Source organism: Lontra canadensis, unplaced genomic scaffold, assembly GCF_010015895.1.
Source record: "Lontra canadensis isolate GAN:19392208 unplaced genomic scaffold, GSC_riverotter_1.0 scaffold17, whole genome shotgun sequence".
NCBI classification, from domain to species: Eukaryota; Metazoa; Chordata; class Mammalia; order Carnivora; family Mustelidae; genus Lontra; species Lontra canadensis.
Window position 1 is genome coordinate 5522557 of NW_022631011.1, and position 72089 is coordinate 5594645.

The 72089-nt window shown below is 38.6% G+C and overlaps 1 long non-coding RNA gene and 1 pseudogene across 1 annotated transcript; one reads left to right on the forward strand and one right to left on the reverse strand.

The window, feature by feature from the left end:
- Positions 1-772: 772 nt before the first annotated feature.
- On the reverse strand, positions 773-25728 carry LOC116868835 (annotated as a pseudogene).
- Positions 25729-35013: 9285 nt separating this feature from the next.
- LOC116868973 lies at positions 35014-45071 on the forward strand. Its single transcript, XR_004382926.1, has 3 exons — positions 35014-35028; positions 40069-40072; positions 44747-45071. It is a non-coding gene; the product is annotated as an uncharacterized LOC116868973 (long non-coding RNA).
- The last annotated feature ends 27018 nt before the right edge of the window (positions 45072-72089 follow it).

Below are 72089 nucleotides of genomic sequence, written 5' to 3' on the forward strand. Positions count from 1 at the left end.
CACAGACCAGTAGCTTTGGCACCTCCTGTGAGTTCATTAGAAATGCAGAATTTTAGCCTCACCAGCCAGACCTACTGAAATCAGAATCTGCATTTTAACAAGGGCCCTGGTGATTCTTGTCTTGATTGAACCTTGTAAAGTACCACCTAGAACAATGACACAAATGGGGCTTTTTGAAAGGAAGTCAGGGGGTGGGGGAGGGAGATAGAAAGGAAGAAAAGAAGAGGAAGGAAGGAAGGAAGGAAAGGAGGGAGGGAGGGGTAGGGGGAAAGGAAAAGGAAAGGGAAAGAAAAAGAAAGGAAAGAGAAGTCATATGCTGATGAGCACTTTGAGACTCCTGATTGGTCCCAATATATTAGAACAAAACATCAGAGTAAAAGGCTAGGATAAGGATGAGATGTAAACAAGCACAGCCAGGACTGCAGTGAGGTTATGATAAGATTTGGTTAAGGTCGATATGAAACATTGAGACCTAAAGAGGATATGGCTTGCTAGAAAAATTTTTTTGAAGTCCACTTTCTTTAATATATTAAAAAAATGTATAAATAGAACAAAAAGTAAATTAAACATTTTCTTATTTGGTTACACCACTATCTACTTTTTTAAAATTAACTTTACTATTCAAACAGTGGACAGTAGCTGACATTTTAGGGATTGGGAAAAAGATAAAACCAAAAATAACCCCAAACTTTTCTTCTACTATATTTATTGTACACTGTGTATAGCTGTGCTCATAGAGACAACTTCTTTTATTTCTCTACTGCTGAAGAATTCAGTTGTATATAAAATTGAACCTGCCCAAAAGCTGAGGGAGACTAGAAGTGATGAGTCCTTACCCTGGGGCATCATCATCCAATTCACGCAATAGAGCAGCTACCAGCTTATAATTTTTAGGGTCTGCAAACAAGGTTTCTTCCTGAAGTTGAACTAAAAACAACTTATTATATTCTTTAGGTTGTGTAATATGTGCAGAAATGCATGGATATTGAGGAGGTTCAAAATTTGGGCTCTTCCAGTTACCAATGCAATCATCAATGATCTTGACAGCCTGGTGTCGCGCTGTGAAGCCCTTTAGTCTTTCAACTTCTTTGCCTGGGTGAAGTTCACCACTTAACTTGGTAAAATAAAGTTGTTCTCATCTGTAGCAGTAATGCTTCGTCCAGCAGTCCTCATGCACAATCAGAGCTCCTTCTATGACCCTCCTCTTCCCAACTTTATAAAATTCCTCACTCGTGCAATGAAATCTAGCTGCAACAGCGCTATCCTTATAAAGGGAATTTTTTATACCAAAAGTATAATTAGTAAGAAAGTGCAAATTGATGATGCAACCCAGGGTGAGGGGTTTGGTCAGCTGGATATACTTGTTGCCAAAATTATTGACACCCTCACCTCCTCTGGCCCTTTCTCTCTGCTTGGGGCCAGGGAGCCTACAATTGCGAAGCACCATGGACATGCTGGTAATTGCAGGCATTGGTGGTGAGCTAAACGGGGTAGGCCCAGAAACTTTCCCTGTGCTGGGAGTGGTATTCTGCATTCTTCTCAGCAGTGGCCACCTTCATTAATATAAGGGCATCAGTAATGTTTGATTATAGTGGATGCTCATCAAATATTTATTGATTTATTGATTTATTGATGGACTTTTGTTTGACCCAGTAACCAAGGTCAAAATGTTGAATCAAATAGCTACTAAATGGGCATGAGCAATACATTTTTTTCTGCTAATCTGAAAGTATTTTTTTTCCTGATAATCCTTCCTTTTTTTTTTCAGAGAAACAGTGAAATCTCCATACTATAGTATATGCTGTTTACTCCCTTTGGCACTTAATGACATCCATTTGCATTTTTAAAAAATACTTTATTTTTGAATAAGAGAGAAAGTGAGCACAAGCAGGGGGATGGTGGGCAGAGGGAGAAGCAGGTGGCAGGAAGAAGGAGAAGCAGACTCCCTGCTAAGCAAGGAGCCCAACATGGGACTCCATTCCAGGACTCTACCATCATGACCTGAGCCAAAGGCAGCCACTTAACCAGCCAAGCCACCCAGGTGTCCCTTGTTTTCATTTTTTTTTTTTTTTTTAAGATTTTATTTATTTATTTGAGAGAGAGAGAGAGAGACAGACAGAATGAGAAAGCATGAGAGGGGAGGTCAGAGGGAGAAGCAGACTCCCCATGGAGCTGGGAGCCTGACGCAGGACTTGATCCCAGGACTTCGAGCCAAAGGCAGTTGCCCAAACAACTGAGCCACCCAGGTGCCCCTTGTTTTCATTTTTTTTTTTTAAATTGTTTTTTGTGGTTGTGTTTATCTTGTGTCCCCAGGTGGATAGCAAACTCTTAGAAGGTGGGAAAGTTATATTTTTGGTAGTTCCTCAACATCTAGCAAAATACTATAAACATATATTAAGTTCAAATATTTGTAGAATTAAATAAATATAAATCTAAAAGAAAATAATTTTACATTGGTGTGGCTTATGATAGGAGTTTGTATTGATCGGAATAAGGATTTCACTTTACTGAATATTTACTTTTAGGTATTCTGCTAAGTGCTTTACTTATGAGGTCTTTTAATTCTCTTAACATTATGAAGTAGCTGCCTTCATCCCTTACTTTACAGAGTGGAGCTCAGAAGAGTCAAATGACTTTCTCAGGGTCACACTGTTAGTTAGGCATGTTAAAAGTGAGATTCAAAGATATTGGGCACATAAACTATTCCTCTTCTTAAATAAGAAGTAGGTGGGATTCTAAGTTTACATTCTCTATTTCCCATGTGGGGAACTCATAGGAAAGACACCACTAGCATTAGACCCTAGCTGAAAAGATCAAAGAAAACTAGAACTCTCTTGGGAGAGCCTGTGAAGACATTTTATTTTCCTCAGGTTATTTATTTATTTATTTATTTATTTATTTATTTTTAAAATTTGGGTTACATATGACCAGTCCCTATGGGCTTTGGGTGTTTACAAAGCCTTTGAAGCCAAGACACAGCTTCCAAATGACATTACATTAATGTTATAACAAAATGGCCATATTTCACATTAGCTAGTGAGATCAGGTTGAGGCTCATGCTTTGAACTCTACTTTTTAAAAAATCCTTTCCTGACTCTCCTGCTTTGATCTCTTACTCTCTCTCTAGCATGTTCTGGCATTTATTATGTATTTCTTTTTCAAAGATTTTATTTATTTATTTGACAGACAGAGATCACAAGTAGGCAGAGAGGCAGGCAGAGAGAGGGTGGGGGGAAGCAGGCTCCCTGCCGAGCAGAGAGCCCAACGCAGGGCTCGATCCCAGGACCCTGGGATCACGACCCAGGCCGAAGGCAGAGGCTTCAACCCACTGAGCCACCCAGGCGCCCTTACATATTTGATGTAGACATATACTAGACTTAGATCGCTAGATACATGGAGAACCCAGATGTCAGCTTTGGTCTAGGTTGGCCTATATTCCTGTTCCATGACCTACATAAAATACATTTCCCTCCACCAAGATTTTCAAGAGTTCAAAGGTAGGTTATGTTATCAAAGTCAGTGTCTAGCTCTAGCTTCTTGTCTTCTCTGAATTCCAGATTTTCCATCTTATGTTTTCTCCTGGTTTATTTCCACTACGGCTTCTATCCAAGCAGGGATCTTAGTCTATTTTTCTCATTTCCACAAAAATAGCAGTTTTTTGTTTGTCTTCTGCGTTTCGCAGACTTTACGGAAAGTTTAGGGAGAAGAAGGGAGTTCTATATCCTAGCAAATCAAAATCTTAGAATCAAATATTAGGCTGTTTCTCATCAAATGTCCTTCTCACACTTCTGTAAGTTGCTGGGCTGTTTTCTCTCTTCTTCCTTCTAACTTCTCTCTGCTCCTATCCCAACAAAATCTGGTATCCACCCCTCCCCGCACTTTCTTATGTAAAAAAAAAAAAAAAAAAAAATCCGCTCTTGTCTGTCCATATTTCCAAATTCAGGTCTTAGCCCTTCTTTGCAAAGCCGAACACTCTCTACAGAGATTTTTAATTACTAGATTTTTTTGGGAGAAAGCAGGTACTTCTATTTTCAGTTATTTATTTATTTTTAGTTACTTATTAATACAAATACAAATTTTCACTCCTTATTTACAGGCAAATTTCCTTAAGTGTAAGGACAGAATTTTCCTTCTTTGCTACTCCTAGAGAAAATTTAGTTCGTTTGTTCATACTTGTTTGGCTGAACAGACAGATAAGAAAGAGAAGTAGGATTAGATGTGAAGTGGGGAAGGAAACAGAAAGAGAAACAGGATGGTCTCATCCCTTCATTTGTTACGTGGCTGAGCCTGGAGGCCCTATCTAAAAGTGTCCTTCATGTTTGGGTGAGGGTTAACTGTAGCTTAGCTCCTTTTCTGTTCAAAATGCTTCTTGCTACCTCTCTTGCTGGATTCATCTTTTCAGGTTAGTTTCTGTCATCCTTCCTGTTAAATGTTTCGCATTTCAGATATGAATTTGTCTTTTTTTCTATGAGAAAATGGAAATCTGAAGATCCAGAATGGGAGGCCAGAGAGTCATCTGAATCAAGGTGGACTAGAAATTAAGTTTTGAAGTCAGGGTATGTAGCTGAGAATTTAAAAATGAAATAAGCCAGGAAATGCAAAGTGATAACCTGGGTGGAAGGAAGAGGTCAACATTATGGGCTCCAAGCAATTTTTAGAGCTATTGTTTTTCATAGGTTTGTTTTGCTTTGTTTTTGGTTATGAGCTGGACAAAAGGTTATTTATGTTCTAGCTGAAAGAGTACAGGGTAGGATAGGTATTGGTCACCCTTTATTTTGAAGAATATAGATGAAAAAATGTTTATTAAAAGCAAACTATGGGGGTGCCTGGATGGCTCAGTCATTTAAGCCACTGCCTTCGGCTCCGGTGATGATCTTAGATCTTAGATGATCTTAGAGCCCTGAATCGGGCTCTCTGCTCAGTGGGAAGCCTGCTTCCCTTCCTCTCTCTCTGCCTGCCTCTCTGCCTACTTGTGTTCTCTGTCAAATAAATAAATAAAATCTTAAAAAAAAAAAAACAAACCCATATCCTAGAAGATATGTGGGATTTTTACTCTTTTTAACACAAAAAAGTATGCATACTTATTTTAAAAGTTTAAAGAGATCATATAGATTATATGTGCATGCACGTGCACACACACATACACAACAGAAATATGAAGCAAAAAGTTCTTCAACTAAGTACCCTTCTTCTATCCCAATCAGTTTCCCTTATGTAGAGCCTCCACTGTGAACAACAATGTTACTATTTCTAAGACTCAGGATATTCTATTTGTTTGATGCTAGAAGGGATACATTTTTCTTCTCTGATCACTGGAGGGGACTTGTCTTGTTCTTTCATGAAATAATCTTCTCAAAGTTTCCTTTACTCGTGACCTGTGTTTTCAGACAACAAATGTACTCAAATTCACATCTTTGGTCAGTCCTTAATATATGAAAATTGTGCATGGTCTTCTGTGCTATTTTGTTTGTTGTGACATTGCAGGTTCTATATGGGTGGGACCAGGCTATTTCATGCCGTGCTGTTTACAAAGGGAAATACTGGGATCATGGGAGGCTGTTTTACAGGTCAACCAAGCCATAGCAAGCGCTACTCTACTGATGTCTTATTATGAGCTACTGACATAGAATAAAAGAAGTGATTCTTTTAATGAAGATGAAATGCATGGTTCATTGAAGGAAGCAGAAATGTCACTCGCTACTTTCAAAACTGGACCATTTGGTTGAACATTTGTGTTGCTTTATTTGCTGCTTATAAAAAGATTTAGATAGGTCTTGCAAAGTCCTTACTGAATTTGGGAGTGTCACTGTAGAAGAAGAAAGTTAAACAAGCAAACAAAAAACAAAATAAAACTTAAGAGACAAATTTATATCTAGAAGTCTTTGTGATTTCAAGAATGGTCAAGAAGGTAACATAGTTGGTGGGGGAAGCAAGTAAACATGAACTAAGAGACAAAGAAGAGCTAATGGTGCAGAACCCCAAGCCATAAAGTTGTTATTCAATCTCTACAGTCTTCATGTACTACTCCCTGCTTCCCTCCAAGTGGTTTGTTAATGTCTAATTGGAAGCTTTGGATTTCAGTATTTCTTATATGCAATCAAGAAACTATGGATAACATAACTGCACTTTACCTCCATCCTTCCTAGAGACCAAAGAAATTGATTAATATCATATGAGTGAATTAAGTTTACTAGATGCTAAGCTTCTTCTTCTTCTTTTTTTTTTTTAAGATTTTATTTTATTTATCTGACAGGGAGAGATAGATCACAAGTAGGCAGAGCAGCAGGCAGAGAGAGAGGGGGAAACAGTCTCCCCACTGAGCAGAGAGCCCGATGTGGAGCTCAGTCCCAGGACCCTGAGATCATGACCTGAGCCGAAGGCAGAGGCTTTAATCCACTGAGCCACGCAGGCGCCCCCAAATGCTAAGCTTCTTGAGTAAGGACTTGGGCTTTATTTATTCATTTTTTTTTTTTTTTTAAATTCACCTCATACTTAGCACAGTGATGGGCCCCAGATAGACAATAACATAAAGAAGACTGACTGACCATTTGATTAACATGGATTGAGAACTACTCAAAAGCAAGCAACTTCACATTAATCTGAGATTGTTGAGGTGGGTGCTATATGAAGTCTGTGGAAAGAGCCAAATGACCATTCAACTCTTCTCTCATCTAAAGAGTCTACTAGTCAATCTAAATATTATGAGAAACTGTGTAATAGGAGGAAACAATCATAAAATGACCCTTTTCCAATTGCTTCAGAGACAAGCAAATTAACACTTTGTCACAGAGCCATTTATTTTAATTGTTCTCTCCTAGGTAATATCAAAAAGTCAACATGGGTAGAGGAAACAGAAAAAAACAAAACAAAACAATTTGTTCCTCATTAAATGTTAGAAAAGTCCAAGATAAACCTATTTAAAATTGATCTGATAAGCCCTGAGAACCGTGATGCACTGATGTGTTTTCCTCGGCTAATGGTCTTCAGCTAATATTTATCCATTGCTTTGAGTAACCATTAATCTCTTGTGTTGAGAAACTCCACAAATGCAATTTCTAGGGCATTTAACCTTTCCATGTCTGCTGTCTCTTGAGTTTGGGTGACTTGGTTGTGGTGTATACTCAATTTCATTTAGTTTTCTTGGGTCCCAATTGCCAATATAATAGCACCAATTTCATTTAAAATTAGTCTTTCTTCTTCTACGACACAGCGATATGCTCCTGAGGTGTAATGAAGTTAAATTTATTTTGCCTTCCCATACTTACATTCTTATCCATTACTACCTTTTCTTCCCCGCAATGCATTCCCTGCTATTTTCTCCTCTGTAATTTGACATCAGGAATGGCCACACAGGAAACAGCTGAGCAGTGTAAATGCCTTTCTAATGATCTCAAAGCTTCACCACAAGCTTAATAATATTAATGTCCTTGGTTCAATCTTTAGTTGTTATATTTTTACTTTTTCTTTTTTTAGTTTATTGCTGTTGAAAAATTCTCATCAGCTTAAATATGCAGCCAACTTAAGTTCACTTTTTAACCTAAGGATGTCCATACCACCTTTTCCCTCCTCTCTCTCCTCTTTCCTTTCTCCAGTTACCCTAGTCTGGGTCTGACAAGAAAAGCTCCTGAAAAAATGACCACGGCTCTGAACAAAGCCTGTTGTTGCAGGTAATTGTTGAAATATCAAGGGTATTGCGTCCTCCATTACTTAAGCTCTCATTTGTGGTTTTCATGGTTTTGAGGAATGTTTATGGCTGACAGTCCCTTCTTTACAGCTCTATCCTTCAAGCTCCGGCTGATACTGCTGAGAATGACCGCTTGAGTGACTGATAAAATGTCAAGATGCCATTATTTCCAAGAGAGTGTTTGGGAGCAATAAGATCTGTTTCAATTTATCTCATCCACCTGAATTTAAGTCTTCAGGTTTAACTTTGTTGGCTGCTACAACCAAATTGTCTCTGGGTTTTTGAGAGAACAGCCATCATGGAATGCAGAGAGGGTTATAATGATGGTCACGCCATGACATTTGTGTTGTATTTCACTGTGCACATTGGTGCAATATTTTGGACTTAATTAATACTCTCCAGGAACCTCAGTTTATGGATAGCAATAACCATATTTTAGATCATGTGAAATACTGCAACAAAAATTCAATTCATAAGGCAGATGGCAAAGCCTGGTTTGAAGAACAACAAAACAGGAAGATTTACAGTGAGTTTCAGAACTCTTCAACTGGAATCCAGCCGCTGCCAAAGCTCTGTTATTTCACTGGAGGGTAACAATCTGTGAGGGTCATTAGTGTCCTCATAAAAACCGAGATTAAAAAGTAGTCAAATGAAATGAATAAATAGTTCAGGCTTTTTCTGTGCAATAGAAGTGGAGTTGTTTAAAAAGCAAGGTTTACAAATGTTTAAAAAAATCATTCTGTAGTCATTTGTTTTCAATCTGGAATTTACTGAAGTAGTAATTTTTAATGGAATGAGAAGGATCTTGTTATAGTCTTAAGTATGCAGCATATAAGGAAACATTTCAGAAGCAGGCATCTTTTCTCTCTCTTTCCTTCAGACCTAAGAACTCAATGTGGAAGCAGTTATGATGGAGAAGAAATGCTAATGAACAGAATGCCAATAACCCCACTGCCTAGTTGCCTTGGTGTTTCTGATTTTGGCACTGCCACAAGCACCATAAAAAATAAAGTATGGTTCATATAGGTTTTAATCAGATGAATCACAAAGTTCATAAATAGTTTAGATTCCTTTTAAGTTTTCTGAGACAAGCTAAGGAAGGCTACTGAGGTGGAGATTTGACCACCCACAGACTCAGCAAGCACTCTGCCTCTGCCTAAGGGCTAAAGAACATGGTACAGTGAAATACATTTTTAAAAATTATTACAGTAAGTGAAAGCCAGGCAACATCATAGGATTTTAATTATTTCAGGATGGACTTCTATGATTGCTTTTGTGTGTGTGTATGTGTGTGCACACATGGAATTTGGAGCAGTTATTCACATTACTATTTTTTCTATTTTAAAAATCACAATTCTGTTTAGTTATAATAAAATTTAGTAGAATGGGAGGTGAAAGTGGGATAGAACAATGATTTAAATTTCTACTTTTGGAGGCCAGAGATTTTGGATTAATCTGAAAAGTATAGACATTAAGTAGTTATACATAAGACAGCCAGAAATTTCTTAGGCAAGCACCTGTTGCATCTCATCAACTCTATTGTGGACCATTATACTTTTAACCACTGCCCCTGACCAACTGGCCAAGGCAATACAAGTACCTTCTGGAGAGTCAGATATTCAGATGTTATTCCTATAAAACTGCTATTTGATGTGTGTACCCTAGACCAGAGCGCCCCCTTGATGTGTATCTTGCCAACACTGAAATACTGTGAATATGATATAGGTGTGCCAAGATATTGATCCCACCTTCTTGGTGGTCAACCAGCCTGAGTTGGCAAGTGCTACTCTAGACCTCAGTTTCTTATGAAATGAGGGGGATTGGACAAATTGATTCCCATGGTCCATTCCATCCCTATAATTCTGTGAGCATATATCAGCCTGCAGTTAAAATACCCAGAACTCCCTGTTCCTTTAGCCATAGTTCCCTCAGCCACAGAGGCTCATAAAAATTGAATTAAAAAACATGGAAAATGTAGTAGAGTATATTTCATGTACTGGAAATCTGCTACCTGATTTTTATTAGACTCTGTGCACAAGAGGCAATCCTTGTTTTTGTGGTTGCAAAGGAGCCCAAGGAACTATAATATGAGCTATTATTTAAAAGTACTGTTATATTAAAAGACCTGTGACATATCTCTGTGATCCATCCAGTCCTCTGCGTCTTCTATCTGATTTGTTGTTTTTGGCCATCTTCATTGGTTAGCTAGATGAGTTCCCAAATTCTATGCAGAGAAGGGCCTGGAAGGAGAAAAAATAAGTATTTGCCCATTTCATTTGTCACTCTGGTGAGCACATGAGGAAAAAGAGGAAGACAATGGAACTGGCTGACCCCTACATGGTCAATAGCCATCTCTTTCTAAGATATCAAATTTAATTATTTGTTGAAACAATGTAATAATTTTCTTCTAGATTCAGTCCAATGGAGAAAATCTTTTTGGTCTTTATTTTACTTTTAGTTGCATTTCAGAATTCCATGTCAGGTTTGCAATCATCTTCTAACATCTTCAAGATCCTGCTTATTCCCTTGGAGAGACATCGTTCTTTATAGATCTCATAGACAAAGACGAAGTAAGATAGTATCATTTTCACTCAACAAAACTTCACTTTAGCACACAATTACTCCTGAAGTCTTTCTTGACTGATTAGAATAAAGTTGGTAATTCATTCCTTAATATATATCTCCAGCATTTTTCAATTACTGTGTTCCTTAGTGTATCTTTTTCTAAGGTAAATGACATAATACTTATGAAAGGCCTTTGCAAACCATTATAACACATTACAGAAATAAGACTTCATTATTATTATCATTTAGTTAATTAGAACATAAATATAATAAAATACTATATTAATTTGTTCAATATTTTTCCTCATTTTGCCATCATGCCAAATTCCTTTACACGTTATTTTGTAATTATGTTTTTAAACTTTTTAAAAAAGATTTTGTTTATCTATTTGAGAGAGAGAAAGGGAGAGAGAGAGGGCTCGCACACACAAGCAGCAGGAGGGGCAAAGGGTCAAGCAGACTCCCTGCTGAGCATGGAGCCTGACTGCCTTAGGGATTGATTCCAGGTCCCTGAGATCATAACCTAAGTGGAAATCAGAGTGGGCTGCTTAACCTGAGCCACCCAGGCGCCCCATTGTTTTTTAATTATTTCATGTGTCTTTGTTTATAAATATAGTAAAGGCAAGGGCAAATTCAAGACTCTTACAAACTGCCTGGTCAAGTATTTCTGATTATGTTCTTATTGCATGCACAAGAGAAGGAAGTGTGTTCACTGCCCTTCTAACCCACAATGATACATTTAACTGAGAAAAAAAGATCAACGTATATGAAACCATCTTAGAAAACATGAGAAATAATTGATAAAGTTCTAAAGTATCCTGAACATTTCATGTCATGGAAACCTGAGAAGATGTGATGACTTAGAGAGAGCTGTGAACTTGGGGGATGGATCAAGGGAGATCCCTCTTAAGTTGGTGCTGAGCTAGTCTTTAGTGGAAGAATAGGATACATATTTACAGATGGGAGAAGAGGAAATGCTTTTCTTGAAAATACCATGATATACTGTTGTTACACAAACGTCCATTCATTACATAAGAACCATGTCTTCCCAAATTGCTACATATTCATAAATTTTTTGGAAAGAATATTAGTAACAGTAGTGCCACCAGAATGTGAATTAAGAATCTGTTAAAGTCAACAAATACTTTCAAACACTCACTATACATAAGGGACAGCATGTTAGGAGAAATAGAAAGTTACAAATATAACAATAGAGTACCTAATCATTTTATTAATGAGCTAATAATCTAGGAGTTTAGAAATATTATTTTAATATAATGGAGAAAGTGAGGAATCAGTTAACCTGAATTTTATCTCAAAAACTTCCCTCATGTGTTGTTAGAACATGGGGAAAAGCTCTTATCTTTCTGAAGTTTTAGTTTTCCCTCTTGCAAATGCAGGAGTTGGGTTAGATTAATTTTCCTTCCTATCATCACAGCCACTGCTCTTAGGCAGTTTCTTGCCATCTCTGGGATGGACTATTACCACAGATGCCTCAGATATTCTCCAGACATGCTCTCCTTTTCTCTACATTCTATATGTATGCCATGAGAATAAATTATAGCTCTAATATGACCATGGCATTCTCCTCATCACTCTTAAGGCTCTCTTTAGGGTCTCTGTGGGGCATAATCCCAGTACTTTAGCATGGCACAGGAGGCTCCCTATAATCTATGCCCTTCTTCAGTCTTCTAGTCTTCTAAAATTTCTGGTTTACATCTGGTAATACTGAAATACCCATAGTTTCCCAGAAGGGCCATTTTGCCTTTCACTTCTGGGAAATTTGTTTATGCATGTGATCCCTTTTACAAGGAACATCCTTCCTTTTCTCTCCATGCTGAGCTCACTTATTTCCTGACTCCTTCCCCTCCTGCCACCCTTTCTTACTGTTTCCATGAAGTTCCACAACTACTGAGCCTCATCTTGTCTATATCTGTCCCCCACTTCAGTCAGTAATTTCTTTCAGGTTGGGCACTGTATTGTATTCATTTTTTCTTGGTACATAGAAAGCACTCAATAAATATTTTGGAATGAATGAATCCGCGAATGAAGAATATGTGTTCTATATGCTATAATAGTGGAAACTCACAGAATATAGATATGGAAAAATAATTATGAGACTAGAATGAAGATAGTGGTTCCTGTTGGCTAGAGGACTTGAGTCAGTTAAGTTCTGATGAATGAGTGAGATTTTAAAAGGCAAAAATAGGGAGGAATAGAAATCTAAGCAGTTGAAACAGAAATGAGAGCAAGCATATTTAGGGAATTTGATTTATTCTGAATCATCCCCAAACTCAGTGGTTTAAAAAATAGTTTATTGTTTTCTATCATGGTTCTGTGGGTTAACCAGGCTCTCCCAAGGAGTTTTGGTGGGGTACCTAAGGCAGTTGTCTTTAGAGAATAGCTGGGTCCAGATCATCTGAAGGCTCAACTGAACTGGCGATTCAAATGGGTGGCATTTCACTCACATGTCTGGAGCCTCAATACCTTTCAAGTGCCTATCAGAGTAGCACAGACTTCTTATACAGGCTGCGAAAGGCAAGAGTTGGAAGATGCCATTCCAGTTAAGGATTATGCCAGGAGGGGTCACATCACTTTGTCCTATTCAATCAATCTAAATTGCCATAGGGTCCCTCCGGATTCAAGGGGGTGGAGAAATAGACTCCCCCTCTCATTGGGGAGGGGCAAGATCATGCTGCAGGAGAAAATAGAGATAGGAGATATTGCTGCACTCTCTTAGAAAATATTCAACCAGAGGCATTTTTTCTGAGAATAGTAAGGGGTACGTGTAGGTCACAGAAAGGGGAATATAAGCTCTTACATAGGAAGGAAAGTTAGCCAGAGCCCCGAGAGCTTTGCATGCATAATCTCATTAAAGTTTTAATAAAAGGTGTGCCATGCTACAGTAGGCAGTTCATGCGGTTTTTCATTCTGCTGGAGTAGTTGCTCTCTTTCAACCCTCTTGAAACTTTTTGTTTTAATATGGGTTTGTTCTACATTGACCTATTTTGCTGAAATTGTGTACCTTATAATAGGATATCAAGATGTCTCTTTATTTTTTATTTTTAACACAGTCATTCATCTTGAGACAAAATGGAAGCTGAGCAAACTTATCAAATAGTAATATCTTCTGTATATTTGATATTTTTCAGTGAAATTTAGTGCACATATAGGGGTTGTAGAAATAACAGATTGCATTGGGGGATGGCTACAGTTCATGGAACTGCTAGGGTAGCTGTCTCTGAAAACCTTCCAAAAAATTGTTTGCAGTAATTGATGCCCTGGGAGAAGCTAATGTACTGGCAGAGGGAATAAAAATTTAAGAAAACTATGTAGTGATTTGGTTGATGACATAGCCAGACTATATAAATTCAGACACAACTGCCATTTTAGTGAAAACAGGTTTTGATTTTGTGTCCCCCCCCCCCCCCCCCGCTGCCAAAGTTTCTAAATAATTTTATCTCTACTTCAGGGTACGTAGATAGGTATAGCTTCTGGGTCCAAGAAATCTTAGGAAGAGTTTCAAAAAGCCTGAGCACTGTAAGTAACAGCCCATCTGTCCCCTAATTTTAGAGTATTCTTTTAAAAAAAGAAACATCTCTTTCATGTTTATGCCCACCTCTAAACTGTAATACCAATGATTCAGCAGGCTATCCTGGTAGATGATAAACAAATGTTACCTGCCAATTTCCTGTTCTATTGTCTCCTGTATCCACACAAGTAATGGTAGAACCACAGAAAATGCTATCCCTATGTTGAACTTTAGTGCTGTGTCAATAAGCACACTGACTTTCTAGGAAATAGTCCTATGAAAATCATTAATGATTCCATAATGTGAAAAAAATTTTTTAAAGATGTTCACTGCATGAGTGTTTTTCTGTGAGGACTCTGGTCTTAGAAGAATCAATTTCTCCTGTGCACATGGCTTGGGTTTTATCTTCCAAACATTAAGTGATGTGACTGCTAGCTTCCCTTTTTCATTGTAGTTCTCTTGGAAGCTTGGAGACAAATTTGTGTTCTATTTCCAGTAAGTGCATTGTATTAAACTATGTATACTTTTTGAATTCTACTTTAAATCCATCTAGGGACAACCAGGTACAAAACACATAATCAATCACATTGTGAATTTATCTCAAGTTGACTGAACCAGGATTCATTTGCCATAACAGTTTTTAACCCTACATGTGGACGTCAAACTCACAGTCTTGGAAATTAGGAAGTGGCAATCCCCCTCCTTGATTCATGTAAGTTCATTCAACTTTCAAGTGAAACAAAATAGAAATGTTTGGTTAGCCTTCACCCTAATAATGTGTGGTGATGGTGATGGTTTAGGAAAATAGCCATTGTTTGAAAAATTGTATGGGAATGTAATTCGAGTTTCTGGCTTTTCCACACGGGTACTTTACTGCCAAACTGACTTCAGTTGGTAAATATTATAGAAAGCTGAATTCTAGCAGGGGCTCTGAATTACTTTTCTATTCATTGACAGAATGTCTACACTAACCCCATGTTTTTTATGGATTGTCTCACATATCTCCCCTGCTGAGGCTGTCAAGGAAATCTGTGAGATGCAAGACCAAGAATGGTATCTTCTGCTAAATATGTGCCAAAGGAAGCAGGGGGAGTTTTGAAGCACATATATTTAATTTTTGCTCCATTAACAGAGGTAAGTGAGGAAAAAGTCCAGATTAAAGAGAACAGACCCTCTAAATAAAATAGCCAAACTTGGATACCAAAATATAGTACTCATTCCCAAGTTGTTTAACCTATGGTTTTATGCACATTGTAAAAACAACAAATAACAATTTATGATGGAAATAAAGCACATTTGTGGTTCACTACCACCCAAACAATGATGACACTGACTCTCAATCTCTTTGACTTTGGATTCAGAATATAGTGACAAATGCTACCCCACTGTCTGTCAGAAATAAATTTTTGGATTAAATCAACCGGGCTTCAACTCAATCTAGATAAAATTGTGGCAATGTTGACAGCATAAGGGCATGACTCTGAGGAACTCATCTGAAATGCATCCTTATCAAAGATGCAGGCAGTAACATCTCAGAGAACCAAGAAAATCCAAGAGAGTCTGGGTTAGCTTCCTGGATGAGCAAGTGAATACATCCCCCTCTCCACCTTAATCCTGTGTTCCATAATAGGGAACATGCACTGTTTCTCTATGGAAATCCCTTGTGTGTGGGACATGAGTAGACCTCAATTAATTACTCAAACAATGACTAAGCTGTAAGTGTCTATCAGGACATAACAGACATCTCAGTGGCTGATACAAACACATATAAGACACTATTCTTCCCTTTGATCTGTTTAACATCTACTTGGGAAGATGAGCTATGGACATAAGATAGAAGCAAATTAAAATAGTATTGAGAGGAAGTCTCATGGAAGTTTAAAAACAGGAGAGGAAAAACCTGGCAAGGCAATTTGAGTTATGCCTCACAGAAGAGAAAGTGAGTTTTTCTACACCCCTGCCATCTTGCCCTTGGTTCACTGATGCTGAGGGATTATTTACCTCCAAACTTCTTGTGAAATAAGCACTAAATTGTACCCTTAAAATCTGAGCCACTGGGATGCCTGGGTGGCTCAGTTGGTTGGATGACTGCCTTCGGCTCAGGTCATGATCCTGGAGTCCCGGGATCAAGTCCTGCATCGGGCTCCCAGCTCCATGGGGAGTCTGCTTCTCCCTCTGACCTTCTCCTCACTCATGCTCTCTCTCACTGTCTCTCTCTCAATAAATAAATAAAAAAATCTTTAAAAAAAATCTGAGCCACTTTTAGTTGGGCATTCTGTTATTTGCAGATGAAAGTGTCCTCCCTTGAATATCAGCTATTCTAGATTTAATCTCATGAGACTTTTGATGTATTTTGGCTTGTGTAGAGTCATCTTAAACATTCCCTTGGGATGTTTCCATTTTTTAAATACTTTGTTCTTTGACTCAGAGTGTATATTTACTAATTCATAAAATACACTTTTATTGAATTATCTTCTGTGAGATAAGCCCTATGCTGGGCACTGGAAATTTAAAGATTAATGAGATGTCTTTCCCTTCACAGAGCTCACAAGCTACTGGGTGTGGGGTGAGGTGAGAAGAGACACAGAAGAAACTTATTTTAACGAATTGTGCTAAGTCCTGACATAAATATAAGGTGCTCTGAGGAATAAAAGAGAAAGAAATGGAATGGAAGGGAAATAGTGAGAATGGTTTCCCAAGAGAAAGTTTCTCCAGGGTATATTAGGAAGTCTTTTTAATGATGGGAATTGTAGACATCATGGCAGAATGGAGCCATGATTTGATAGCATCCTTTCCTCTGTTCTACAAATAATGCCTTGTGCAGGGCATATGGAAATATTTTCCTTCAACAAAGAGAGAAAGAACCTTCGGAGATGAGGAGAACCTTGAATACAAAGTTATGAGGTATAAGGATTTGGTACCATCTCTTCCATTCACTTACTCTGTGATGGTGGTAGTTACTTCTGTTCTTAGGCTCTTCTTCTCTCACTTTTTTTTTTTAAGATTTTATTTATTTATGTGAAAGAGAGAGAGAGAGAAAGAGAGCATGAGCAGGGGGAGTGGTAGAGGAAGAAGCAGATTCCCTGTTGAGCAGGGAGCCAGATGTGGGGCTCAATCCCAGAACCCTGGGATCATGACCTGAGCTGAAGGCAGATGCTTAACCCACTGAGCCACCCAGGTGCCCCTTCTTCCCTCACTTCTAAAGAGAAAACCATTAAGACAGCACTCAGGTGCAGGTGCAAAGCTGGCCTGAAGGAAAAGAGGGGATGCCAAAAAGGTGTTCCTAGTGACAGAAAGAGGTTCAACTGGGTATGAGTATGAGCATGAAAACTGCAAGGAGAAGAAATAAGCCAATTAAAATAATAAGAGAAAAGGCCAACAGAGTTTGCCACATGCCATATATTTACCTAGACCCTTGACTTATATTAACAAATTTTGGCTTCACAATAATCTTTTGTGGTAGATGCCATTCATATCTCAGATGGGAAACTGAGACCCAGGGATATTAAATATCTTACCCCAAGTCACACAGTAAGTATTTTAACCTAAGCATATGGGCTGCATTGTAACCTAAGTATAACACTTTTATGCACCATGAGCCCTGGTTCACTAATACCATGAAGGAAGTAAGACTGTGAATGAGACAAAAGATAAATCTCCATTACAAAATTAAGGATAGCAGAGTGAGGCAGACACTGTTTTGATGTTCTTGAACATCTAGCTTCATTTGTAATCTGTAAGCAATCTGAAGATCAAGGTAAAGTAACCACATAGAACTGTAACATGTTTAGGCTGATGAAAATAATTTGGTTACATGAAGAAAGCAATGAGTTCATTTTGGATCTCATTCTACTCTATCTTCTAAGGGTAAGGAAATAGTCCAGGTGATGAAGGAAGATGGTAACCTGAATTAAGGTATCAGCAGGGGGATAGAGAGAAGTGGATGGGTTTGAGTTACAAAGGAAAGAAAAGCAACACAGTTACAGAGGAAGGATTTGGTGACTGGTGAGGTGGGAGGAGGGTAAAAGGAGAAAAAGAAGAAAAATTAGGGATCACTGTCAGGTTTCTGATTCAGGTAAGTGGACACATGGTCTTATGTTTCACAGAGATAAAAAACACAAAAGTGGTATGAGTTTGGGGAAGTGGAATAATGAGTTCATTTTCATACTGAATTTGAGGTACCTCTAAGATGTTCAAATGGAGGTGTTCACTATTTGATTCTGGAGCTCAGGACAGCTGAGCTAAGCTGGAGATTGCAAAAATCATCAGCACACAGGAACTTCTAGAATCATGGAAATAGATTAATTTTCTCAGGTAGACAAAATAAAATGAGAAGGGAAATGAAAACAGAACCCAAATATTGAAGTAAAATAATTTAAGCCCTTGAGGAAATGGCCAGAGAGGTAGAAGAAAAGCCAAAGAATGAGATTTCCAAGAAGCCAAGAAAAGTGAGCACATTGTTTTAGTGGAGGAGTGAGAACAATATTTGTCGCTGCAGAGAGCACATGCACCATCACTGAGTAAAATGTCCATTGAATTTAGCCACAGAGACCACTGCTGACCTTTGGGCTAATAGATTCACCGGAGCACTGATGTAAGGAGAGGCTGGAAGTTGAAAGGAAGTGAGGACGATGGTTGTGGACAACATTCAAGGTACTGTGTGGTGAAGTAAGAGACAGGGAGGTATCTTGATGGAACAGACTTGGGCATATTTAATGCTGATTAGAAGAGTCAGTAGCAAGGGAATTTTTAAGGATAGAAAACACAGAGGAGTATTCTGAATAATGAGAAAACAGCTGTGAAATAAATAACACTGACAAGTAAAAAAAACAACTTATTTTTATATATGCCTCTGTATCCAGACATAACAAAAAAGGGAGACTTCTGTCCCTGGACTGCTTCCCTGAGTGCCCCAGAAGGACTTGTAGGAATGGTACATTACCATGCTTTAGGGAACACAGTTTCTCTCTCTGAAGAATATCAGAAAACTCTTCCCCATCCCCCACCCCCCATATTCATGGTCTTCTCTATGGGAGTTAAGGAGGTTGAGAGAAACCTTCCAGAATCTACAAAGATGAGTGCAGGTAAGAAAGAAATCAATATGAGCAGGGGTGCCTGGGTGATTCAGTCAGTTAAGCATCTGACTTCGGCTCAGGCTGTGATCTAGGGGTCCTGGGATCCAGCCCCATGTTGGTCTCCCTGCTCAGTGGGGAGTCTGCTTCTCCCTCTCCTTCTGCCCCTCCCCACAGCTTGTGCTTTCTCTATCTCTCTCTCTCTCTCAAATGAATAAATAAAAATCTTAAAAAAATCAATATGAGCAAAACTAGTTTATTAGCAAAGCTGACTAAAACAATAAACAAGGAAAGGGGATGTGTAAAACTATCAAGTTTAATGAGTCTGGTCAGGCAAACCTTGGGTCTGTGAGGTAAAGCATAAATTGTGTTTCTTTGGCAACCAGAAGATATTCCAGTGGGCTGTGTATGTAAAGATGGCTTGGGGGGAAAACAAATAAAAGAAAAACAAACAAAAACAATCCCACAGGCCCTGGGATGGAACACTAACTCCTGAGCAGCTGTAATATCTCTATTTTTAAGAGAAGAGTGCTAATCTCCTCCTTTTCCCTCACTTACTCATTCAAACCAACATTTAATCTGGCCCCCTACTGCACTGTGTTGGGTTCTGAGGACTCAAAAATTAATAAAGCCCCATCCTTATTTTTATGGGGTCACAGTTTCTGGGGAAAGTCAGACATAAAGATAGTCTCTTTGTAATTTGGTAACTGCTGTATGTAAAAAAGATATGCAGAAGGATAGGAAGGGTGCCTAATTAGGAAGGGTGACTAATTGTTCCTGGGCTAAGGAAAAAATTCAATGGGAGGCAAAAGATCTTCCCCTTATTCCCCTTCCCCTTATTTTGAAACTATAGAAACAAATAGTCTATTTGAGACATGCTTTTTCATAAAGGCGCTTTTTCCATACTTAAAAATACCTATATATTTTTTATCTCCATGAGGAACTCCTTACCCCATTTATACTTGCTAAGCATGTTGGCATGAACGTGTTTATTAAAGGACCACAGAGATCCATTGCTGGATGAGACCTGAGCAGTCATTCTAACCTCTGTACTATTAACTGAAAAGAGTCTGTCATTATTCAAACTGTTATCATCCATATAAATGAGCCATTACAAAACTACTCCAAAATGGTTACTTCACTTATTGTGTAGTGTTTTCTTATAGACACATGTATTTGTATGGTTACTGAAGTAAAAATATAATAAAATATTTTTCTATGTCTGTTTAACATTGATTTAGATTTTTTCCATATTATTATGGTTTGTATAATCTCCACTAGAATGGCTGCATGGTAGCCTATTGTCTTGATCTACCTTAAGTTACTAAAAAATTCCTGTAATTTTGGATTTGTACAACCACTTCACTTTATAGATAGAGAAACTGAGGCTGGTTAAGGTGCTTCATGCTTTAGGTCTCTATAAGTACTTTCTTTATACCATGTTGTCACTTTCATATACAAGATGAAAGTTTTAGCTGGTTCAAAATTATTGGCAAAAAGTTCTGTGAGGTTGGTTTCCTGGGGTGTCATTTGGTATTTGTAAAAGATCAAGTCATAATGAATGAAACACAGGTATCTGCTGAAAATTGAGGAGAATGGTCAACAGACCAGGGAATATGGGTCACTTTTTCCTCTGATCCAACAGTAGCCTCTTTTGCCATATTGGACAGATTCCATAGAGATCCTGTATTCTCATATATGCATGTTAATGGACAACATGAGCTTGCCTCATGCCTCAAGTACTTAAAGCAGTAGCAGATTTCTAAAAAGCCCAGATAAATAGGGGTAAGACTGAAAGCTGTTTTAGGAGGGCATGTCATGGAGGAAGAGAACACTACTATGGGGGGAATGGAGGGTGCTGGAAACTTAGATATGGAGTTACTTAAGGGAGGCCCCAATCAGACCCCAGCTAGTAGAATGTTGGTATTGGAAGGGACATTGGAGACAATTTTCAATTCATCAAATGCCTAATTTGATGACAGGGGTTGAGCTAAAACTCAGATACCATAATGTCAAGTTGAGCGCAGTGTACCTCAAAGGATGAATAATACCAGTGACAAACTTTTCCTCCTTTAATTACTAAGGACTTGCATATACAATTTTAATTTCTTTAAATTTAAGTTGCTGTACTTCTAATTCCAGATGCTGGAAGAATGCTTACGATCTTCTTCCATTTATTGGAGACAGAGAATCCAAACTGAAGAGTCCATGATTATTGTCTTCAGCTTTGCTTCAATATGTTTCAAAATACATGTTTTGAAGTGTTGATCAGTTAAATAGTCTAGTGGTATTCTCATTCAGTAACACCTTTCTAAATCCTACTTCTGAAAATGCTGAGCTAATTGGGTCAGGTTTGAAGGAATGTGCAGATAAAAGTTAGAAGCAGGAGGAAAAGGAGTAGGAAAAGTTCCTCTTCTACCATCCCAAAGGATGTGTGCAAGTAAACAAGAAAATCATAAAATTGTACTTTTAGAATTACTATCAGAAAGCATGTTATTTAACATTTTTATTTTATAGATTGAAAAACTGAATCTTAGACTTGCTTGGGTTTCAAGAGCTTATCAACAGCAACATAAATCCATGCTTTCTTTTTGACTCCAATCTAGTGCTTTTTGTCAACTAATGAAATAATTATTGTTACTACTATTGCCATGTGAAGTAGGATGAATATCACTGTATCCAAAAGCAGGAAACACTACTATCCTTATGACTTCACCAATTTGGATTGCACTGGGAGAAATACAAAACAGGGCTTGATCCTGCATTCAGCTGGTGAGTCTGAGAGAAGCTAATAGAAGGCTGATTTGGGAGAAGTGGACCTTGAGGAGGTCGGACCTGCATTAATCCCTAAAGGACAGGATTTGAGCTGGCAGGTGGTAGTTGAGGGAGAGTGCATTTCAGGCAATATATATTAGCATTGCCACAGGAAGAACCGGTGACTACAGAGAACATTCACTGCATTCTTTACAATAGTTTTAATATTCTCATTTTAATCCATGTGAATAACTTTGGGCAAGTTACTTAGCCACTCTTGTCCTCTTTTTCTTTAGCAGCAAGGAGGGAATAACAACGCAGGGCTGCATTACAGGGAAACCAGGAGGCATCGTGAATATGAAGCATTATAAAAGGTTTTATTCACATAAAGGGGAAGGAGAATATGTTCCACAAAATTCTACAGCCAGAATTTCAAAGCATCATTGTTGCCTAATGATGGTTTTAGCTTTGCCCTCAGTGAATATATAGTTGGAGTTTTGCAACTGAAAAATATCTTTGTTATGTTTTGCCTGGATCAAAGCACACATAAAGACTGATCGAATGGAAAAAAAGGCACAAGATGCAGGCGAGCGCCTCAGCATGACAAAGAGCGGCCCTCAGGTTTTTGCTAATGCCCTACCCAGTTAAAATGTTCTGAAACCTTTGTAAGCAAAGACTGAAAATCCAACAAAATTACCATATATGTATCTTATCCAAAACAGTTGCTCACGTATTACTGGAGATCAGAGTTACCACAGATAGAAGGACCTGAACTGTTCTTTCCAACAGGGTGTGAGGCCATGCCCCCAAAGAAGAAGTATCTGTTAGAAGAAAAGTCAAACTAGAAAAACTCAGAAGACTGTATGAGAGGGTGAAGATAAGGAAATTGGTTTAAATAAAAATGAATCAGTGTAACAAAATCCAGATTTTTCAGTCTTAGGTACACAGTGGATTCCTTAAGATAAGAAAGTTTTATAAAGAGAAGTATTTTATGAGTAATTTATCAATTGTTTGCCTATAAATGAGATTTTAAAATGAGAACCAGAGAAACTTTTCTTAGAATGAGTGAAGGTGGTGTTTCTGTTAACACTGGGTCCAGGGACAGCTTGTTTTCCTAAGCTATAGTTTCTAATGGCACCCATACATACTGAAGTTATTTTTTATCATGATTTGAGACAGAAGTGAAAGCAGGAGTTGTTACCATTCGTTCTGTAAATTCCAACTAAACCTGGCAGAATCATACTGTGATGCATACTTCTAGCATTATTTAGCATCTTATCTTCTTTAAAAAACTAATTAATATCTGGTTCTTATCTTTGTCTTCCTGAAGCTTCTCTTTACCTTTCTCAACAATTCTATTAAGATCTTCTGGTGTCATCACATTTCTTTTTTCCTGCTTAAAGGACAATGCTTTGGGGTCCTGAGGTCTCTTTGCTACTTATGAGCTACGTATAATAGGACAGATGGAAAAGTAGGAAATTCAGTTTAGAAAAGATACATGGTTCTTGAGCTTAACACAAAAAACGAAACGAAACCCACCTAATTTGTCTATTTCTTTTCTCACTGCAATGACTATTTATATAATAAAATTCAACTGTACTATAAGCTTTTGAGGAAATTTTTCTTATGCTTTCATTTTACTTCTATCCCACACCTCAATATTTAGGATAAAGTCTTATCCTTAGGAAAAGCTCAATAAATATAGATTGAATGATTATTTACTAATTGACTGTTTTGTCAATATGCCACTGATATTGTTTGACTTCTCAGAATATTTAAGGGTTTTCAATGGAGACACTGGGAGGGAGACCTTCACAGACCATGCCGTATCCGTCTTCATCTCTCTTATACTGATTAACTTCATTTCTGCTCAGTGCTTCCTGTAGGTAGATGCTTCTTTTATGTTTATTGAATAAAAATAGTTTGTTGTTGAACTATAGCTCCTCAATTAAGTTCTGAGAACTTGTACCACCAGATTAAATTTAAAAACAACACCAAATTGTTGCTATATGACCTGGCCTTTCAGTATTGAGAATCTAATATAATAGAAGGTTATTTCCTTCAGGGTGTATTATCTCTCTAACCAGATGCTCATTGTTACATGCATGACAAGCTCCTTAGAGCAAAAAGGTTCTCCCTTACGTGGATGGAGGAAAAAATGAAAACCACTTACCTGGTCAACATTATTTCATAGGGTGCTGAGGAATAAATCAGCTTGGCATGACCTTCAATGAAATTTCAGATTTATTTACAGAGGTTTGTCCTGATCGCTTTATCTACTGGAGGCTCGGTTTCCCCTTGGTGACTCATAAGTAATGTGGTCCACGCAAACCCGTGTAAATAGAGCTAATATTTCAAGGGAGATCATGCTATATACTCTTCCCCTGAGAATAGATGACGGCTGACTGCTGGGCTGATGTGAAATTTATCTTTGTGAAGAAGAGGGAATGTGTGGCCTAGAGGGCAGTATCCAGGGTTTGTGAATCCTAAGAGGGGCTGAGATATACTGGGTCCAAGTGTTTGTGTTGTGTGCTTCTACTTATGGACAAAGATTAACAAAGGAATACAAAATAACTCACTCAACTCAAGTCTTCAAGAGTCTACAAAGTCACCATTGATTTTTCTCACTTTATTTGTATACATTTTTCCCTTTGAACCACTAAATCCAGTGGCTGCCAAAGAAGAGTCTGGACCCACTAGTAAAGAGATCTGTGAGCTGGTTGCCTCTATCAGTTGCATTTCTTTTACTTCATTTTACTTTCAATGTCTCACCACATCTCTTTCTCTGCCTTCTAATGTATTTTGCTGGGATTTGTTGAACACAGTAGCTTATTTTCCCCACTTGTACTTAGGTCTCTATAATCTCCAGCCCTCCTAATTTACCACTCAGACACTTCCCCAAACATATGGAGATTCACTACAAGGTGAATGTCAGGCTTTTGGAAAATGAAGGCAAGCTTCTCTTCATAAAAGGTTTATGTAAAATATAAAATTCCATGCTCTAGGATTTCTTGCTTTATGTGATTGTATTAAGCTTTATAAATGTTATCGATTAAGATGTCTAGGAGGAAGTCAGATAATTGTATTAGAATTAATCAAGAAATATATATTAAGGGCATTCTATGACCTGAGTATGTTGCTGCTTGCTATGAGAGATAAGGATCTCATGTAGCTTACAATGTGTTTGGGTAAATAAGACTAAAACTCAGCAAAGAAAAATACTGAAAAACACAACACTGTATAGAATTTCCTGTGTGGTATGGACTTAAGTGACATTCTAAATACATATGTGGTCATGCCACTCTCCTTAAAATAATCTCGAGGGATAAAGTCCAGACCCCTTTACAGTTCTTGGATCCCTAAGAGCTTTGCAACCTGGCCCCAACTCACCCAGCCATGTCTCCATGCCAAGAAACTCTGTGTTCCAGTTTCACTAAACACACCTAAACCACTATTATGTTTATTCAGGGATGAAGAAGCTAAAGGTAAATAACATTATATAAGATCACAAGGCATATTAATTACAGTTACTTGACACGTATGGTCCTTTCCAAATGTGTTACCTTATTGTCTTTATCTTCCTTCGGTTTGGAATATCTTCCACCATTATCTCCAACTGGCAAATATCAGTGTCTCAAATCGTCCCAGAGCTGAATGAGTTAATTTTTCTCCTTAGCTCATATAGCAGTTGCTTCTACTTCACTGCATTTTAAGTTACTTCTTTAACATTCTCCCCCACTAGACCATGAGCTTTTTGAGGGCAAATACTGTGTTTGATTCACTCTGGATTCCCCAAGTGCCTAGCACCATAATGTTTTATGGGTGTTTTAAGGGTGAGTATATTCTCAGAAAAAGTGGCAGCATGTTCTCCTAAATGAGTAGGGAGTGCAGCCACCTCATGAGATCTGAGAGCTACTAAATAGAACCTTCACATTAAAATATTAAAATATCCTCCTTCATCCTGTCTCTGTAACAAGAGAATCCATGTTAACCCCTGGGGTTAAGGTTGCTGTGGTCCTGATCCAGTGACCTAGGGCACATTACTTACCCTTACTTTTATCATAGTATCTTGTATTGCCATTATCTGCATCATTTTCGGCAACTGCAGCAACAAGGCACATGTCTATGGGTCCCTGTGCCAGGTATATATAATATAAGGATATTGTAGGTGTCAAATGAGTGAGTGATTCATACAGTGGTTGCTATAAGAATCGAGATGAAAACTCATTTAGGGTTTGTATGAATTGCGACAGCCTCCCAGTGGTTAAGAGCCAAACTTCAGCAGGACCTTCCCTATGATAGGATGGGCAAAAACTTAACAATGGCCATGTATGTATTTGTATTAGAAGAGCCAGAAGGAGAATAAAGCTCTGGGAATAATGCTGCAATTCACACACCCTAGATCCTGCTCCCCAGCCCTGAGGGTGCTCTGTGACCTGGAGAGGGAAGCACTGTGGCTGGACCTGGGTAAGTCTGGCTCCCTGCAGGGTCTTACCAGAGGGGTTTCCTTAGCAGGACTGATGTTACCGTAACCTCCTCTTAGGGACTGAGCTCTCAGCTTGGATTTGAGTTCTGTTTTTCTTCTCACGCTCAGGGACAATATACAGCTATTGCTGCAAGAGCCTGTGAAAGAATGGGACAGCCGACTTACACCGGAGCTGGACCCGGCAGGTAAGGAGGCTCCTCACCAGCTTGGGGACCTTAGAGGGCACAGTCGGCCCGCCTGCCCTCCGTGGGAGCCATCTTCCAATGCGCAGCCGCCCTGAGAGGGCACGGACGGCTGAGACCCTCTGGGCGCATGCGCCTTGGTGCCCACTTCCGGTCTCCTGGGCGCCCTCCAGTTGTCGCGAGAAGTGGATATGTTTTTCACCCCCCCCCCACACCCGCCCGGCGGCTCTGTTTTCCCCCCCCCCCCCCCCCCCCCCCCCCCCGCGGGTCCTCCACAAGCAAGCGTCCTGGCTGAGTTCCCTGCTCCTGAAACCACTATCTCCAGGTCTGCAGAGCCTGTCTCTATCCAGTCCCTCTTCGACCTCCGTGTACTCCAGTTTGGAACTGCACCCTGTAATCGCAGAGGTGGTGAACCAACGGATGTCAAAAATTTTCCTCATGTCCGTTGCCCCGTCAGCTAATTTTATATAGGGACAGAAGCTGTTCCCAGCCTGTGCTTAAATTTATCATAGGGGAAATGTTTGTAGAGATTTCTTGTTTCTTGGAAATCTTAGGAGTACCGATTTTCCCAGGGCCGTTTCTTTTCAGACCAGACTTCACTAGTCACAGGGCTGCCCTCCCAGGGGTGTGCTTATCTCCCAGCCCTAGGCTGCCCCTTGCACAGACCTTGGTCCTTCAGAGGAGGGAGATGTCAGGTGGGGTAAAGAACTGTGGACTGAGAAAATGCACATCTCCACTGGTAGCTTTCTTGGCCCATAAGGCCTGCTTCCCAGGGAATTCCTCTCCAGACCGGTAGGTGGGATTTTTGGTCAGTAATTTATCCTGCGGGATCACATCATTTGTGCTGAATCACTGACTCTAACAATTTTTGGACAGGGCCTTATATTTGTTTTCTGTTATTAAAACTAGTAGTGAGAAAAACAGAAGAGAAACATAGGGACACTACAATGTGGTCAACGTTGCATGAAGGAGGTGCTGTGTTAAATAACAGGAAAGAGGAAAATGGATACAAGTCGAGTTAGTTTTTGATAGAATAAAAATTAGTTGCATTTTAGTCAATTTTCTGCCTTCCACACACCGCCCCATCCACCTGAGCCTTCGAGCCTTTTTATTACCTTCCAAAGTAGTCTCCATCCACCCTGCCCCATCCTGTGGTGAGAGCAGCGAGAGAAGACTGAGGAGATAGGATGGGTGGTCCTTTTAGATGAGGTTCATGTTCCATCCTTTATTCATCTATTTATCATAGACATAAAAAATATACATGAAATCATGGAATATTATAAACTTTCCATATTATATATCCTTTTCTTTAAAAAGATTTTATTTATGTATTTGACAGAGAGACAGCGAGACAGGGAACACAAGCAGGGGGAGGGGGAGAGGGAGAAGCAGGCTTCTTGCTCAGCAGGGAGCCTGGTGCAGCCTGGATCCCAGGACCCTGGGATCATGACCTGAGCCGAAGACAGATGCTTAGTGACTGAGCCACCCATTAAATATCCTTTTTAAAAAGATGTTTTATTTATTAGTGAGAGAGAGACATCATGTGTGAGTGGGGGGAACGTGTCGGGGGAAGGGCAGAAAGACAGAGAAGCAGACTTCCTCTGAGCAGGGAAACCCATGCAGGCTCGATTCCAGGACCCCAGGATCATGACCTGAGCCAAAGGCAGACGCTTAATGGACTGAACCACCCAGGTGGCCCCATATTATGTATCCTTCTACCTTCATTTCACAGACAAGGAACCAGGCATTTTAAAAAACAAAATGCCTTTTTAAGTTCATAGTGAGTTAGCTGTAGGACCAAAGCTAGCATTCAGCTTCCTGGCTTCTTTTTAGCCCATTACCCTGTACCCTGGTGACTCATGAGATAGAGAGGCAGTGGCCTGTATGCATGGTCTTCTCCCAGGAGAACAGATTATTCTCTCCCTGTGGAATGCCATCCCCCCAACTTCTACCCAGCAGAATGTCTTCCTCATTTCCTGTGTTTAAGGTAAAATATGACTTCTTTGTAGAAAGTACTCCTTTAGCTCCAGGTTGCCTTCACACTTCTTTTAGAAGGACCTTGGCTTTCTTTGCCACATGTTATACTTTTGATTACCTGTTATCTGTCCGCCCTCCCTGCTCTACTGTGAGCTGCATATGGGTACGGTGCCTGACGCATAGTTTATGTTCAATGGTTGAATGAATAGATATGGATCAAGCCCTTAGGTAGGCCTATATGTTTCAGACATTTTCACAAAAACACACTGCATATAGCTTATGGGCATATTATTGTTCTTCTTTTTTTTTTTTTTTGATTTTTTTTTTTGTTGTTGTTGTTGTTGTTGCTCAGGCAACTCGGCTAACTAAAGCAAGAATGAAATTTAATGGAAGGATACAGCTAACTCACAGAGAAGACCAAGAACTAGTCTTGGAAGAAGACAGGAACTAAGCCAGTTCTGGAGGAGCAGAAACGGTAATGACTGATACAGTCTCCTAGCAGGGAGAGCTGGGTCAGGGACTGTGGCTATAATCAGTGAATTCCTACTATTTAAAATCTCTTCCGTCATCATGAACAAGTTTCTGTCTCAGGGAAGGAGCACCCAATTAGCATAAGGTTGAGTCTGCTTCTTGGCCCATTGTGGAAAGAGTAGATTTTTTAAAAGAAGATCCTATTGGGAAAAAGGAATGAATGCTAAGTGAGTTAGGATGGAAAAACAAAATAAGGCATGTGTCTACTCCATATATACATAAAAGAGCTGCCTCAAGTCTTTCTGTGCTTTCAGAGACTGGAAGAGGTGTTTCCCAGCATGTTGGGCACCCCTCACACGGGGGTACAATTCTGCCAAGATCTCTGCCTTCTCCTTGAGTGTATGAGCTCTTGAGGCCTGGCATATAGTTGGCATATCATAAATGTATGCTGAATGAATGAAAGGATAAATTTTAAATAGGTGAGATGGTGATCATCAGAGACACCCCTCAGAAAGGATGCCAGAGACAGCGATATAAGGTAGATATGGGCAATAATAAATATTCAGCTTCAGATGTATATTCAGTTCTTAGTTATTTCCCATAACAGTCTTGTAAAATAGGAAGGACAGTTATATTCCTTATGTCACTGATAAAGAAATTAGACTTAGTGAGAGTAAATGATTTATTCAGGGTCACAAAACTAATTATTTGCAAAGCTGGGATCAGAATATGGGTCACCTATCTCCCGCCCCAGTGCTTGATATAATGGTTGAGTAATTTTTTTCATGTTTTTATTCAAATGTTTGGTGATGGATGATAAGTTAGAGATGAATATGGGGTTTTGTAAGGGAACAAAAGAAGCCTGAGGACATTTGAAAATAATGAGCAATCTTTGGAAGTGAAGCTAATGAGAAGTACCATGTTTATGTGTACATAAGGTATGAGAGCAGAGTGCGGTATGAGAGCAGAGAGGATATTGTGTGTGTTTGTGTGTAAGGAAGAAGATACAGGTAGAGATTCTCTTGGAAATAGGACTCTGTGAAAGGGAGTAAAGATATAAAAATGTGGAGTCTTTTTTTTTAATGTTGTGGAGTTTTTAAAAGTTCCGTGTCATTGCTTCTATTTCTGAACATTAAGGGTTTTTTTGTTGTTGCTATTGTCATTGGTGTTAAATTATTATATCTCAAGGAATTATTATTGAAATGGATGTCTTTGATTTTAGTTTATATAACCCCAGCAACAACAGAAAATGAGCAGCAATTATTGAAAAGAGAAACTTGTGTTCTTGGAGAAATTTTTTGGTAAGGGTTTTATTTATATGAGAGAGAGAGTGCAAGAGCTGGGGGAGGAGCAAAGGGAAAGGGACAAACAGACTCCATACTGAGTGCAGAGCCTGACGTGGGGCTTGATCTCATGACCCTGAGATCATGACCTGAACCGAAATCAAGAATTGGACTCTCAACCAGCTGAGCCACCCAGCACCCCTCGGAGAAACACATTATGAAAAGAGTGGACTCATAAAACACACATTCAAGATAGTTTAGATTGGATATTCCTGTGACACACAGGCATTGCCATCTAACGAAAAGCCCCTGACAGAATACTTGTGAATACCCTGAATAAGGACAGAAGACTTGCAGGGGCACCAGGAACGTTTCTAATATGCCCACAGCACAGTTGGGGATCCTCCAACTCTCCTGGATTGGGGCAAAGTGGATTTTTGCCTTAGAAGCTCATGTGGGTGGGTTATCTCCCCTCCTTTTGTTGTTAGCTGCTGTTATGAAGATGTCATGTTATGTAGAACTCTCACATCTGCCAGCTTTGGCAGGAAAAACAGAAAGCATTTCAGTTTAAAAGTTTATTTTCTAGCCAACTCATTCTCAACTCCTTGTTCTAGGTTAGACTTGTCATCTTCAAACATTATTCAAAAATCTAAATTCTTAGGCTACCTGTGATGATTAATGTAAAATGAAGAAGCAACAGTTGACACGTGCTCTTTCCTAGTCTTTTTCAGTAACTCCAACATGCATATCCATTTTGGTGAATTGACTTCTGTATGTAAAAGAGAAAGGGGGAATACTAGAGGAAAACAAGGATAGTGAGTAAGGTTAGCCCTAATTCTCCAAGATCATAGGACAAGAGTATGGAGGTTTTTCAAAAAATTAAAAATGCAGCTACAAAAAAAAAAAAAAAGATTTACTAATTTACTGTATGATCCCATAGTCCCACTTCTTGGTATATAAATGAAGGAGATGAAGGTAGTATCTTGAAGAGACAGCTGTATTCCCATGTTCATTGCAGCATTATTCACAATGGCCATGATACACAAACAACCTAAGTGTCTATTGAGGATGAATGGATAAAGGAAATGTGATACACACACACACACACACACATAAATATTCAATCTTAAAAAAAAGAAGGAAATCCTGCTATTTATGAAAATATTGATGAGCATGGAGGACATTATGCTCAGTGAATTAAACTGGCACAGAAAGGCAGCTATTGCATGGTCTTGCTTATTGTGGAATCTAAAAAAAGTCAGACATAAAAACAGGGAGTCGAATGGGCTGGGAGATGGGGGAGTTGGGGAGATGTAGGTCAAAGGATATAAAGGTTCAGTTATGTAAGATGGTTAAGTTCTGGATATCTAATGTATAGCATGATGACTGTAGTTAATACTGCATTATATATTTGAAATTTGCTAAGACAGTTGATATGAAATACTCTCACCAGGCACTTACAAAAATCATAACTGTCAGGTGATGGGTATGTTAATTAGCTTGATCATGATGCTTACCTTACAATGTATGCATATATTAAAATATCACATTGTATACCTGTATAATATATATAACTTTTACTTATCAAGTATACTTCAATAAAGCTAGAAAGAAAAAAAATTGGAGCAAACCAATTCTCAGTTAACATATTTCTAGACACAAAAAGGTCAAGAAAAAGGCAAGAAAGAAAACCAGAGGCATATGGGGACCTCAGCATGAGGTGAACATGACCCGTAGGCAATAACCCTTGTTGGAGAAGGGACCCCAAAGAAATCTTCTGCCAGAACAGGAAAAGAAAATCACCATGTTCCATTGGATCCCTGAGAAACTCACCTTCTGATGACTCTGCTAGTTAAGGAAGGGGGTGTGGGAAGGTAAAAGAGGAGGAGAGAAAACGTTAGAATTCATTGCTGGCAGCATTTTGATAATGAGAGCAAAGATTCTATTCAGAGGTTCAACTTAAAAAAAGGGGGGGGGTTTCTGTCACTGGCGGTACAGAAGTTTGGTAACTAGTATAAAGAAGGAAAAATCAACACCTAAAAGTGGTGTTTTACCTTCTCCCCTCAGTTCATTTAGCCCTAGTTTTTCTGAGGCAGAAGAGGAAACTCCCATTTCCCCTAAAATTCTTGCAGACTGTAAATGTAAAGAGGAAAGGATTCCTGAAATGTATGTTTTGCCTTTCTATAGGGAGCAAAAATTGGCATTCAGCCTCCTTGTTACAAGTCCCATTTTGATCTTTTTTTAATTGCCAGGGAAAAAAGTAATGAATAGCAATTCTAATTTAGCCACAAAAATCCTACAAATGATTAAAAAAAAGGCCGAGCTGACAGGTGCACTGAAAATGGTCATGTCGTTCCTCTCACTTTGAGGCTAACTACAGCTACTAATGGTCTGGAGTCATCCTTTGAACTAACTGCTCATGGTGTCTTTCATCTGGAGAGTTCAAAGCCCTTTACAAACAGTAAATAATTAGATCTCACAAAAGTCCTCAAAATAGGAACACGGGAATTACACTGTACCCATTTTACAGTTGAACAGTATGGATCACCCCAGGCCCAGAGCTGGCCACGAAACCCAATAGTCTCTGAGTCCTTTGCCCTGACTTCTCTCTCACATTGAGGGCCTCTCAGCCCCCCAAGAAAAGCCCATCTCAACATTCTCATCTTTACCCTGTGCCAAGCCCACTGATGTAAGCACCTTACCTCCTGTTTCTGATCGTCCCTCTCTTGTTTGCTTCTCAAATATTCATCGTCTCTGCTGCTTTGTGAGAAATACTATATCTCTGATGTACCCTGTACTTATGGATTAGAATAGGGCTTCTACTCCTTTTTAGGAAACAGTTAATGAGTAAGTGTTTCTTGGGTTCTCTCCTATGTCTGCAGCATTGGCCTGAGCACTGCAGGTACTACCAAAGGAGCATAAAACATAGATTTGACCTTGTGGCTACTTCAGGCAGGTGAAGAGACAGGCCTGAGATTCAGGGTGCAGCAAGGAGCCAGGCCCTCCATCAAAGGTTTTACTGTGTGTTACTGAATCCTAGGGATCTAGGAATTCAGAAGGAAGGTCTGGGGGAGTCAGATAGGCTTCTTGGAGGAGCTTAGGTTTGGTAGAAATTTTGGAGACTGGGTAAGTAGATTTAGGAGAGCTTTCCAGGTCCAGGGCCAAAAGGTGCCCTGGTCAGCCAAGGAGATGGGTTGTTAGGGGATGATAACAGAAAAAATTAAGTTTTTCTGTAGCATGCAGCATAGGCCCTTGAACATGTTAGCTACTCAAGGAAATGGGGTGCATGACTGATAAGTGTAATAGTGACTATAGAGCTCAGCATAGCCCTGTTCACAGTGACTGGAAACTTAATCTAGTAACCTGCAAAGAGGAGATTTGCTTCCTATCAGACAAACTAAAGGTAACCTTCTTTTAATGAAATTGTTGATTCTCATTTTATTTTAATTTCAGTCTGATGCTTGGGATCTTGAAGCTTGCTTCATGTATGTCAAAACAGAGGGAGGGCTCTGCTATATAGCAGCATCTCTAAATATAAAGCAGTCTAGGCCATGGTTCATATATAAATGAAGTATCTAATATATATACTCATATATAAATGAGTATCTAAGCAAGAGAATGTTTCTTTTCAAGGGGGCTTTGTTCAGTGGGGCTTCTGGGAGGAGATAAAGTACAGGCTGAGCTTGGGTAAGGACTGATAGGGCGCAGCAGGGCGTGGGTCCTGGGAAGAATGTAATAAGGATGTGCACTGGGGCAATAGGGGGTAGTTATCTGTAGGAATATGCAGCATTTGTAGTTTTCAGAAGCTTTTTTTTTTTTCCTTTGATCCTTTTGACATCTTTGAGAAGTAGGCATGAGAAGTTTTATTATCCCATTTTATAGATGAAGAATGTGAGAATGGAGAGTTTAGGTTTTTCTTAAAGATGATATAACAGTCTAACAACAGTATAGGTCTGAAATCTGACTTTTGTCTCTTAATCCAGGGTTCTTCCTGCTAGTAACCTGTGGCAGGCTTGGAGCAGAATGGGGCAGTGCAAGGAGCTTGCTCTAGTCAGGTGTCAGAGGTGTCAGATGATGTTTCTCTTCCTGTCTCTGGAAAAGGAAAGGTAACCAGAGAATCCAGGAGGCAAAGCTGGTCCAGGATCTGTTGGCTGAGACCTCTGCCTGAACTAGTATTTTAACAATATTTCCCTGTTAGACAGCGAACTTAGTGCAGGGCCACGCACACAGTAGGTGTTCCATAAATATTTGTTGATGCTGTGGACTCAGTACAACTGGCTCACAGCAGGCCCACCATACCTAATCGCCTCAGAAAGAACTGGAAGAGATTGAAAATAAAAATCTCATCAATAATAGAATCTGTTGTTTTCCCTTCTCTGCCCAGGGAGACTTTTGTTCCTCAGTTGCATTTCCAGTATTTTAAGATGAGAATAATTTTCACAGTGGCAGGTTCAGCTGGTGAGACGCTGTTTTAATACGAAGGAAAATGCTAGAATAGAATTTAAGAATATTAAGAAGGGATTTGGTTTCTGACAGAAATATTAGCTGTAAAGGCCGGTATGCAGATTTTAGAGAAATTTAATTAAAATTTAATCTTCTTTCTAATTAAAGTTTCCTTTAATTAAACTTAAAATTAAATTTGCTTTAATTGGAGGAATTTAAAGGGTATTACCTTTTGAGTGTCAATCATTTTGAAAGAAAAAAATTATGCTGCTTTGTCTAGTTTAAAATGAGGATTGGTGTCAAATTTCTAGAAAAAGTAATAAAAATGTTGTGTTTAAATATAAATCAACCTTCCTTGGTGTTGGTTCCCCATTTGCCTAGTTCAGAAAAATTTGGCCTTATATTATGGCTTCCCTCTATGTGGGGTATCTCTGGAGAAGGTCAGGTTTGGACTCTCAGGGGCCCCAACATGACAGTTCTACATTTCTTTCTCCATTATTCAGGCTCCCTGAGGAGCTACCTCCCTTCTGGCTGCATTGTTGTAAGCCTCCTTCATGACTTTTTTGGCAAACCTGGTCAGTCGATAAGTCTGGGGGATGGTTACCTCCTGTTTTTCTCTGGGGTTCCAAACCCCTTTCATCCTCATTCCCTTCTCAAAGCGTTTTCTATGTGATATTGTGATTAATATTAGAGTATTTTCAAGCCCCAAATGTCATCCCTTCAAAAACTGAAACTAAAATGAGTTAATTTCTTCTTCTAGGATGGCTCCCATTTATGACTTCACCATTTTCAACGATAGCATTCTCATCATTTGCTAAGTCTTTCATGATAGCCAATGGCCATAGCTTCAGTAGACTCTTTTCTCATTTCTGGATGGGTGAGAGCCATAGCTTCTAATAGATTTTCTCTGTTCTCTAGTCTCTCTCCAGTCTATCCTGCATGCTTTTGTCATATCATTAGTCTAAAAATATCTCTCCTTGTCTCCTAAGTAAACTCCAAACTTCTAACCCTGGCATTCAAGGACTCGAACAGCTTGGCTTCAGTTTACCTTTTCCACATTCATCTCCCTCAACTTTGCTAACACATTTCTTTATTTAGAGAGAGGCAGAGGGGCAGAGGGAGAGGGAGATAGAGAATCCCAAACAGACTCCATTCCCAGCATGGAACTCAACTGGACTTAGGGCTCCATCTCACAACCCTGAGATCATGACCTGAGCTGAAATCAAGAGTTGGACACTCAACCAATTGAGCTACCCAGGTGCCCCTTTTACTTTTTTTTTTTTTTTTTTTTTTTAAGAGAATGAAAGAGAGAGGACTTTGCTAACATACTTGGTCTGTTCCAGCCATGCTCGTTACTCACTGTTCCTTAAACATACCTCAGGAATTTTGGCTTCTGTGCTTTTTTCCACTCTTCCAGCCTGAAATGTTTTCTCTTTCTTTAAGATCCTGATGAAATTGTAAATCGTTCACAAAGCAGCCCCTTACCAATTTGGCCTTGCAGGATGGCTTATTGTTCTGTAGCCCTATAATGTTTATTCTGCATACTAATGTTTATATTCTTTATTAATATGTATCCTATATTTGACAATTTCTGAAGCTTGAAATGTGTTATCTTCCCATTTGATCTCTTGAGCCAGCTGTGACATATGTCTCAGAAGTATTATTATTTATATTTCATATCTGACCAATATGAGGCTCCAAAGGGTTTTGGTTTTCTTAAGATCTCTTAGCTAGTGAGTGATAGAGTGAAGATTAGAACTCAGGTTTTCTCCATCCATACAGTTTCTCAGCAAAATGGTTTTGGCTATTCTGTTCAAATAGTTTAAATGCTTCAGAAGAGAGGACAAAAGCCTTTTGAGAACTCAGATTTGAAAACTGTTAGGATTTGCTGAGCTAGTTATACAGATAATCTTTTTCTATTTTATTCAAACTAAGTATGACACAAAGATCTTTAAAAGAGGATAAATGACTGACTTGTCATCACTAATGGAGAGAGAATGCTATTAAGGGCATTTCTCTCTCAGTTTCCTTTCCTCCTTCTCTCCCTTCCTCCCTCCTTCACTTCCTCCACTTTCCTCCCTCTTCCCCCACTTCTTCCTTCCTTCCTTCTTTCCAAAAAGAACAAATGCAATTGCAGTAAAAGACACAGAATGCTACAGGAAAGTTAATGGTTAAAGAAGTAGATAAAATGAACTAGGCTTTTAGGACAGTTGTGTAGTTGTTGGAGTTTCTGCTTTGAGTGTTGGGCACCTCAGAAACTGCTTTCCTGCTTTTGTCTGGGTCAAGGAATAGTCTCAGTCAAGGGCAGCCATGGAAAGGTGAAACATATAGGAAGCTAGCCACTGCACCTTGTAGAATAAGGCATCAGTCCAACCAGATAGTTTCTCTTGGGGGAATGAATGCTGTGAGTGCACAGGGCTGGTGGCTTGTCTGAGGTCATGGAAAGTCCAGGAGTAGATGAACTGTTTTCTTTGGAAGTTGGAAACCCTAGGACCCAGAATGACTATACTGCTCCTGAGGCAATTGCCTTGCTGTCCTGCTTCCCTTTGTGACCTTATAATAAATGATCATTACAGAAGACATCTGAAAATGTCTTAAATTTTAAGCACCTGGGATCCTGATTATGTCACTTTATGTCTCAAAATCCTTTAGAGTTTTGGATCCACTACCTTTCAAATTATGATTGATCAGCCATTTTGAAAACTGCCTGTCACTTACATACATTCCTCTATTACTTCTCTAGATCAGGAGTCAGTAAGCCTTTTCTATAAAAGTCAGTAAACAGTTTAGGCTTTTCACAGTCTGTATTGTAACTACTCAGTTCTGAAAGTATCTACAGACAATACAAAATGAACTAGCATGACTGTGTTCCAATAAAACCTTATTAATGAACACTGAAATTTTATTTAAAGTTTGTGCATTTCATATCATTCTCACTTATCCTGAAATACTCTTTTAGAAGTATTTTTCAATCACTTACAAATGTAAAAACCATTCTTCAATCACTGGCTGTACAAAATATGTGGTAGGTCAGATTTGGTCCCCTCTTCCCCTTCCCCCGGGGAACTTTACCATCCCCACTGTCTCCAGAGATACTGTGCTCTTATCTCCCTGGGTCCCCTGGGGATACCTCTTATTTTCTCACTTCTGCATCTTTGTTGATGTTGGACTCTCAAACTGAAAAATCTTACCCTTATCCTGGGTTTGTTGAAATTCTGGCTATGTTCCAAATCTAGCTCAGATACAGAATTCAGATTATATTCTGGACTTCCTATTCTCAAGCTATACTAGGAATAGGAAGTGGTTAAGACTTTGAAATCACACTTCCCTGGGTCTGAATCCTGGTCTCACTGCTTACTAACTCCATCATCTTGGGCAGCCTAATCTTATTAAACCTCATCTGAAAAATGGAGATAATAACAGCACTCAATTCACAGTTCAGAGGGCTATTGTAAGGATAAAATATTATAAGCTAGTAAAGAGCTTAGCACAGTACCTGACCAGGATGAAGTAATCTGTTCATGTTAGCAGTTGTCAGCTCTTTGTCCTGGGTCCTGCACTTAATGGTATATTGTCCTTCTGCAGTTTCTAGAAGAAACAGTTTTGCCATGAGAACAAACTCTATGTAATATTCTCTGTTTTAGCAAATGTCTTCATTCTTACACATACATTCTAATTTTTCAACTTGGTTTAGAAATAACTTAAAGAAACAAATGTATTTTTTTCTTCCCTTGTCTGTACTCACTTCTACAAAGGAAATGTAATTTTCTCCTTTCTATTTTTTTTTTTTAATTTTAGGTTTGTTATATGTGGTGATAGAATTAATGTAGTTTCTCCCTTTAACAAAAATTTATGCTCTCACAGTCTTATCCTACCACCACATCTTGGTTTGGGTACTAGAACCATCAATTTATATCAACCCAGTTCCAGGAATAATGTTGGTTTATTAATTCTTTCTGTAGAGTATAGAAGCAGGTCCAGGAAACTGCGGAAAGAATTTATTTCCTTTCACTTGGCTTTTGATAAAGTGTAAAGAACATCAGGTAATCAGGAGTAGGAGGGTAAGATTTTTCAAAAATTTAAACTTGTGTTAAACCATGTCAGATACAAGTTGGAAACCAGTTTAAACTTTTTGAATTCAAGTGTAGTTTTTCATAATCAAGGATATTTACCTTCTGTGGTTACTTCATCTATCATTTCATTCATTCAGGGCATTTAATGAGTACTTAGAGATCACCTTAGCTAGGCTGTCTAGGGGAAAGAAGATAAATGAGGAATAATCGTGATTAACTCAAGTAGCTTCCAGGCCACGAGAGTGCAGAGCTATACAAACAATGAACTATAACATCAGGCAGAGTAAAATGCCTGGGATAGGCACACAGCCACTGTATGGTAGGAAGGAGTAGCTAATAGTGATGGTCCAAGACGAAAACGATCCAGAGAAGTTGGATATGTCTGAGGACTGATTAAAGGTCTCCCCAGCTAATGGAACAGCATAATGTGAAGGTGTGTGGCAAGTTCAGGAAACAACAACAGTGGTTTGTATGTGAAGAGCAAATAAGGTGTACAGGGATATAAGGAGGGATGGAACTGAGAAATTGACACCCACCATTGAAAACCTCATTGCATCCTTCTTAGAAGAAGACAAGGATAACCAACTGAAAGATGATAATTATCTTTTCAATTCAGAAAATGTTCAGAAAACATTATAAAACCAGATATGGAAATACTAAATTCCTAACTTTTCATTGGTGAACTGGGAATTGTGATCACCAAATGCAGTGACAAGCACACACATTTTGAAAAGCATTGCCTAGTTCTCTGTTTCTGCTTCAAGCCAAAGAATCATAAAAGCTTGGAATAGGGGGTCACCTGGCTGGCGCAGGTCAGCAGAATGTGATTCTTGATCTTGGGGTTGTGGCTCAAGCCCCATGTTGGGTGTAGAGGCTTACAAAAAAAAAAAAAGTTTCGAATAGAAAGGAGCCATAAATGGCCTCTGATCCAGTATATCCAGACATTTTCTATGTGAGGATCTCTTAAAAATACCGTAAAATTTCCTAGATTCTCCACATAATACCATACTCTATGATGAAAAAATTCATAATTACAAAAATAACTATTAATTTAGTTGAATCTTACTCACCTTTGCATATATATTATGTTGAAGAAAAATTATCATGAAAGTATATATATAAGCTATATTATTTATTCAGGCTATAGCCATTGCTAGGATCCAGTAGATTTGTGATGTTCTTGCATAACTTGAAGAAGTGTCTTCCCATATCCCAGGCCTCTAGGCCTGTCACCTCTGCTGAGTCTCCTAAAGCGACTTGTTGCCTGGTTAGCCAGTGGTACAGTTCAGGTTAGGACTTCAGAAAGATTCGGTTAAATTCAGCTTTTACTGATCAAACACTTCCCATGTGTTTAGTATTGTACCAAGGCTCTAATGCACATGGAAGAGAGAGAAGGTGGGATGCTTGCCCTCAAGGAGTGTGTGGCTTGAGTGTTGATGCTCAGTGGTATCCTTTCTACAGTATATTACCTTTAAAATTTCTGTATGAGGATTAAATACTAATTAATGATGTAGATCAGTAACTGGAAAAAAAAATTGGAAAATAGGTTGGTTTTTTTGTTTTTGTTTTTTTCTCTTTTGGAACCACAGCTTTAGCTTGTGAACCAGAACCTTCATACACAACACTTCAGTTTGCACATTCTCAGGGGTATAGCTCAGTGGTAGAGCATTTGACTGCAGTTTGCACTTTCTCTGGTCTGCCTCCTGTGCAAATGCCCTGCCCCAGACATCAGGGATACCTTCACTCTGGCTCACCACCAATATCTATAAGGGCTGTTTGGGCAGTAGTGTTACTTATTTTCCTCACCAAAGATCACTTGTAATGTTGGTATGTTGGAATTTAAATAGAGTACATCAGCAGTGTTGAATTATCTTGACGAGGATGGGTCAAGTTTTTAAGGACTCAGCAACAGATGTTAAACAAGACTCAGTGGAAAATCACTTCTAAGTAATTACTGAATCAACAAATTATGCTGTGGTGGAAATGGCATGGGGCTAGGTGTTTGATAACCTAGATTTTCTTCTTGAATTTTAAGTTCTTTTATCTGAATGGTATTTCAAAGTGATAAAGAACATAGTGCCCATGAATGAGACAAGTGGGATGCAAATCCCAGCCTTGCTCCTTACTAGCTCTACATTCTTGTTCTTTGATTGTCTCTCTGTGTTGGTTTCCTCATCTGTAAATGGCTGTAGTTCATGTAGTAATAGTGCTTGCATCGTAAGCTAGCTAATGTATCTTAAGCACATAACCCAATGACTATTGCCTGATTTCCAAAAAAGTTAGCTATTACTATGTGCTACAACATAATAAAGGTATTGGATTCTCTGACTTTTGGAGCCAGAACAGTGGCATTAGGTGGGTTTTAGTTCTAGCTCTGTGACTTGTTAACTGTTAAGTTTTTTAACCTTATTTCTCTAAACCTCAGTCTCTTCTATAAAATGGGGGAAATAATAAGTATTACAATGCTCTGAAGATTAGGCCAATTTCTCATCACATTCTCTGATACATAAACAATGATCTGTACTCACTTCCATTTATACTAACATTTAATGATAGTGATTTTTGGACATATTCATGATTGGCTACAATGTCAAAGGTCCAGTGCTAATAGTTTTGAGGAACAAAGTATCCTCTGACCTCAAAGAACTGACTAGCTAGCTAGGGAGGTAAGAAATACAAATCATCAGGGGCACCTGGGTGGCTCAGTCAGTTAAGGATCTTCCTTCAGCTCAGATAGTGATCCCACGGTCCTGGGATGAAGTCCCATGGGGAGCTATCTTCCCCATGGGGAGTCTGCTTCTCCCTCTGCTCCTCCCCCTGCTCATGCTGTCTTTCTCTCTCTCTTTCTCCCTCTCTCTTTTTCTCTCTCAAATAAATGAAGTCTTAAAAGAAATAAGTATAAATCATTAACAATAAAAATGGTATATATACCATGCAAAAGATGGGACAAAACGTAATATGATTAACTTCAGTTGTCTTAGGAGTTCAAATAAAGCAATGAGGAGCAGAGACCTGTGATTATGTAATAAATGAAGACTCTATCATAGAAATCCATATCTGGGAGATGGCAGCAAGCAAGCCAGATTTTACCCCTTATGAGTTTTAGGGATTCTTCATCTTGTACATTCTTTGTAAGCACTGTATTGTAAGTGGAAAATGCAATGTCTTAAATAAAACTGTATTTAAAATAGGCATCAAAAAATGTACAAAAAATGAATAGCAGTTTTCCCCCTGCTCAAAATCTGAGACTGACAGATGTCTGCATTGGGATATCTGCTGTTACCATGTGCTAACCAAATTGGGCCCTGACCAAACTGAGCTCTTAGAATAGAATGTTACTTCCAGTTTATTTCAGGCACTTTGTGAGTTCGACTTTAATGACCCTGCTGCTGCCTCTCTTGCCATTCCCCACAGAAGCCATCCTGCTGTCTCCACTCTTATTTAGGAGTTCTTCCCTTACAGTAGAGCATATATTTACTTTCTTTCAATCTCATTTTGTTGTTCTGACTCTTGGGTGACATAGAACTTTTTTTCACCTCTTTTGGTACTTGTGATCTTTCAATTCTCTCCCTAACACTATCCCATCTAGATAACTTAGCTCTGATATTAGTAAAATGTTCTCAATTTAAATGCTCAATCACTAGGTTATTTTTAAAGACTGTATGCCGGGAAAACTGAGGAGGGAACAAGAAAAGGCTGTTGATTTAGAGGAGAGGAATGCAAGCCTGTAGAGGTGAATGACTTTGTGTGTCTTGGTGAACTACCTGCCATGTTCCTCGGCTGGTGAAGAGGGGAGAAGTGGCAGTAGTCAACAAGAGACCAATTAAAGTCTGACCTCTTCACTGGCACAGGTCCTAGCTGTGGGTGTCTGGGCCAGGGGGTGGCCTCTAACTACCTCTCAACCTATGCAACTGGTTTAGAAGCTTCTATTCTGAGATTAGATGAAGGTTGGGGTGGAAGGGCATGCTGGAAAGACACCGTGGCTTGAGAATGGTTTTCAATAACGTTGCCCCCTTTGGAAGCAGACGGTGAAGATGAGTAAAACCTTCAGGGAAAAAAGCAAGCAGAAGATACTAGGAGGAAAAAATGCAAAGAAGCAGAGTAGGCATTGCCGGTTTGTTTTAGAGAACAAGAGGCAAGAATTTTCAAGGACAAAGGGTGAAGAGCAAAAGGGGAAACAAATACACACACCACACACACACACACACACATTCCAGGGGGGTTCTCTGATGTTCTGTGCAGCAGGATTGACAGGTCCTTGTCTGCAGGCTGTCTTTGTCATCTAGAATCTATCAAACAGGCAGTTGCGAGAAGGCACTTTTCTGGGATGACAGTGTTAATGATTAAGGACTTTCTTGTTGAGTTTAGCTTTCCTGACAAACTGGTGTTATCATAATTAAATTCACAAACCTCCCTCCTACCTTTCAAATTACCATTGCATGAGGTTATTTTTATTTATTTATTTATTTATTTATTTTTTCTGTTTGCTTCAGTTGCTCTTGGCACCTCTCCCCTTGAACTCCTTCCTCTGAAAAAAATTTCTACAGGTTTCGGGACTTTTTTTTTTCCCCTGAGAAACTACCTTGCTTTCTTAATCTGGCTGAATAGAATTTGGTTTGTTAAATATTTCCAACACTATTGTGCTAGAAATTTCTCAGGCTGGCCAAGCGACCTGGTGTCAAAAGTGAACATCATGCAAGGCCACTACCAAATTTTCTGAAATCATATGCCTTGACTCTAAGAGCTTCAACCTTAATCATTAATTAGTTCTGCATTTTGACCCTATTGAGTAGGCATGTTATAGCATAAATTAGTAAGAATGATTGATGTTTTAATTTTAAAACAAGGACCTTATCTTCTAGATTTATTTCTAAAGACTTCAGATTTATATCCGAGTACCTTCCAACATGTTCCTTTTGATAGAATGAGGATGGTTTCTGTGAAGTCCAAACATTTGTGCTCCTGGCCTCTGCTCATTGTAGTTCTCTGCTTTCACTAAGTTTGTCCCAATTCCACCCTCTCTCAAGTACCAAATCAAGGTCCTCCTCTTCTTCCTTTTTTTTTTTCCTTTTCAAGATTTATTTATTTATTTGAGAGAAAGGGTGTGAGTGAGTGTAAGGGGCAGAGGGGGAGAATCTTTAAGCATATTCCCTGCAGAGCGGGGAGCCCTTCTTGGGGGATCTAATTCATGACCCATGGGATCATAACCTGAGTCAAAACCAAGAGTCTGACACTTAACTGAGCCAGGTGCCCCAAAGTCTACCTCTTCTAAGACATTTTCTGTGACTTTGCCTAATTTTGACAGGTCATTTTAGATGAATTCCTATCTATCTATCATGGTCTCTTTACCAATTAAATAGAGTTTTTTTTTTTTTAATAACACTTTTAGATTCACAGCAAAATTGATTGGAAGGTACAGAGAATTCCCATATATGCCTTGTCTTCACACATGCACCCCATTTATTTTTCATTTATTCAGAACATTCTTATATTTTTATAGCCTTTTTGTGTATATGTAACTTTCATCTTCCTGTTAGGGAGGGTAGGAGTCCTGTCTTCTCTCAGAGTGTCCTGGGTATTTCTAGTGCTCAAAAATGGCATATTGGTTAGTAATGCTATTATTTTTTCTTAGTTGTAGAAAATGTAGAAATTTATGGTGTTTCTTTTGTTATATCTTGCTTTTCAATGTTTATATTGTTTTCATAATACACTAGAAATATAAACACATGGCTAAATGTTCATAATGTACCATATTTCTATCCAGATTTAGTGTTGGGGAGACACCAACCTGGTCTCAGTTAATCATTTGAAATAAAGAGCTGTTTGTCACAAAAGCACCTATTGCCCAAAAAACTGTGTAGTTGGTTCTCTTCAGATCCATCTGTCCTTTCCCATCTTCTGGAAAAGGAACATCAACTGATGTTCCACTCATGTTAGATGATGCCTTTGTATACCAATGATTATGCCAAATGAAATGAAAAGTTTCAGAAAGTCTTCTTGATCTCTGCTTCCTCACCTGAACAGGTCTCTTTAATCTATTTATGCCTAGAGTAGAGAAAAACTCAGTCATCTAAGAACCTATGACTAAGGGTATTGAAAGGAAACTTCAATAATATGATGCCCTCACAAGGGTAGGATCAGAAATGAACTAATTTTTGAATCTTATGCTCCTAATGGGGTAAAAAAAGAAATTCTCTATGCAGACAGCTCTGTTTTTTTTTCAGAGCAGGAGTTCGTGAAGTAAGTCCTTAAAATCACATCTGTTCACCTTATGTGACGGGAAGGAGAGGCGACTTCTGAAGCAGGGTGATTGAAATGGAAATACATTCAAATAAATGGACTCTGGAGCTCCACTTTGTTCTAAATAACCTCTACTGTAAGTGATCAGCTTATTTGAAAGTATGATGGGTGGGCTATCGGGGCAAGGCTGTATCTGATTTTTTTTTTTTTTTAATCATTAGTCTATCTTCCCTTTTTATTCAACCTTTTGGAATAAGGTCTTACACTCAGGGCAGAATAGGGGGTGGGGAGCTGAGCCTTCAAAGGACACTCTGCACATGTTTCTAATGGGTTTTCAAGTGCATTCTTCTCCCCTTGGACTAAGTCTCTTTCACAACACCTAGATTTGAAATTTGCTGTATTATCGCTAGGTGGTCAGAAACCAAGGAATGCCTCTAAGTACTGATTTGTATATAAGAGGAGAAGAAATTAGATTTTTTTTTAATCAAGAAAGCCATGTGCTCAATACCCTGCAGCACTAACAGTTGCACCTTGCATAGCACAACTGGGTACCATGGTTGAGTGTATCTGAGCTGCATGGGAACAAAGGATCAGTTACAATAATATGTACATATTTGCATATGATCAGCTCAGATTTTTCCTTTATAACCTCTGACTACACCTTAAATTAGCCTCAAGTTTTATTTAGCTAGTTCTGTATGTTATCTCTGTCACGTGAATTGCCTCTTCTATATTTTTGCTCACTTGAGTGTTCTTTTTTCCATTTTATCAAGCAGAAAGGTAAAGAAAACTTTCCCCTTTATTGAAAACATTGTATATTTTAAGCATTATATTTAGGACTACAATCTGCATCTTATTTTATCCTTTCAGCAACCCTAAAAAATACAGTATTATCCTCATTTTATAGTCAGGAAATTTGAATGAATTGTCCAAGTTTATATAGCTTATAAGTGGTAGTATTTAGATTCCTATTCTTTATTAAGGCTCAGTCGTTTTTCCTAAATCTGACCTATGCTTTTTTTTTTTTAAGTCTATGTTTTATATATTCACAGATTTAGCTAGATTTTCAGTTCCTAGACAAAGCTGTTTGTCTACCCTTCCTCCTTTTGTGCTTTCTTCCCTTCCTCTTCCCTTGCCCTTTAAATCAGGTGCTTGTGGCATAAAATGCAAACAATCTAGATATACAGAGAGCGAATTTCAAGTCTCTTTCTCTCCTTGTCCTATTCTTTTTCCCATCTCTTGAGGCAGCATTTGCAACATACTGTGTGTCTCTCTAGACAATTGTCTTTACGCTTAGGCGTATACAAAAACATATGCGTACATATTTATAGTAACATGCATATATTTTTCTATACTTGCACATACATTTACAGTTTGGATTGATATTTTTCTGTAAATGGAATTATACTGCCTATATTGTCATGAGACCTGATATCTTTCATGTAAGATATCTGTTCCAGTGTTTGGTGCCATAATAAATTACCCCAGAACTTCGTGGCTTAAAACAACCATTTATTATGATCATGGATTCTGTGGGTCAGAAATTTAGAAAGAACATAGTGTGGAAGATGTGTCTCTACTTCCCAATGTCTGGGGCCTAGAGGACTTGCAAGTTGGAAGCTGTAGTTATCTGAAGGTTTATTTAGTCATGTGTCTGAAGGTTGATATGGCTGTTGGTTGGGGGCCTTAGTTCCCCTCTACATGGGCTTCTCCGTCTGATCTCTCTGTGCGGTGCAGTTTAGGCTCCCCCACAGAATGGTGTTGCTTCCTCCAGAATAGGTGTACCCCAAAGTAGTGAGAGCCAGGAGGATGCTATATCTTCTTATATGACCTTGTCTGGGAGGTCACACAGCATCACTTCCACTCAACACTGTAGTCGTAATTCTACCCAAAGAGAGGGAACATAGCCCCATTTCTAGGTAGGAAGAAAAGTCAGTGTCATTGTGAGAAAAGTATGTGGGATGGTAGATGTCCTTAACTTCCTGTAGGAAAGAAATAACAAAACAAACCATCTGCTACAATAGCTTAAATGTATTTCCATATCAGTCTGGAGTCCTGTATAGTGTTTATAAATGGCTGCATAGTATTCTGTGTTATACAGGTACTAAAATTTATTTGACCTTCTGCCTATTAGTGAACATTCAGATGGCCTCCTTTTTTTTTTTTTAAAGATTTTATTTATTTATTTGACACAGAGAGAGAGAGCACAAGTAGGGGAAGCAGTAGGTAGAGGGAGAGGGAGAAGCAGGCTCCCCGCAAAGCAGGGAGCTCTACATAGGGCTCGATCTCAGGACCCTGGGATCATGATCTGAGCCAAAGGCAGTCAGTCACTTAATTACTGAGCCATCTAGGTGCCCCGGCCTCCTTTTTTTCTTAACATAAAAAAATGCTGCAGTAAATATCTTTGTTAATGTAATTTTGGGCATCTGTGTATTTCTGTAGATATGTATCTTAGAGATAGAAATTTGGGGCCGAAATATGTACACATCAGATAGTGCAAAATTGCCCACTTTTGAAAGCTGTTCTAAGCTTTGTCTCAACAGGGTATATAGATGGCCTATTTCCCTATATCCTTATGAGGAAAAATAGTGATTTTTGCATATATATAGTACAAAACAGATTCTAAAGGTTGTTTTTAATTTTTAATTTGCATTTTTTAGAGAGATTAAATATTTTCTTCTAACTTTGTGATTATTTTATGAATTGTCCATTAATATATTTTGGCCATTTTTTAAATTGTAGATAGAAATAATTTTTATATATTACAGATATTAATCCCTTCTTTGTTATATGTGTTGTACTTGACTCTAAGTCTCTTACTTTTCTTCCCCTAATATCTTAAGGGAGTTTATGAGTTGTGCAGTCATGTAAGTTGTGATGTTCTCCTCTATGCTTTCTGAGTTTACTCTTACAAAGGAAAATCTTTCCTACCCCAGTATTCTTCTGTATATTCTTCCAGTGTTATATATGGCTTTGTTTTTATATTTTTATATATATATTTAAAGATTTTATTTATTTATTTGACAGACAGAGATCACAAGTAGGCAGAGAGGCAGGCAGAGAGAGAGAGAAGGAAGCAGGCTCTCTGCTGAGCAGAGATGCGGGGCTCGATCCCAGGACCCCAGGATCATAACCCGAGCCGAAGGCAGAGGCTTTAACCCACTGAGCCACCCAGGCACCCCATATATTTTTATATTTGATTCTTAACCCATTTGTATCCTATATAAGTGGGGAAAGTAAGTAATCAGAAAAGGCCTCAAGCTTGTACCTACTGGTACATGTTTTCTCTCGAGTCATAAATGCTTAAAAGCTTCACACCTAAGTTCTTGCTCATTTAATACTTATTTTCCTTTTCTTCTCAGAAAATAAATTTAGTGGTTAGAATGGGAAACGCTTGGGGTGGCTGGGTGGTTCAGTGGGTTAAAGCCTCTGCCTTCAGCTCAGGTCATGATCCCAGGGTCCTGGGATCAAGCCCCACATTGGGCTCTCTGCTCAGCAGGGAGCCTGCTTCCCCCCCTTCTCTCTGCCTGTCTCTCTGCCTGCTTGTCATCTCTGTCAAATAAATATATATATAAAAAAAAATAGAATGGAAAACGCTTTTGGTGATGTTTTTAAATGTTAGAGATGTTGGCATTTTTATTTTGAACATGCATATTGTTATTTTTTAAATTTTTTAAATTTTTATTTAAGTTCCATTTAGTTAACATACAGTGTAATATTAGTTTCAGGTGTTCAGTGTTGTGATTCAACACTTCCATACATCATGTAGGGCTCATCACAAGTGCACTCTTTAATCCCCATCACTTATTTCACCCATCACCCCACCCACCTCCCCTCTGGTGACCAGCAGTTTGTAGAACATGCAGATCTTTATAAGAAGCTGGCTGAAGAGGGTGTGGTATTTGACTAAGGAAGACACTCACTAGCACAACAGTAATACCTCTGCCCATCAACCATATGCTTTAGGTCTGAATTATCTTTTACCAGTTTGTGCTAGGAATAGAACGTCCCAATTTCTATTCTGGAGTCCCATTTCACTGTTCTGAGTTATCCTTTCAGTTTTTTTGTTGACATCAATAGGCCCTTGAGAGAATCACAAAAAAATCTCTAATAAGGGCTAAAATCTCTTTATAATCAGGACCTTTAACATTGTTTTCCATCAGGGAAATAAGAACTCTGTTTTGTTGAACGTGAATGTCATTTTAACAAACATCTTCTGAGCAATGTTGTTGTCCTTGCATCATCATGGGAAAGGTGGTTTCTCCTTCATAAGCCATACTCATTCCCTAGTGAGGCTCAGACTGCTTCTCCTGAGGGAAGTTAGAAGGCTAAGTGGTAATCATAGCTATGGATCTCTTTGTACATGCCTGATGTTTCACATATACCTCTACCACCTTTCTAAAGTTGCCATTAATATCCTTATTTTCAGTCATGGGTAAATAAGCCTTTCATGAGTAAGGCTCTGAAGCTTAAATAGTGTGACCTAAGACATGTAGTGAGAAAATAACAGAGGTAAAACTCCAAGTCAGCTCACTGTATTACATATTGCCTCTCCTACTCATGGACTTGGAAATTGTGATCTCATGCCTATAAAAGTGAAAATGATATGGAATAGCTACTGAACACACTATTTTAAACTTTTTACATACAATAACTCAGTCAATTTTTGTAAGATAACCACATGAGGTTGTCATTATCTTCATTTGCAGATGTGGAGCCAGAAATTAAGCAGCTAGCCTAAATTTTCTTAGCTATTAAGTAGTAGAGTGGGATTGCAAGATAATATGGTTCAAAAATATAAACGTATTTAATGGAGTGGGTTAATTCATGAATTACAGCTCTGTAAACTATTATTACAGGGATGTTGATCTTGAGGTTATGCTGTTACACTGTGTAATTGTTATAGTGCCCCTCCACATGCCCCACAGTGCTGCTCTTGGAGGCAGAGTTCTGGCCTGGATGGATCCAGTATGTCAAATGTGCATTACTCAGTTCTGAAGTTAATCATAAATCTGAACAGAGGAGTCTGCTTAACTCACCCACAAATCTGCTTCATCTCGAGCAGCAGGATTCTCACCCCTTCTGAAGCATCTAATTAATCTGCCTAGTCTTCTTACTGTGGCCAGATGAACACAGCCTTGGCAGAGCAGAGAACCACCTCTAGCTTCTTGGAATGTGGGAAGGAGACAGGGCACCCTGGAAAGGACTTGTTTTGGAGGTCAGCAGAATTATTGGCAAGCAATTTCTCTAACAGAGGGAGGGAATTTGGAATTCAAAACTTTCTCCATTCTAAGACTGTGCACATTACAAGGAGGTAATGTCCAGTCAGGGCTGATGGTTCAGATACCCCATTTATAGCCTCAGCATGGGAAAGGCCCTGAGGCAACACTACTGCTGTCAACTCAACTTGTGAAAGAAGCTGTGGAGGAGCAGTTACAGGATGTTGCTTCTGGGGAAATATCTCCAGCTGCAGACATCTGGTTCCAGAATGAGTGCCCATAGAAGAAGAGCAGTGAGTCAAGGCAGTGACAGGAGCCATTATTCTGTGGCTTCAGCCCCACATTCTTAGAATCATAGCCTTTCAAAGCCAGAGTGGCTGTTGTCCAGAAATCTCCACCTGGGGAGGAGGAGAAGTTCTGATAAAGCAGAAGTTCAAAAAAACCCAAACAGGTTGCATAAGTTTGTATAGGAATTAAGTGTAAAAGTAGACAAGGGACCCACCAGGTGCTCAATAAGTACTTGATTAAACCACCAGTTTTAACAAAAGCTTCCTGAAGGATCAACTCTGTTCTGCATCAGTCTTCCATTGTTTAAAAAAAGTTGAACCCTGCTAATTATAGCATAACAAGTATTGGCATTTAAAATCATGGCCCTGGGGTGCCTGGGTGGCTCAGTGGGTTAAGCTGCTGCCTTCAGCTCAGGTCATGATCTCAGGGTCCTGGGATTGAGTCCCGCATTGGGCTTTCCGCTCAGCCGGGAGCCTGCTTCCCTCTCTCTCTCTCTGCCTGCCTCTCTGCGTACTTGTGATCTCTGTCTGTCAAATAAGTACATACAATCTTTTAAAAAAAATAAATAAAATCATGGCCCTGTGTTATAACAAGGCTGTTAAATATTATCAGATTTGTTAAAGATTAAATTATATCCAGCAGAATCTCTGGGTCAAAATACATTTTTTTTCTAAAGATTTGTAATCCCTATAGAGCACAAAATAATTCAGTTAATCAAAGTCTGATGACTAAAACAGTCCATTCCAAGCAAATTGTGCAAACAGTGAAGTTTGTTAAATTTAACCTGCATTTGGGATCCTCTGCTAGATGACATATGCACAAGATGGAATAAATCTGGACACCTTGTACCATATTCTTTCTTACAAAGAGACCTTCTTCAGGTATAACCATTGATATTAAAAAAGTAATACATATGGCATAATTGGTTTTGATATAAATTTAGTTCTAACAATGGCCCAAAATAAAATTGAGTAAAAGTATATAGAAATCAGTTTCTCCTGTGCATGAAGGGCCAAGCTGGTCTAAAGGTTTTAAACGCCTGTAAAATTATAAGGTGCCTAGGAAGGTTGAGAAAATCCTTATGATAGAGTTATATTATTGGGAAAGATTCGTTGCTCCTCTCACCTACAACATGTATCCTTCATCCACATATTTCAAGCCAGCTTTCTATATTTTCATTACTTCCACAGGAAGAGACTTTACCCTTTTCTTGAGGGCACAACCCAGAAGTTGCCAACGTCAGTTGCATTAATATTCCATTAATGAGAACCTTGCCATGTGGTTGGGAAAGGTAGTCCTGGCTAGATGGCCAGTTGCCCTGCTGAAAATCCAACTGTCATGTAAGAAGGAGAGAATAGATAATGAGAGATGATTGGCAGTCTTCCCCATGAGACTCTATTAAATAAAAGTTATGGGTATTATTTCTTTCTTCGTGTCACTGACAGCTTCTGAGTATAGGCCATATAGCTGTCTGTTAGCATAATAGAGATATCTGTGCAACTGGCCCTTGTTCTGATTCCATGGCATTGAATTCAAAATGTACTTGGAATAGACTATACTATCCTAGAGGCTGAGAGAAATAAATGAAAAACTGTGCTTGAGGGTTTGTATAGTCCTGCATTGAACACTGTAGTCATGGTGTATAGGCATGATCCATGATTGCTGCATGTATCTGACCCAGATGATGTGATCTGTTTGTATCTATCTGCTCCTACTGAGAGTCTGGTGGGACTCTTTTACTGACTCAGGTGTCACTATTCATGGTTGCGTACCCTGTTAGTTGAAGTTCTGAAACCTTATACTTCATGTATGTTGCTGAACTTTCTGCTCTGGGTCTTGAAAATGGTTGCTTCCTCCTGTGTCCTTTGGTTAAGTGTATTACTCCGGATTCTCCAGAGAAACAGAACCAATGGGATATCTATATAGATATATAGAAAGAGATTAGGTATACAGATAGATGAAGATATATAGAGAGGACAAGTCCCATGAACGGCCATCTGCAAGCTGGAAGCTCAAGAAAGTGGGTCGTCTTGTTAAGTCCTAACCTAAATTCCTTAGAACCAGGGGAGCCAATGGTGTATGTCCTGGTCTGAGTCTAGAGGCCCCAAGAGCCATGAGTAGAGATGTCCAAAGGCAGGAAAAGATGGATAGCCAGCTCAAGCCAAGAAAATTTTGCCCTTATTCTGCCTTTTTGTTTTATTTAGGCCTTTAAACAATTGGATGATACCCACTTACATTTGTTGAGGATATCTTCTTTAGTAAGCGTATCCACTGAAGTGCTAATTTCTCCTGGAAACACTCTCACAAACACACCCAGAAATACTTTTTTACCAGTTATCTGGGCATCCCTTAGCTCAGTCAAATTGACACATAAAATTAACCATCACATTAAGTAAATCTGTTCTGACCCAAGTGGTGTCTGTCAAATGTCAGTCTCATTTGTCAAGACTTTTTATGTTCATTTGCACAGGTTTTTGTTCTTACAAAAGAGTTGGTGGGAGGGAGCTCACAGTGTGACTTTCTAAGTACAACTCTGAGTCAGGTGATCCTAGGGTTCTCTCTTTTAGTTTCTCTGTGGAGCAGACTTCTGTATAAACTCTAAGGACAGGAGCAAGTCTGCCTGTCTCAGCCTGCATTTAATACAGGATCTGCCATAAAGTAGAAGCACAGGAAATATTTGTTTATTGAATTTGTAGTACTCAAATATAAGAACATTAGAGAAGTTACCCTGGAGCAGTATTAATGCCCTTTTAATACAGCTTTTTGTTTCTGAACAAGAATTTGATTTCATAGACCTAACTTTCCCTTAACATGGATGTTAGATTTATCCCTTATCTGTCTAAACTTTGCCAGAAGCCTATTTATACAGGTAAGGATTTTTAGTGTGTTTTGTTTGAAAAACAATGCTGATTAACCCAGTGCTCTTCTTACCCCAGCATTTTGACAGTGATGATATTTGAACTCTGTGTGAATAAGTCAGAATTCTACCAACTGATACATTCTAATCAATGAATTTTTACTGAGAAAGATTTTTGAGCGTGACCTCAAAACAGTTTAATACCTTGGTCAGTTTTCTATAGAGTACAGCTAAGCCATTTACTTTTTCCTTATTTTTCTAGTTCTGTTTTATTAAAATTATTTTCTTCAGGAACAATTTTCTATGCATAAAGTTTATAATAATGATTTGCTTCATCAGTGATCTATAAAAAAAAATCTTGCAATAATGCTTTTGCCAGTCTGAATTTTCTTTATGGCAGTTATTTCTACCATGTCCAATTTTCCTGGATCAGATTCTTCAGATCAAAATTTGGAAAAGAAAATTAGATTCTTCTGTCAATTTTTAGTCAATAACACACTTTTCTGTAATGTAGTTATGGCCTTGTCAGTTTTATTTTGCAACGATTTTTTCTACTAAGTCCAATTTTTCTTGGTCAATTTAGCAGTTTGAAACTTATTAACATGGTGGGATTTTTCAGTTAATTTTCTTTTAATTTTGTTGTGTGCAGTGTTAGCCTTTTTCAATTTTAACTTTGTTGTTGTTGTTGCTTTTTTAGTATTTATTTTTGGAACAAAAATCCATGATAGGTGAAAGGTATTATATGGTGTAGTCAAATGATGGGGTTAAAATGGTAGCATTCTACCTCACCTAGAAGCACCTCCAGCTCTGATGGAGAAATAGGGGTGGTCTTTCTTACACAAGGCTCATGGTAATTATTACTTTATGAGTTTCTGTGTAGCTATCCCTGAAGACAGAACTGGAAATGTTCAGACTAAGAAGGTGATTTTATTTCAAAATAAGAAAAAAAATGTCTATCAACTAAAATGGTGCAAGTTGAAATGGAGTTGGTGAGCTTTCCCCTAGTACTCAAAAATTTGGGTAACAGTCTTTCAGAGATACCATTTCTGTATTTTCTTAAAAAGCTCATATGAAATAATATTTTATCAATTTATGTTGCATGTTGTTTAAGGGCAGATTTGAGTTTTCTCACCTTTTAGCCTCCATCTTTTTAAATTGTAGACAACTAATTGGTTTAATCTAGGTCTTTTATGATAGGTTCTTGTTTTCTCTTCTGCTCCACTTCATCTTGCCCCAACCCAAACCCAGATCCTGTCCCTGGATCTTTGAGAATGTCGCAACTTCTACTTCTACTTCTGTGTCTACTTCTACCCCGCCTTCCCTTGGCCCTTCTGTCCTTGGCCTTCAGAATTTTGTTCACCTCTCAGTAGCTCTGAGCAGCCTGTCCACTCCGGCCTTCTGAAGGCAGGCTAGGTACTCTTTCAGTGTTACTCAGATGTTTAGCAACAAATGGCATTTGATCATCTGGATGACTGATTGATTTTCCTAAGTTTTATTATGAATGTATTGATGAGATCCAAGCAGACAGGTATGACATACTATGCCAAAATTACACAAAGAATTTTGTGTGGCTTAAGTGCGGCCTGGTATGCAGTCCTTCTCTAAGGGCTCCCATGCTTGTTGAGGAATCAAATAAATCTTTGTAAACATTTAGAAAAATTATAGGACACTGATTATCCAACTACTCCATGGGTGTTATAATAAAATTGCTATAGAAGTTTACAAAATACGGATTCATGTGGGCAAGTGTTATAAAAGAAGGTTTAGTGGAAGAGGTAGAATTATTAATTATTTATAGGCAGCTTTGATATTTGTGCTGTATTTACCACAAAGATAATTATTATTCAGGAAGTCTTGCCAGTGTTTTGCTTTAAAATTTATTTTAGTTATAACAGAGTAAGCTGTTAAGTTTTCTGATGGCCTTTGGAGTGTGTGACAATCACACACACATACAAATCCTCTTTTTGTAAAAGAGATATTAGAAAGTCTATATTATAAAGAAGGAAGTTGAGAAACTGTGGCTAGAACTCTGGTCCAGAGCAATGGTGGTTGAATCCTAAATTTCCTGGGGGAGCTCAAAAAACAATAATGAAGAGAAATCCCAGCATAGGATTCATTCATTCATTCCTGTCACAAAGATTCGCTGAGTATCTGTGATGTGTCAGGTACTGTCCTAATTATTGGGGAGGAAGAAATGGACTAGACAGAATGTAGTTGGGACTTTTCATGATTCTAAGTGGAAGAAACATCCACATTTCCCCCTGCTCCCATCACCTATGTATAATACTCATTCTGCCTCCAGCTCTGCCTTGCATGTAAAATATTAAAAATTTTGTCATGAAAGAGCAAGTGAAGTGGCCTAGGGGAGGGGTAATGGGCCTTATAACCTCTCAATGTCCCATCTAGCTTGAGCAATCCATGATGCTCTCCAGCTCTTCATGAGCAATAAATCTGGAGGGCTGGTCATCTTTCCCTCGTCTTTTCCATGTTATACTGGAGCTGCAGCTGTTCCCCTGCAAGGCTTGCAGTTGACCATCATTTAATAATGCCCCTTCGCTCTGAACCTATGATTGCTCACTTAAAAAAAAAAAATGGATCTGAAAACCCATATGGGGGATTATTCTCACTTTATATGTATATATTTTCCCTCGAAGGAGGTAACATATGGAGGAATAATTACAGCAAGATTTTCTTCTGTCATTATCGTATTTAACAATTTTTTCCCCACATGGAATATTCATTTTAAAATCCTTGGCCAAAACTCAATGTTGTCCTTTTAAATGACTAAACCTTTGTTGAGTTCTCATGTACTGTGTAACATAGGCTTAGCTAATCAGCCTCACCCGGCTCATATATCATAGCAAAGTGTTTCTCAGAGCAGCTCAATTTGGTGGCAGTGATGATGAAACTGTTGAATTTAACAGGCCCATTTCAGTTGTTCTCTTTCAAACTGCAGCTGTGATGTCTGGGACACTAAGCAACTTCCCCTTCCACTCTTTTTCCTTCCTCCTGTATACCTATTTTTCTTTCTCTTCTTCATCCTCCTCTTCCTTCTTCCTACTTCCTCCTTTTTCTCTTCTTCCTCCCTCTTTGCCACAACACAAAGTAGGCGGATAATACATCCTTGCTGATATCAGTCTTTAACTCATAAGGTGTGGTACATTATGTAAATTCTCTGCTTCTAACAGTCTGAATTCGAGTCAACTTTCCCTAAGAGCTATGGTATTATCCCACAGGAAGGTTGGGACCAAATGGGAAGAGTTTCCCACCCTCTCTTCTGATTTAATCCTGGTTTACTTCTTCTGTTTTGCAGAATTTTTCCTTACTGCTACAAATGGCCTGGCCTTCTCAAAATCTGCAGCCTGAATGTGGTGCTTGCTCAGCTGGTTCTTGCCATGTTCCGTACTGTTATTAATCAGCTTTCTCATGGATAAAGTTTAACCTTCCTAAGGAATAAAAAGAAAGGTAGCTCATGGTTTTGAACTTCTGTTGTAAGCCAGGCAGTGTCAGAAATCATCATGTACGTAAGTTACCTCCTTTAATGTGAACAACAACCTGATAAGGTGGGTTTCATAATTCCCTTTCTGAGTTGAAAAAACTAAAGTTCAGTAGGATTTGAAACCTTCGGATATTGCAATTTGGACTTGAACTAGGGTTTATCGACTTCAGGAAATGCTTGTGTTTCTAAATAAGTTTGTTCCCAGCCATGTTACCTGAAGACATAGACTTTTTCTTTTGAATTACTTATGTAGCATAGCCCATTTATTTAGGAAGTATCTAAACATTATTGTAACTACTGTATTCTCCAATATCCCAGTAGTCTCAAAACAGATGCCCTCCCCAAATAAATATTGATTAATTAACTCACTGATTGATTTTTGCATAATCTTTAAATATTCCTAGATATCATAAATTTTTTTTAAAGATTTTATTTATTTGACAGACAGAGATCAAAAGTAGGCAGAGAGGCAGGCAGAGAAAGAGGAAGGGGAGCAGGCTCCTTGTTGAGCCAAGAGCCCAATGAGGGGCTCGATCTCAGGACCCTGGGATCATGACCTAAGCCAAAGGCAGAGGCTTTAACCCACTGAGCCACCCAGGTGCCCTGTAGATATCAAAAATTTTTCAGATACATGTACTGATTATCCATAAAATCAACATGTTCTACCTATTATTTATCACAAAAATATTATTTGTCATCATGCCTCTTTCTGGGTTTCTTTATATTAATTTTCTCCATTTCTGTATTTTTAACACTGATCTTGTGTTTTATAAATCTGATTTCAGTCCTTATCACTATTAGGGATTGGGGGGGTGGTTTGTGCCTCATTATACCTCTAAACTCTCCTCCCTCTGGGATTATTGCAGGAGATAGATATACACAATTAACCAAGTAAAAATGCAAGACAAAATATTATTCTGCTGATACTTGTGCTGCTGTTTCCAAATTTCCAGTGCAGTGCTCTAAGGAAAGCTGCACATGACTTGGATCAGGGTAGTCTTTGCCACTTCTATCCTCTCCTCTGAATCTCAGATAGTCAGGGATTGCCAAAGTGGTTTTGAATGCAGAATGCTTCCCAATCTGTTCTTCCTTGCCCTGGTTGTAGCAGATGCAGTGAAGGAAGTTAGAGAAGAGTAGAATGGTTGTTTCTAGGAAGTAGGCCCTAAATACTCCTGCTTAGCATATTAACCATGTAGGGAGTCAGAAAGGCAGACAAGATGCAGGATGGCTGGGTAGGTCCAAAGAAACAGATCCTGCCCTGTTTAGCATGTGGGGCAGAAGTGGGAGCTCTGTCCCCAACTTGGGCATTGATGTGTAACAAGCAGTGATCTTGATCACTAGTAAGAAAAAAAAATGGCTTTATGTTTCTGACTCTTAGCAATCAGATGAGAGCTGTTCTTCCTTGTTAGAAATTAATGAGGATGATAGAAAGAGGCCTGAGTGAAAATTTCCTTTACTCTGTGCTCACAGAGATTCTTTAAGAGTTGGGTATTTTAGAGGACAGCTGCCTTGTTCTCCCTTATAGAGCAAACTGCATTTATTTGTTTTTATCTGTTTGCTTTTGAGTAGGGGATGGAGAGAGCAATAGTTATGCACTGATCCTTCAGGTGTAGTAGCGAAGTGAACTGTAACGGTGGGGATTTTCCTATTCAGCAATGGCCAGGTCATTCCAGTCTGCTGTCCTTTAGCAAAGCCCGGAAGGCTAATCCTTGTTTATGTGTGTCATTATAATACTGTATTATAGGTGGATATTATTCTTCAACAGTGGATTAAACCGTGACTAGAGAAATAAGCCAGATGGAAGTCGAGGAGAGATGGCTATGTAGATTTAGAGCTGTGACTTCAAGAATTTGTGGCACGACTGAGGTTCAGGACAGCCATTCCTTGATTTCTCTTGTATCCAGGCCTTGGCTTATGCTATTTGGCTTATGTTCTTTGTCCCTCCTGCTGGCTGTCTTGAACTCAATAGCCCACATTCCCCTCTTGAGTCTTTCCTGAGCATCTCTTTTCTGCTGCTTCATAACTTATCCAGGCTGGACTGGGGAACTCCCACTGTGTCCTTCTGAAGTCCCTTTCTCATCTCTAGCTTGTAACTGCTTATTTAATTGCATTCCCCCCACCCCAACCTCCCTTGGCTGTGAGCCCACTAGGGCACCTCCTGGAATGGGGATTAAGGTTTATAGAATACCTTCAGCTTGCCAGACATTGTGCCAGACATATCCTATCTATTATCATAATAAATCTCTATACCCTGCCCTGTGAGGTTGATTTTATTATCTTTATTTTATGGATGGGTAAATGGTGGCTTAGCCAAGGCCATTTATTAAGTGGTAGAGCTGAGATTTGAAACCGGTTTCCTCTGACACTCCAGCCCGTGCTTTTCTGGTGTCACGCTTCAGATCCAATGGTAAGAGTTCATGGGCCCCACTGATTCATTCATCTACTGCTAGCTCAATTAGTGTTGCTGTCTTTATTTCCCTTTTCTGACCCATCAGGGGCACCTCCAGCCACAGCTGAACCTGTTGACACTTCCCTTTCTCGTATCAGCTTCTGGGTTTCTCCTGCTGACTAGAAGATTTGCACTTCGAGTGACAGAGAGTGACTGATACCATCCCTACTCATTTCACTCTCAAGGGTTGGGCCTGTCAGCAGTTGGTGAATAATATGCTGGCGATGGGCACTGATCATAAATCCTTCCCCATTAGCTGTCATGGTCAAACTCACCTCCCCAAGTTGTAGAGTTCCAGATGGGCCATGTCCTGCACTTAGGCTTTAAAAAAACCCTTCACTGCTTGGTCATTTGATTTTTCACTCTGATCCCCTACTGATTTGCATTCCTGTATTCTAGGAGGAAAATGTGGATCATTCATAATGAAGCACATATTCCTTTCTATGCTTATCATCAATCGACAGTCATCAGATTAGAAAAGCAATTAGTAGCTTTCTTTTCTCTAGATACTGAATCAGAAAAGAGACCCTGTTTCTGCTTGTTTATTTTTCTTGCTCTTCTCTGTTTCCTTTTTTTTTTTTAAATCCTTTATCAACCGCTCTTTTGCCAAATCTGTTGTAACAATAATTTAGGCTCATTGAGTGTTTCAGAGGTATCTGGCTCTGGTCGAAGAGCCTTAGGCAGATCAACTCATGTAATTCTCATTCCAGCCCTGTGTGGTAGGAGCACTGTTATCATCTGGCACTATTACCATCTCCATTTTGGAGAAAGGAAAATGGAGAAGCAGAGTTCAGAAATGTGTTGCCTCACACTGCTTTGGGTAGTGCATGCTGGGTTCAGACTCAGGCAGCCTGGCTTTTCAGAGTCCACCTGCTTCCCTCATTGTACTGCTTCTTTTATTCTCTGGGTCACACTAGAGCCTAGGAAACCAGAAATTTTATTTGGTGACATATTCTGGGTACCTGAGAATAATAAAATACTTGTTTTGCTTTAATAAACATCTTTGAGAATCTTTCTAAAATGACTTACTTGACTCTGCTCTAATGAGTTAAGTCCTCAGGAAACTATTTTTGTCAGTGTGAGTGAGGGTCCTGCAGATGCATAGATTCATTCTGAAACTCTACTAGAGTTCAGAGGAATTTCCATGGAGATGGAGAAAGTACTGGAGATTCGAAGAGTTTCTCCGTAAGACTGGATCTAATTTAGACATCTGACTTTAAAAATTAATTCTGTGTTTCCATGTACAAACTTTCATGGGCCCACTAAAATAATAGATTTCTTTATTTTGACTGTTAGATTAGTTTGTAGCTGGCCACAGAGTTGATTTGATAGCACTTTTACTCCAAATTACCTTTCAATATGAATTAAATAAGTATATATACTCTAATGGTGGGATAGAAACATTTTCTAAAAAGCCATTAATTGATTATAGTACTTCAGGGTACCTTAGATGTCCTATATTTTAGCCGAAATTAAAAATCGCTTTACCACTTACGTGCATTTAAAAAAAAATTATTTAAATTCAGTTTAGTTAACACATGGTATATTATCAGTTTCAGGGGTAGAAGTTAGTGATTCATCAGTTGCATATAACACCCAGTGCACAATACATCAAGTGCCCTCCTTCATGCCATCACCCAATTACCCCACCCTACTTCACCTCCAGCTACCCTCTGTTCATTTCCTGTAGTTAAGAATCTCTTATGGTTTGCCTCCCTCTCTGTTTTTATTTTATTTTTCGTTCCCTTCCCCTATGTTCATCTGTCTTGCTTCTTAATTTCCATATGAAATCATATGATATTTGTCTTTCTCTGATTAACTTACTTCATTTAGCATATACCCTCTTGTTCCATCCACATTGTTGCAAGTGGCAAAATTTCACTCTTTTTGATGGCTGAGTAATACTCGTGTGTGTGTGTGTGTGTGTGTGTACCACATCTTCTTTATCCATTCATCTGTTGCTGGACATCTGGGCTCTTCCCATAGTTTGGCTGTTGTAGACATTGCTGCTATAAACATTGGGGTGCATGCACCCCTTCAAATCACTATTTTTATATCCTTTGGATAAGCACATAGAAGTGCAATTGCTGGGTCATAGGGTAGTTCTATTTTTAACTGTTTGAGGAACCTCCATTCTGTTTCCCAGGATGGCTGCACCACTTTGCATTCATACGGACAGTGTAAGAGGGTTCCAATTCTCTGCATCCTTGCCAACATCTCTTGTTTCCTGACTGGTTAATTTTAGCCATTCTGAGTGGTATGAGGTGGTTATTGTGGTTTTGATTTGTATTTCCCTGATGCCAAATGATGTTGAAAACTTTTTTCCTGTGTCACGGGGATCTCACCACCTCTGAAGAGTGCACTAGTCCATTAAAAGGATATTTGCATGGATTAACTTGTAGATCACCTAATTTCTACAACTCTTGGGGAAAGAGGGGTTTTTGGCCTAGGCCATTTGCTTAGAGGCCCCTAAATAACAAACACATGCAAAATTGATCAGTTGCGCTTTTTTTTTTTTTTTTTGAAGATTTTACATATTTATTTGACAGACAGAGATCACAAGTAGGCAGAGAAGCAGGCAGAGAGAGGAGGAAGCAGGCTCCGGCCAAGCAGAGAGCCCGATGCCAGGCTCAATCCCAGGCCCAAGTTGAAGGCAGAGGCCTTAACCCACTGAGCCACACAGGTGCCCGGATCAGTTGCTTTAAAAGTCCTTGTGTGCCTTTTTCTCTTGGGGTCTGATGCAGCATGGGTCATGACTGTAAATATCTGCTCTCATAACTTAACACCATTCTTTCTCTATGTCTTCAAAATACCAAGCACCTATGTCATGGAGGCTTGTAGATCGAACACTGTGGAAGCCAGAGGCAAACAGTGCTTTGGAGTATGGGAAGGATTTGAGCAGAGAAAGGATATAGTTAAGATAAAAGACAAATTAAGTAGCTTGTCAAGTCTTCTCTAAGAAGGCATTGATGCAGTTAATTTCTGCAGTAGAGCTGGGTTCCATTTCTTATTGCTCTTCAGGTTCCACATCATGATTCTGGAGGTACACACAAAGTGCCATGGTGGCTAGGGAAATTTTATAATATTAAACAATTTATATTATTTTCAAATTAGTATGTATATTGTTTTAGTTATATGTAACAAACATGAAGAGTAATACTGATTCTTTACCTTGACAGTTAGATGGACATTGAAAGCTAGTAGTGAATATTTTTAATAAATATTTAGTATAGCTTACTGTATTTTCAAATTATTAAATCAATCAGCTTATGAAGATAATAGTTCCAAAAATTTTATACACTAATTATTACTGATATTGTACCTTTTAATTTTTAATACTTTAGGAGAAAACTTTAGAAAATAGACATGAAAATATTTTTATGTTATATTTATATTTGGTCAAAATATATTAAAATGTATATACTTTGAATACATTTACATTTAAAATGTATAGATCATTATGTTCAATAAAATCCAAATTATGTGAAAATATTGGTAACAATAAGATTAGTAATTTTATTAAAATGAAGTCAAGAAATATATTTGGTGGAATAAATATATAACTTATGAATTATTAACATAATTTTAAATATCACAGGTCTAGCCATAGAACATTCAGACCTGTAATTGTAATTATTAATAATAAAACTCAGCCATCTTTTATATGTTGCCAAATTTTAGTCATAAAAAAGTATATATATTGTTGACATTGTGGTTTGAAGATACATTTTCCAAGGGAGGAGGGAGTTTAAATATGGGGCTCTGTTTGTTGCTTGATTTATAACTTTTATATATTATTTAGCCATAAGGTATCTGGGCCTTTAGTTGCATTCTTGTCCTGAGTCCTGTAAATGTGATACCCTAGAGCCATGGATTAATCTCTGGAGGGCTCAGTCTGCTGTTTATAATCTAGAGACAGTGATCTCTGGTGGCTGTGGTGAGAATTGATATGCATATCATGGCACTTTGTAAATCCCAAGGCACCATTCCCATATGTAAATTATTATTGTCTGAAATCACTGACTAAAAACACTTTTTTAATGAATGAAAATCTATTTCCACGTAACGTGGAATGACAGAATCTTCAAGTGGAAAGAAACCTTTCAGATAATATAGAACACTTCTCTTTTCTTCCCTCTGCACTTTCTGAGACAGCCCATCTTATTCTTTGATAGCTCAGTTTTTAGAGAGTTGAAATGTACCCCGCCTTTCATCTTTGTAATCTGCCCTTATCAGAAGCATTATTACTGCTACACCTTTTTCTTGCATGTTACCTCTCACCTGCCTTGAAAATTGAGATAATTTTCAAAGACATAATAAATTGCAATTTAAAGACACTTCCACCTCTTGTGAGTCTTACTTCCTTTAAAAAGCCCTCACCAAGGCACCATATCTCTTGTTTTCCTTGACATCACATTCTCTTCCGAAATACACATATCCAAGTGCTCCTCTCTTTAATGTTATGAATTCCAGGTTAACACGATCACTTTCTTTCCTGCCTTATTTCTTTTTTAAAATTTTTAAACATTTTTTTCATTTTATTTTATTTTATTTCTTTTCAGTGTTCCAAAATTCATTGTTTATGCACCACACCCACTGATCCTGCCTTATTTCTAAACTATTAGTTTATTATTTTTTATCTGTCAGAATTAAACCCAGAATAACAACTTTCCTCTTCGCTTCGTCCTCCTTCAGAGCAACCACATTCATCAGTAAGACAAGCTGAAGGTGTATCAGATACTATACCTTTAACATAACTATATCATTTCTTTTGTTGATGAAGATTGTACATACATATAAGCAGCCTATGTGGGGGAATTACTGAAATGCTGCATTAATTTTCATTTCGTATAACTGTGAAATCATCCGTATTCCAGTCTAGCAGATGTCCTGAGCAAAGAGAATTGAATGTAGTAGGAGTAATAGTGGGAGTCCTATGATGAGTTAGAGAGATTTCTAAATATTTGTTTTAGTAAAATTCCTGCCCAAACCTTGAAATACTGCTTTTTTTTTTTCCCCTACAGAACATTGTATCCAAACATCTCCTTGAAATAAAGAAAAGTACGATTGTATTATATAGCTGACAGTGTGTATATAACATTAACTGCATGGGGTAGCATTGAAGCAGTTTAGAGTGAAGTTATGGAAGCTCATATCCTCCTCCTCCTGCCTCCCTTCCACATTATCAAGTGATAGATCATTTGAAGTAAAAAGTAAACCCTGTTGAGTTTCTATATCCAACTTAGGGTTGTACCAGAATTAATTATACCTTCTGCTACTTTGCAAAGGATTGTCATCAATAAATTCTAATAAACAGGAGTAGAAAGATTTTATTCATGCCATTCCAAAGAAATTAGAACATAGTAGCGTTATTTAGCAACGCAGATGTTATATTACTGTGTTGTTTATATGAAAATGGATATGACATGGCTAAGTATATCAGAGGAGTAGGAGAGAGATTTGAACTGGGCTACTGTTTTGATTTTGCATATTTATTCATAATGCAGAAGTTGCTCTATGGAACCTCTTCTCCTAAAATGGATTACATATATTTGGAGCCATATTCTATTTTTTTAAAATACTTAAATACTTTTAAAGTATTTTTTAAATACTTAGGTGTGTCAGTACCACCCTGGTACAATATTTATGAATACCTTTTTTAAATTGTGCCTTAATTGGTTTAGTCTCCAGAATTGTAAGACATGATGCTAATACCTGGTGTCCAAGTGAGCAGGGGAGATAATGATGTGGTGCTGTTGGTTGGCTGCTGGGGAATGGGCCCAGTGTACATGGTCTGAAAACAGTAATTACACTGTGATTCTGATTTGTTGTTTTGGGTATAATGTTTTACCAGTAGATCACCTCATTTTCTATTATGATTACTCTGTCAGGACCATATCCCTCCCGGTGCACATATTTTATTTTATGTACTCACTAGCAGTATGCCAAAAAAAGATCGATGTTAACCAACTGACTAAAGAAGTAAAACAATTAGATGACCTCGATGCATGCATGTGTGTGCACACACACACACACACACACACCCACCCCATCTCTCTCTCCCCACCCCCCCTTCCTGTGTGTGTGTGTTTCTTGCTTGAAATATTCATTGCATTATGGTCAAAGTGATTTAGGGAGTACTTTGAATTATCAATATCATGAGCCAGTATGATGATTCTTTCTTCAGTGGAATAGTCAGACCCAAGTATTTTATATGTTTTGAAAAGAAAGATAAAGAGTAATTAGTTTTTATGGATGGAGAAGTTAATATCTTCTAAGTTAATAGGATCAAAAAAAAAAAGGGATGCCTGTAGTAACTTTGCAGTTCATTTTCAACTTGGCACAATAATTACATCCATCTTGAGAATTGGTACAGGTCCTACACACTTTCCACAAAACCTTATAACTTTATACTCTAAGCTCATCCTCACTTTATATTATTCCTCATCTCATCAAGCTCAGAACATGACATGTCAGTTTCAAGTTTTTCTAGTTCCATCACACTTGATTCCAATATGCTGATTCTTCCACACCAGTCCTCCCATCTAGTCCCTGCCTATTTTTCTATCTCCACAATGTCCAAGGACTATTTCATAGGTTATAGATCCAGTGGCAGTTCTCCCATGTGTCTCTTCTATGATTGATTATACCTAGCAACAAGGACAACCAAATATTGTATAACATTTTATTTCTGTGTCAAAAAAACATATTTTAAAAATTTTTACAGTCTTTAAGCAGGTGAGAGAAAGTAGGAACTTTGTTGAAAGATATACTCTACAATTTCAACCCCTTAATGACAGCTGTAACCAGTCAAAACAATGCATAGAGACCAAGAGCCTCTCCTGCTATCTCCAGATTCTCTCAAGACTGTGGTTCATCTTACTGTGGGCAGGCAGCAGGCAGCATTTCTCCTTGTGTGTCCCCATGATTGTGGTTGTCAAACCGATAGTGACCACTTTGTCAAGATACCCTGAGGAGGAGATGCAGCATCTGCCTTTTCATGAAGTTTCTGAGGGTGTATCTGTGATTTTTACAGGTTACCAGCAGTTGTGCCCAGGTGGCTCACTTCTTTGACAATGGAATCATTCTAATTAAAGATTCAGGGTCACCTTGTATCATTGTAAAGATATGATAGAAAGTCTGAAATTTCTGCAATTAAGTCTTCAATTAATTTAGTCAGTGGGATGGTAACCACCATCCAAAGGGGTCTTGTTATACAGTTAATAAAAGCCAAGAGCCTGGGAAAACTCCAAGGCTGGAGAGATTTTCTTCTGGCTGTGTTTTTGTTACCTTGAGTCCCAAATTCCATCTTCTTCCTGATGCCTACACTGACCATTTCAACTTGCCTACTTGAAGCTTTAAAATCATGTACTGCCACTCAGTGATTTTGCCCTTCTTACATATTGCACATAAGCCTAGTTACCTAAATAATTTCTGGTATATCTTTGTCTTTTCCTCTCACTTAAGATGTAAGTAACTTGAATGAAGGAGATTATTATAATTCTTTTTATTCTATAAAGTCACCCAAACTGTGACTTAGCGAATATTGAACCACAGTTCCTAGGGGAAATTGATCAGAAATGTTAAGTAACTTGCCTGAGACCACCATTAATAGGTGCCAGAGTTGTGATTCAAACCCCTTCCACTGGTCTCAGAGCTGGAGCTTCTTGCATTACACTGTGTTGCTTCCTACTGTCTCCATCCTCTGGTCATTTCTGTATAAGAGCTGGAACAAGATGGCAGAGCTTTGTTTTATTTGACCTCAACTGGGAAATGCAGTTTGGAGTCTTGAATTTTTCACTGCTCTGGGCATGTCCATGCATGTCTGCAAATTATCTGAAAGCCAGTGAGCATTGATTTTGGGATTACAAATCAATTTTAGCAGTAGGTGAATTTGCAAATGTGGAATCCATGAATAATGAAGATTGATTGTATTTGTCATATTTCTTTTGATGCCCCAAACACTGAATATAGCCCTTTGCTGGTAGTGATTGCTCAATAAAGGTTTGTTCAGTGGTAGGTTGGGTGAGTGAGGGAGTCAACAGCCCCAGAATCAAAGGGTTTATTTCTCATTCTTTTTTTTTTTTTTAAAGATTTTATTTATTTATTTGACAGACAGAGATCACAAGTAGGCAGAGAGGCAGGCAGAAAGAGAGAGGAGGAAGCAGGCTCCCCGCCGAGCAGAGAGTCTGACGCGCTAGATCCCAGGCCCCCGGATCATGACCTGAGCTGAAGGCAGAGGCTTTAACCCACTGAGCCACCCAGGTGCCCCTTTCTCATTCTTTCGTAGTGTATCTTCCAGTGTGTTGAAAGACACATAGTGAAAGAGTTGAGAAACATGGACTTTGGAGCCATGAATTTTGGATTTGAGTTCTAACTCTGCCATTACATCCACTCTTGTGACATTGGGCCTCAGTTTCTTCATTTATAAAATGGGAGATAATAATAGTATTGCTCTTAGGAGGTTGTTGTAAGAATTAAATGAGTTGATATTCAAAAACAACTTAGAAAGTGCCTATACAAAGCGCTATATAAGTGTTTGGTAAAATAAAAAACAGAAACAAACCCAAAAGCAAACCCCAGTACCATGTTCTAAATACCTAACATTGCAATTAACTATTTTTACCATATTTCTAAAAATCAATATAAGTTTCCATTTCCCTATCCTTATTGTAGGTAACAACATCCAACTGCTTTCTTCATAAGAAGATAGGAAAGTATAATGAAAACTATATGGAGAAGGATAAACTTAAAGAAATACAAAATACTACTGTGAAAGTCTGGCTTCTTCAAAACCAGGATGTGGTCTCCTGGGTCTGTCTGGTGCTATTCTGAAACTTGTACTTTGTGGTGCCCCCAGTACATGGACAGGTAGCAATTTTGTTGTGACTTTCTCACACTAATGTCTTTGAATTAGCTGACAGAGCTCACTGCTGCACTGCCAGAAATAACTGCTTAGGGTGGAACTGTATACAGTTCTTCCCTTTTCCACCAATCAACAGGTTGCAACTTAAGATAGAAATGAGGCCCCTGAGTTCATGCTGGAAATGGGGGGGAAAAAAGTAAGAAATGATAGGTTGTCAGCTACCCTGAAAAGGTGCAAGGCATCAGAACTGAAAATAAAGACTTTATTGCCTTGCAAAGAAGGCTTGGTAGCATTCAGATATTACCTACATCTGCTTTAATGATTCCATTTAAGCTGTCATTTTCTGCATTTACCTTGCAGCATTCAAAAGCAACTATACTTACATGTTCACAGCCAATGCATTGCCAGCATTACGAAAGTGGGGAGGTGGGGGGAGGTTAGAAAATGGTATATGGTATATTTCAAAGAACAGTTTCCTTGTAGAAAATTAGCAGTAATTTTGAGTCTACTTTTAAAAAGGAATAAAGTTTCTTTGGAGATAAAAAATGCTGACACTGAACAGAGGAGAAGGAAGTTGGAGGACTAAATTCACTCTTTTGTACTTTCTCTCTCTACCCTTTTGCTGTTTGCTGGACACCTGGTCAAGTAGTTTAGTGGGGATTGCCAGGAAGTAGAGGATGAGGTCACCCTGGTTTTATTCCCAGCATGACCAGTCCTGATTGATACAGGGATGAAATAAAACTGGTTTTCCTGGAGAGTCAATTGACTGCTTCTGGAATAGGGGTAATGGTAGCAATGAAGAAGGTCCTAAGTTTTTCCATAATGCTCCTTGGAAGTCCCACAGTGATTTACAGTCAAGATATGCAAATCATCTTGAATATGACAATTTTGTTATGGCTGGTCAAATATTCTTAATCAAACAGTGCAATTTCTTTTCTATGTAGGCTTCATTTTTCAAGTTCCAGCTTAAATCCCACCACCACTACTTCTGATGCCTCTCACTCCCAGAAGTCTCTTCCTCCTTTTGGTTGCTGTGGTTTTGGTTAACCTGACTCCAGGTCTGTACTTTGAGTGCTGAACTAGGGCATTTGTTTGTGTGCTTGTTTCTGTATCTGTGTTTATTTTCTTAGCCCTGCAACTAAATTTTAATTTTGCGAGTTAAGAGTTATACTTTTTGGGGTCACTCACGACTCCTGCATGGCACATTGCAGAGAGTAGACACTTGAAACAATAATAGTCTGTTGCTAATTTTTCCTTAAGGTGAGCTCCAAATCCACAATTTATATGATTATGTCTGTTTACTTTTTGGACTCCTTCTCTTGTCTGTTTTGCCTCTTAGGGGATTCTACCCACATTAGGCTTCCAAATGGCTTCAAATTCATTAAGTTAGTGCTTTAAACAGACTTGAGCAGACAATTTAGATCAAGCAAACTAGGGTTCATAGAACACTTAGGACTAAGCTGATCTGGCCCATCTACCCATGATTCTCTTAACTATAAGCCTCTCCAGAACCAGCTAATAGTGAACGCATCTGTGTGGTCTTAGTATTGAGAACACTTAGTACTCATGACTATACAAAGTGGAACTTCATAAATCTCTTTTTAATAAATGAATTCACTATTTAATAAACAAATTCAGCATTCTTGCCCAATTTACTTAGTCCCCTTTATGTCCTCTATTTTCATGAGGATAATGCTTAGTGTTCTTTTAATCTGGTACATAATTCAACAGATTTATGCTCAATTGTTGAAAGAAATGATTTTTAATCTTTTTTTGAAGGAGTGAATACTTTAAAAAAGAAAATTAGGGATTCTGAAATAGATGGTAGGATCAGAAAGAGAAGCAAAGAGAAGAAATGTTTATCAATGTTAACTCCAACAGTATTTTATTTTGTAGAAGGTGAGAGAACACTAGAAATTGTGGGCTAGAGTTCGGTTAAAAATTTTAATTATTTTCTTTCTTGACTGTGGGAAGAGGTCTTGTCTTAATTTGCTTTTGCCTTCAAGTGCCAAGCACAATGTCTAGAATATGGTAAGTGTTCAATAATTATGAAGGGTAGGCCCAGTGGATGGAAGTTGACAGCCTAATGGAGAACATTTTATCTGTGTTTCTGCCTCTTCTTTTTCCAAGATACACTTCCGCATGAAAGTGGGAAAGAGAACGGAGTAAAGTTTTTATTGCTGCCATTTTTATTCCATATCTCTGCCGGGCCCTGGCTCTAATTCCTTATGTTTGTAATTCGGAAAGGGACTGTACACCTCACTCCATACCCACCTTTTCACTTCCCATGAACTCAGCTCTCTTGAGGAGAGAATTTAAAGAAATAATTGGGGCACCTGGGTGGCTCAGTGGGTTAAGCTGCTGCCTTCGGCTCAGGTCATGATCTCAGGGTCCTGGGATCGAGTCCCGCATCGGGCTGTCTGCTTCCCTCTCTCTCTCTCTCTCTCTGCCTACCTCTCCGTCTACTTGTGATCTCTCTCTGTCAAATAAACAAATAAAATCTTTAAAAAAAAATTTGTGTTAAAGAAATAATTGCCATGAAAGTGCTAATAATTGAATGCAAATTGTTTAGTTTTTCCAGATATTTGGCTTTACCAGTAAACAAATTCTGATACCAAGGATCTCATGTCTAACAGAATTCAAGGTAAGATTTACGAAAGATAATTAATCAGTAATTAAAAAAATATGCATGCATATATTCTTTCTGAGGTCCAAATAAGTTTGAAAAGGATGGCTTAAACACAGTTAAACAGATTGGACTTCCCCGTTTTCTGTCTTTAATATACAAAAGAAAAGCCCATGTGAATCTCCACATTTCTCAGTTATTTTCCTGTGGAACTTTTTTTTTTTCCCATAGTGTGTTTTGAGATATTAGCATTCTATGCAGAATTCCTTGTAAAATTTATAATAAGTCACTTCCCAGAGCTCATTCACAGAGTGAGGGCTATCAGCTTCAATCTGGAAACAAGCTGAGATGAAATAATTTTCTGATTCATTTTTTTCCATTTCAGAATTCACACAGCATTATTCATCTCAAGCTACAAGAATGTTGAGCACTACTTCCTCTTCATCAAAACAAGAGAAAATATAGGTTTGTGCAAGAAATTTTGCAATAAAATCACCTGCCCCACATAACGACTGGTTTAGTTATTGATAAGGCTGGGTAAGATAACTCTCTGAATCCTGTGCTGTGACATTTCTCATAAGCCATATCTCCCAAGTTTTTCAGCTGCTTCAAAACCATTAATTAGTGAAAAAGTGTATCCTGAATGCAGTAATTTCCCAATGAAAACCACATGTATCAGACTGAATGGATGCAAGCTGATCAAAATACAATATTGTGTTTCCCATAATCATGGCGGATTATTAGGGTAGTATTGAAACTTAAACTTTAATTTTGTTCCATGACCAAAAGGAAATTTAAGCCAAATGTGGCAGAAACTCAGGAGGCTCTGCTTGCCACAGGTGTTTAATCATCAGGGATGCTCTGGGGAATAGCATTGATGACTGGCAGGCCAGTGTCTACAGATGGGGAAAATCTAGTGGGGGGTGGGGTATAGGGGGCTTAGAAGACTATCACAATCTGGACAAGCTCCAAAGAAAATCTCATCTCTCATTTCACACCTTTGCTATTTGCTGTCAGTCTCTCCACAGAAAGCGTTATTACTTTGCAGTGCTCAACAGGGGTTGATGGGCAACCCTGACGTTTCCCCTCGGCTTCACTGCCTCACGGATGGACTTCTTCATTAAAGCTGGCACCACACTTCTCCTAGTTTAATGGGGATAAATATAGCTACTCAAAGAGGGAAAACACTTTCCTATCCATGAAGATATTACATCCAAGAGACAAAAGGAAAACCTGCTAATTGAGAATCGCACTTTGGTTTAATTACACAGATGCTAAAATAATGTAATGAAGATCCTTAAAAATATAATTATCCACTATGCAATGCTTGAGAGCATGTTTTATCTTTCTGCCTTTAATGCACATGATCAAGAAAGAGCCAACAAAAGAATGATTCCTGGGTAATTTGGGAAACTGGGACATGTTTGGGTTTGAGAGATGTTTTAGAAAATATCTTGCTTTTGGAAGAAATCATCAAAGGTATTTTGTGAGTAACTACACATAAAATCCTTCTTTACCTGGAT